Source organism: Carya illinoinensis, chromosome 5 (assembly GCF_018687715.1).
Source record: "Carya illinoinensis cultivar Pawnee chromosome 5, C.illinoinensisPawnee_v1, whole genome shotgun sequence".
Taxonomy (NCBI): domain Eukaryota; kingdom Viridiplantae; phylum Streptophyta; class Magnoliopsida; order Fagales; family Juglandaceae; genus Carya; species Carya illinoinensis.
Genome location: NC_056756.1, coordinates 29,810,789 through 29,882,877, shown reverse-complemented (window position 1 = coordinate 29,882,877; position 72,089 = coordinate 29,810,789). Strand labels below are relative to the sequence as shown.

Sequence of the window (72,089 nt, the reverse complement as noted above, 5' to 3'; positions counted from 1 at the left end):
TTTGTCTTTGCGTTTCTGACATGGGTTTTGCTAAACGTTTGGAGACAAAGGAGAGATGGCGGTGCTGTAACTTTGGAATTCCCACCAATGAGAGGATACAGAGGTTTCATTGCGACTGCTGTTCTTTCTAACGTCATAATCTCAACTTTTTATCTTGGCTTTGGCATGTATGAATATTGGAAGAGTAGGATTATCCCTTGGAAATCTGTCATCTTTTTCATGACTTGGTTTCTGTCAACGTTGGTAACAGTTTATTCAATGAACAGAAATCTAAGAGGAGACAAAAGGTGGCCGTTGGTCCTTACGGTCTGGTGGGTCTTTTCCGGCATCTTTGATTCACTTTCACTCTCCATTTATATGATTACCAATGTGAAATCCATAGATTTGCCATTTCTTTTGCCAGAGCCAAACACAGTTGATTTCGCATCCTTTCCTTTGGTTATCCTTCTTTGTTTCAATGCTTTACCAAGGAGTTGTAGTGCTAGGAAACGCGAGGACATAGTAGAACCTTTACTTCCAAAGGAAAATGAATGTTCCTCTCATGATGATGGTGCTTTCACTAGTGCTGGAATTTGGAGCCGACTTACCTTCCAGTGGCTCAACCCGATTTTCAAAAGAGGTCGAATTCAAAAACTTGAATCTTCTCATATTCCTTCAGTTCCTCAATCTGAAACAGCAGAAAATGCTTCCTTGTTGCTCGAAGAATCGCTTAGAAAGCAGAAATTTGAAGCTTCTTCGTTGCCGAAGGCCATAGCTGATGCCACAGGGAAATCCTTGGTCAAAAATGCAGCTTTTGCAGGTACCTTTTTGTTCACAAACACCCCCTCAATACGATTGCTTATTTATTTTCTGTTTCAGAGATTTTACATGGTTTTGTTCCTTTCTCTCTCTCTCTCTCTCTCTCTCTCTCTCTCTTTTTGGCAGGAGCCAACACAATTGCATCCTATATGGGGCCCTTCCTGATCACAAACTTCGTGAATTTCTTGTTGGGTAAAAATGATGATTCAGGCCTCCTCTATGGTCTCATTCTCGCATTCATATTCTTCTTTGCAAAGACTGTGGAGTCACTAACTCAAAGACAATGGTATTTTGGTGCTCAGCGCATAGGCATACGAGTACGGGCAGCTCTGACGGTATTGATTTACAAGAAGTCTCTGTCAATTAAATATGGTGGTTTAAGCAATGGTAAAATTATAAATCTAATCAATGTTGATGCTGAAAGAATTGGAGACTTCTGCTGGTACATTCATGGAGTTTGGTTGCTTCCAGTCCAGGTCGTTCTGGCCCTGATCATACTTTACAGGAACCTTGGTGCTGCCCCCTCCATTGCTGCTTTTTGTGCCACAATTTTAGTTATGTTATGCAACACACCTTTGGCCAATATTCAAGAAAGGCTTCACTCAAAGATCATGGAAGCTAAGGACTCGAGAATCAAAGCAACTTCAGAGACCTTGAAGAGCATGAGAGTTTTGAAGCTGCATTCATGGGAGCCTACATTCTTAAAGAAGCTCCTTCATCTTAGGGAAACCGAGAGAAGCTGGCTGAAAAGATACCTGTATACTTGTTCAGCAGTGGCCTTTCTCTTTTGGGCTTCTCCAACTTTTGTTTCAGTTATCACTTTTGGTGTCTGCATTGCCTTAAACACGCCGTTAACAGCAGGCAGAGTCCTCTCAGCTTTAGCCACTTTCCGAATTCTACAAGAACCAATCTACAACTTACCAGAGCTCATTTCCATGATTGCTCAGACAAAGGTCTCAATTGATCGTATCCAAGAATTATTGGGAGGAGAAGATCAAAAAAAGCTGATACAATATCATACTTCAAAAGCATCCAATATTGCAATTGAAATTGAGGCAGGAGAATACGCTTGGGAAATAGATGATGAAAAATTAAACAGATCTACAGTCAAAGTAATGGAGAAGATGAACATAGTGAAAGGTTATAAGGTTGCAATTTGTGGGCCAGTTGGATCAGGAAAATCAAGCCTACTCTCTAGTATACTAGGTGAAATTCCCAGGATTTCTGGAGCAGGAATCAAGATTTATGGAAAAAAAGCCTATGTGCCTCAGAGTGCTTGGATTCAAACCGGTACAATTAGGGAGAATGTGTTGTTTGGCAGGGAAATGAGGCAGGCCTTTTATGAGGGCGTTTTGGAAGCCTGTGCTTTGAACCAGGACATCAAGATGTGGCTGGGTGGAGATTTGAGTGTAGTTGGAGAGAGGGGGATGAACTTAAGTGGAGGGCAAAAGCAGAGGATTCAACTGGCAAGAGCTGTCTATAGTGATGCGGATGTTTATTTACTCGATGATCCTTTCAGCGCTGTTGATGCACATACTGGAACCTATTTGTTTAAGGTAAGATACACTATCGTTGTCTCCAATTCATTTTTTTAGTCATTTACCATTAAATGGATTTTAATAAAAGTTTACTATTTTTGCAGAAGTGTCTTATGCAACTATTGTCCCAGAAGACTGTCCTCTATGCTACCCATCAAATGGAATTTCTAGATGCTGCAGATATTGTTCTGGTAAGTTGTTAGAATATACTTGATTTTCATGTTCTTTAAGAAAACTAAAAAACAATCCTCACTAGCCACGTATCTCTTGCTTGTAATTGCACATTTTCATAGGTGATGAAAGATGGAAGGATAGTGCAGTCAGGAAAGTTTGAAGATCTTATTGCAGATCCCAACGGTGAACTTGTTAAACAAACTTCTGCTCATAGAAAATCAATGAACCATGTTAACTCGCAGCAACATGATAGAAATTGCATGTCCTTAACTAGCAAACCCTGTCCTATAAGTCAGATAGAAATTGCACAGGAAAATTTTGAAGGGCTCATCAACGGTAGAAAACTTACAGAGAGAACTCAAGAAGAGCAAACAGAAACTGGTCCAGTAAAATGGAGTGTTTACTCAACCTTTATCACCTCTGCCTATAAAGGAGCTCTAGTGCCTGTGATCCTTCTCTGTCAAGTTCTCTTCCAGGGACTACAGATGGGCAGCAATTACTGGATTGCATGGGCAACAGAGGTAGAAGGCAGGGTAGGTAAAAAGGAGTTGATTGGGATATTTGTTTTGATGTCGGGTGGGAGCTCAATCTTCATATTGGGAAGGGCAGTTTTTCTGGCAACTATTGCTGTTGAGACTTCTCAGCGTCTCTTCTGTGGAATGATCACATCAGTTTTCCGAGCACCCATTTTCTTTTTCGATTCAACACCGTCAAGTCAAATCCTTAGTAGGGTCTGTTTTTCTGTTTATGTGAAAGTCCAAAAGATTATGTTTGAAGCCTTTATGAAAACTCCAGAATAACTTTCTTTCTTTCTAATCATTGCAGTCTTCTACAGATCAAAGCACAGTAGACACAGACATTCCATACAGATTAGCTGGATTGGTGTTTGCCCTTATTCAGCTATTCAGCATCATCATCCTTATGTCTCAGGTGGCATGGCAAGTCTTCCTCCTCTTCCTTGCCATTCTTGCAATCTCCATGTGGTATCAGGCAAGAAAGTCCTTAAAATTTTTATTCTGCTTTTTAACACCCTCATTATGATTTAACCAATTTATTTAGGAAGAAAGTCTGCAGCAGCTTCACACACCATGTAATGCTCAAAGAATAAATTATATGTGCAGTACTTGAACTTAATGAACATAAATGTAGGCTGCCTGAGATATTTTGTTTTAATCATTAAAGTTAAATCTATCTTACATCCCATAGCCTGCGGCCCTGTATGCACACTAAATAAAACTTTGGTTGCACATTTCTACTTTCCTCAGGCTTATTACATTACGACTGCGAGAGAACTTGCCCGAATGGTTGGAATACGTAAGGCTCCAGTCCTACATCACTTTTCAGAATCAACTGCTGGTGCTGCAACGATTCGCTGTTTCAGTCAGGAAGATCGCTTCTTGACACAAATTCTAAGTCTTATTGATGACTATTCTCGGGTAGCATTTTACAATTCTGCCACAATGGAATGGCTGTGTGTTCGGATCAACTTTCTCTTCAACCTGGTGTTCTTCCTTGTTCTGATCATCTTGGTGGGTCTGCCTAGGTCAGCTGTTGACCCCAGTAAGTTTTTCCTGTCCCTCTTATTAACAAAGTAACTAAGGAAGTCTTATGCCTCTTCAAATTAAAAATTCCAATCCAAGTATGAGGAAATCTAAACCCGATCAAATATTACCAGGTAATGTCCATTATAAAAGGCCTAATAGATCTTCTCGTCCTTTTATTTTCCAATAGTCAACTAATAGTCTTGGTATTGTTTGAACTCACTCACACCATTAAATGTCAGTGTGGAACTAATGCATTGGTTGATATATCTCAGGCTTGGCAGGACTGGCAGCAACCTATGGTTTGAACCTAAATGTTCTTCAAGCATGGGTGATATGGAATCTGTGTAATGTTGAAAACAAAATGATATCAGTTGAGAGAATTCTTCAATTTACTAAAATACCAAGTGAAGCACCTCTAGTGATTGAAGATTATAGGCCAAAGCCTGAATGGCCAACAGATGGAAGAATAGAGCTTGAAAATCTTCATGTCCAGTATAATCCTGCTCTCCCAGTGGTTCTCAAAGGGATCACTTGCACCTTCCCGGGACAGAAGAAAATTGGAGTTGTGGGCAGGACGGGAAGTGGAAAGTCAACTTTAATTCAAGCTCTCTTTAGGGTGGTGGAGCCTGCAGGAGGACGTATTCTTATTGATGGAGTTGATATATGCAGAATTGGGTTGCAGGATCTAAGGTCTAGATTGGGTATAATACCACAAGAACCAACATTGTTTCAAGGAACCGTGAGAAGTAATCTGGATCCTTTACAACAGCATTCAGATCAAGAAATTTGGGAGGTTAGAACTAGATAACACTCTTTGGCAAGAATCATATGAAGCTTCTCTCTATATATTTTTCTTTTTCATTTTTCCTTCTTTCCCATTCACATAACTTCATCTCAGGTTCTCAAGAAGTGTCATCTAGTGGAGATAGTGAAACAGGATCAGAGGCTTCTCGATGCCCCAGGTATAGATAGAAACTAGAAAATAAATGATGCTAAGTTGCTCTTTGTTTCTTTTCCCTCTCTTTCACATAACCACTTATCTTTCACTGTTTGGGTTTTTTGTTCTGGAATTTGGGGAATGCAGTTGCAGAAGATGGAGGAAATTGGAGCGTTGGACAGAGGCAGCTTGTTTGCCTAGCCAGAGTGCTCCTCAAGAAGAGAAGAGTTCTGGTGTTGGATGAAGCTACTGCTTCTATTGATACTTTAACAGATAATTTAATTCAAGAAACAATAAAAGAAGAAACAAGGGGATGCACCGTCATCACCGTTGCTCATCGAATAAATACTGTTATCGACAATGAATTGGTTCTGGTCCTTGATGAAGGTATCCTAAGAAATCCAATTGCCATTTTAGAAATTGGAAGGATTGACTTCCTGGGTTTTTTCATATATATAAAATTGCAGTTGGTACTTTAATAATAGCAAGCATTGAAGTAGATAGCCCATATAGACACATACCTTTCAAATAAATATGAGTGAGATTAGCTTGTGGATCTTCCTTGAAGCCAATACAAGACAGCCATAGTAATTATATGTTGATCGATTTTTAAACACAAGCAAATTGCTAGCAAGAACGCTTTCTATTTAATTCCATTAACTATAAAAAATTTGAAACATGACCCTAAATCCGAATCATATAGAGTAGTATCACTTCTATAAGACTGCATATATCATTGAATTGATTTTAGTTTATTGTTGCTGCTGTTTTGCTTAACGCAGGCAAGGTTGTAGAGTACGACTCCCCAGCTCAGTTACTCAAGGATAATTCATCTGCATTCTCGAAGTTGGTGACTGAATTCTTGAGGAGATCATCCAAGAGTAACTTCCATAGAGATCTATCTTGAGGGAGAGCAGAGATTCGTGTTCTTATTGCATGGGATACAATCATACCTATCGCAATGCTCCAGCTACAAAAATCGCCACTGACAGTGACAGACAGCAGCAGCTCTTCCAATTGACATTCAAGATACCCCACATGAGACAACAAAATATTGATCATACATGATAACATTGATACAGTATCTCGCTGCATCGCCAAAGTAACCTGATAGTGTACCCATAGGCCATAGAGTTGTAGCTCATGGAATATCAAATTTGTTCTATATTGCTGACAACTGTTACTGCCCCCAAGAACTGTTTTTGTCTCATGATTATTGGTGTCCTACCATTTTTATTGGAGAAACCATTCATTCTCATTGCTCTACACGTTATACTTTATACCATTATACTCCAAGTGGTACCAACGAGCTTTGCTATATAGGAGTCCACACACCATTTTTTTTTTTTTTTTAGATTTAATCTTTTTAAAATAATTAAATTCTTCTACTCATTATCCATACACCAAATATTTGATAAAATAAAAAAATAAAAAATAAAAAATAAAAAAACTGTAGTGTGTGGTGTTTGGAGTTATGGTTAAAATTTTTCGGGACCAACCACTGCCTATGTTTTGTAGTTGGCACTGAGAACTAAAGCAAGGTCTCGGGACAAAACCATTACCGTTCAGTTGAGATGTGGGGAAAAAGTCATTACAGCTCAACCATGTGCGTTTCTGATTCTGTGTACGAATGAATCATGCCGCGTCTTAAAAAGGGGAGTCCAATCCACGAAAAAATTCTCCAACTCCATGCTCAGAAACTCCAATCAAATGATGGTCACAGCCTTTTGCAAAATGCCTCGAAATATTATTCTTATATTATCGTAGACAAAGCTGATAAAGGCGTTTTCTTTTTATTCCACCCAACACGAAAGTCAACGAATCGGTAGTGCAGATTTTAATTATATAAAGGCTCAAAGCAGCAGGACAGGGACTATTCTTAACAACACAAAGCATGGGCTCTACCATTTAAACTTAAATTGGGTGCAGAGATAAAAGTTGAAGATAATATATACTTGGACCTCAGATTAAAAAAAAAAAAAGCAATTTATTAAAGCTGCATATAGTTGTAATTCATATGCTTGATTATTGTAATTTTTTATATTAGAAAAATGCTACTATAACACTTGAGTTATACCACTCACTTTGCCCTATTGATGCGGCACTATCATGTAGTACCACGTGGCGTATTAAACAAATTAAAAATACAAATATGAAAAAGATAGAGAGAGCTTAGGGTTTCGATTTTCTTCTTTTTATGTTTTTGAAAACTATTTTGTTTCGAATATTATATTTTTTTTTAATAAATCACATGCTACCACATGACTAAATAAGACAAAATGAACAGTATAATTGGGGTGGCACGACATAGTAGTAATACTCTTAAAAACATCGTATATACTTATCTATTCTGAAAAAGAAGAGAAATGTTGTTTATGTTCAATTTTGTTATCCTCAATCATACATATTATATAATATATTTTAAACGGTTATTATTTTAACTAGCTAACATCTTAAATCACTTAAAATGGGGCACATTGGCATGAATGATTAAAAAAAAAACAGATTTAGGATGAACGGTAACATTATTCAACGAAGTTTCTATTATTCAACGAAAAGGGAAAAACTTTCAATAAAAAGGATATGCCTTTTTTTTTAATGGATTAAATATTAAATAATTAGTCTTTTTTTTTTTTCTAAGCAAGCAAGTTTATAGATAAATTAAAATTTACATGATACAAGATTTAATAGGGTTAGAGTTCTCAACAATCATCTCAAAATAAACAAATGCAATATCAGTGAAATAAAAAAGAAAAATGGATATGAAGCCAAAAAATGGCTCTCATCCATTTTACACTAACGGGAATTCGCTTGAAGCGGTTTTAAAATAGTCTGATAGTTTTATTTACACTTTTATTTATAAGACTCATTGTATTAGCTTTTTTTCTTTGAAATTCAAATTTTAAATTTTTTGAACATATCAATAACTGACATGTGGAGAACTAAATTTTTTTATAAATTTTTATGAAGTAAATTTAGCATTTTCCATTAACAAATTAAGTTTCAAGGCAAGCGCGACCAACTTAACTAGAAATTATCATGTTGCTCCAAAGCCTTTGACAAATGCAATCCTTTTAAGCAAACGACGTACTATTAATCAAAAGAAGATATATAAAAAAGAATAAATTTAAGCATCAAATCATCCAAACTAAAATCAACTATAAATAAATAAAAAATGATATTTTTTTTAAAACCTTATATAAATTAAAAAGAAAAAAAAAATCCCCTAATGAAAACCCTAGGTTTTGGTCATCGAGTTAAAGTAAAAGAAGTGTTGAAACATACATGCATTTGCTAAATTTTCTATTTGCGACTCATGCATGTTTTCTTAGCAGCCAAACGTGTCAAAGAATATATATATATATATATATATATATATGTATATATATATGTATGTATGTATGTATGTATGTATGTATGTTTGTATATGTATATGAAATTGAAGTTTACAACATGAACATCAGCTATCGAAAGCTCAGTCCATCCTTTATTCTATCACGACTACAAATTAAACATCCAATGTACATGTTCCTACATCTGCAAATGAGCGAATTAAGAAGGTGACTCTGGCTAGGATTTCATGGGATTTCTTTCGATGTCTAAGTTAGAACACGAGAAAATTAAAAAATTGATCTAAAGAGTATAGGAAATAATCATAAGTGCTCCATTTGTACATAGATAGTCCCCCAAATAATATTGATGCACCACATTTCGGCATTCATTTGGAGAATTCAAATGGTTGTAATCACTTATATTTTTTTTCATAAGTCAGATATTCTACGCTCGATTTTGTAATATCAATTTGTTAGGATTGTCCACACACCACTAATTGGGTAAATGAGACATTATCCATTTCACTTATTAAGAATTAATTAAGGCCACGCTTAGATTAAGAAATGATCTCAACTCATCTCATTATTACAAATTTATCAAATTTTATTAAAAAATATAATAAATAATTTAACTTTTTTTAATTCTCCAATAATAATAATATTAAAAAAAATAATATTTTATTCAACTTTTAACTTTTATCTCAACTTATATCATCTCTAACTTATTATACAAACCGCACCTAAATGATGAATGTAAGACTTTTTACATCCTAAATATTGGGCTTATTTCATTGGGCCGAACTATTAATGGGCCGAAGCATGACTAGTATTAGGTATCACACTTTATCGATCGAACTAACAGAAAGTAAAGCATTGAATTTACTTACGATAGAAAATACGGAATCTTGAAGTCGTCAACAATATTATTGGATATCAATTATTATGGTATCAAAATATCTAAAAATCTTTGTAGAGAGAGAAAGTTTCAGACAAAAAAAGAAGTAAGAAACCAATTTTTCTTTGATAGGAAATATGCTTTAATTTTGCTAAAGAATTATTTCTATGGGGAGAGAAATCCATAGTTATATAGGAAAAGAGCAATAATACATTAAAACTAAATAAATAAGTTGACTAATAACCCTCGTGCTTTTCACATGTTGAGAGTTGCCCCTAGTGCCTATTTTATGAACAATATTCGGTGCTAGGCATTGCTTTGAATCAAAGTTTTGAAATCCGTTCCGGAGACCATTCCGGTTGAGCCACTGGAACGGAATATTTCGGTACCGGTACGTTTCGGTGTACCGTTTCGGAATTAATTATATATTATATATAAATATTTATATGTATATATAAACTAACAATTAATAAAATAAATACATATATGTAAGTGTGTGATATATATATATGTGTATATATATATAGAAGAATTAAAGATTTATAAAATGAATATATATTGAAAAAATTCACAAACTTGAATTAAGACACAAAAATAAAGGAAAAAAATTAAAGAATAGAAAAATTATTAAAAGTAACAATACTTCTAATGCACGGAAATGGGTATTTGAATTCTTAATGTACAATTTTATTCATTATTTTTTAACTTATTTAAAAGTTTTTTTTTTTTTTTCGGACCGGAATTACTATTCCGGCCGGAATACCGGAATTCCGGCCGGAATTGACCGGAACGGCCGGAATTTGACCGGAATGGCCGGAATTTGACCCGGAACGGAACAGATACCTATCTCATTCCGGTCACTGTTCCGGCACGAAAAATTCCGGCCATTCCGGCCGGAACGGAACGAATTTTAAAACTTTGCTTTGAATCGGCCCGGTCCTTTCGGTCACATATTACAACACATTTGAAACTAATACAACCGCCCTTCTTATTTTTTATTTTTTTTATTTTTAATTTCTAAGCAAGCATTTATTAACATAAAAAATCAAGACACATTAGAAAGAGACGAGTTTGTCCTAATAAATACTCCATTAGGATAGAATGAAACCAAACAATGGCTTAAACGATCAAAGTGAGCGGTCAATTTGGGATAGAATGAAAAAATATTTTGTAACTCGGTTATAGTAACGTTACTGACACAGGATAATGATATATACTTCTTTTACTGCTGCTTTACCATCTAGATAATTTTTTCTTTCTTTTGCATTATCTAGAAGAAAATAAATTCAATCAATTAATATAATCATATAATAAAAAATAAATCTAATTTAATAAAAATTGTCATTCTTTTGCTCTTTGAGTCAATTTATATAAAATTAGATTTATTTTTAATTAAATTACATAATTACATTGGTTAATAGAATTTATTTATTTTAGACTATATAAGAAGGACATGTTTTAAGATTTTTAATCCAGATTCAAATAAAAAAAGAAAAAAATAGCAGGATAGTAAAATAATAATAAAGAATGTGTCATTACACGTTGATACAAATTACAATAAAATAAATGTTATGCCTTATTTTTTTGTCAATTATTTTAGAGAAAGTTTGGGCTTAAGCCGACTCCTCTGCATACACCACAAACTGTGACATGGCAAACCCAGTCTGACCGCCATGTCACGGTTCCTCACTTAAGCCAGCTCCTTTACCCATCCCCCTCCCCCAACATGAAATCATGCCTGAGACCCATTCCCTCTCTTTCGAAACCAGACCCATTCCCGTTTCCTCACCCATTCTCCTCCTCCATTACCATTTCCTCTCTTCAGAAACCAGACCCATTCTCCTCCTCCATTCCCATTTCGTCACCCATTCTCCTCCTCCATTCCTGTTTTCTCTCTTCCAAAATCAGATCCTCTCACTTCCGAATCGCGGCAGAAAATCCCGTTGGTGCAAAATCTTCCACTCCACTCCACGGCGGTAAGAGAGGCCCTTTCGCACTCTGGATTTGTGTTGGATTTGTGTTCTCGTGGGTTATGTGTTGGATTTGTGTTCTCGTAGGATTTGTGTTGGATTTGTCTTCTCGTAGGTTTTTGTTAGGTTTGTTATGTATTTTTGTTCTCATGGGTGGGATTGGGGGCATCTGGAATATGAATTTTGGAATGGTTTTTTTTTTCTAGGTTATTGATGCTATAACTATCATTACCTTCAATACTTTGTTATATTGGGTAATTACTATAATTTTTTTTTTGAAATATATAATTACTATAGATTTAATGGACGAAGCTTCCATAATTTCCTTGTGGAACTGGGGAAAGAAAAAAGAATGGAATCTTCTTACAAATTTATACCGTTGTGCAAATGTTTTAAGCTGTGAAGTTTATAGATTGATTGTAAATGGGATAAGGAAGTTAGCTTTTCTGCTGAGCTGCAATTTGGTTTTTTCATTCAATGGAAATGTGATTAATTTTGATGCCTAAGGCTGCACTACTTTGTCTCTTTGACCAAGATGCTCAATAAAATATGGCCAAGAGGCTCGTTGTGAATTATGATTGATCTATGAAAGATCCTACTGTGATATTGAACCTTTGAAAACTAAGAGGGAGGTCTCATGGAAAGTTATGGTGGATTCTAAATCGGGTGTGCTTGAAAATGTTGTGTTGAGTGTGGTATTGCTGTTGAAAATATTGTCTATAGTTGCCCTTGAATTTTACCCGACTTTGATTAGTAATGTTGGAAGTTTGTTTTTAGTTTATTGATGCTCGGACATTGATATGGTTAGTGTTGTGAAAAACGATGACAATGAATTGAAAAATAATATCGAACGAGAAAAAACACACACGCAATCACACACGACACAAATGTACGTAGTTCGGCAAATTGCCTACGTCCACGGGAGCTACCGAGGATTTTATTATTGAAGAATATCAAACTACAAGATGGATCTCAACACTGTACGTCCACAGTATTCACTCGTACGGCCATATGATGCAAAACATCATATATATAGTTACACGGCGGAAAACCCTAAAAATGCATGTTTGCTCGAGCGGCGTGTCTAGTGCGCGTCTAGCGAACTTCCCTTCCGCATCCTGCTCGAGCTCACTGTTGAGCTAACGTCGAGCGTTTGAATCTGTCTGAATTCGCTCGAGCGGTCAATGCCTCCACTCGAGCAGTGTGGACCAGACTCCACAGTACTCAACAATTCTCCCACTTGGAGACTGGTACACTCGTTGCATCACCGTTTTCCTGAAACATGATATCCTCCAACTTTGCAACTCACTGCTCCTGTCTTCATGCTAGAAGACCAACTGAAGTTGCGCACAATTTCAGTTTCTCAAGCGTAACACCCTTTGTCAACATATCAGCAGGGTTTTTGCTTCCACAAATCTTCTCAAGTAACAACTATCCATCATCTAACAATGACCGTATGAAGTGATACCTGATCTGAATGTGCTTGGTCCTAGAATAGAATGCTGGATTCTTGGCAAGGAATATGGCACTCTGACTGTCACTGTAGAGAGTGACTTTCTGATTCTTTTTACCCAACTCCTCCAAGAAGCCCTGTAGCCATACCATCTCCTTTGCAGCCTCTGACACTGCAATATACTCAGCTTCTATAGTGGACATAGAAATTGTTTTCTGTAGATTAGAACCCCATGACACTGCAGTACCACCAAGTGTATAAACAAAGCCTGTGGTACTCTTTCTGCTATCAATATCTCCAGCTAAATCAGCATCAACAAAGCCCTGCACCTCCAAGCTCTCTCCAGAGAAACACAAACAGGTTTCTGAGGAACCCTTAGGTACCTCAAAATCCACTTCACTACTTCCCAATGTTGCTTTCCTGGGTTACTCATGTATCTACTCACAAATCCCACTGCATGGGCAATATTCGGTCTTGTGTAAACCATAGCATACATAAGTGAACCAATAGTTGTTGCATAAGGAACTTTACTCATGTAATCTTGTTCCTCCTCTGACTCTGGTAACTGATTCTTGCTGAGTCTGAAGTGACTTCCCAAGGGTGTGCCAACTGGTTTGGCCTTATCCATATTGAATCTGCTGAGTACCTTTTTTACATACTCAGCCTGTGAGAGTCTCAACGTACCTCTGAATCTATCTCTGACAATTCTCATGCCAAGGATTTGCTTTGCAGCTCCCAAATCCTTCATTGCAAAGTGCTCTGACATCTGCTTCTTCAGATCATTGATCTCATCAATACTAGCCCCTACAATAAGCCTGTCATCCACATACAACAATAGAATAATATAAGAATTGTCAAAATGCCTGACATAGCAACAGTGATCTGCCTGACATCTAATTTATCCTGCACTGTGCATGAAGTTGTCAAATTTCTTGTACCACTGTCTAGGAGCTTTCTTCAGCCATACAGGCTCTTCTTCAATCTGCAAACTGAACCTTTCTTTCCCTGTACCACAAACCCCTCAGGCTGGTGCATATAGATGTCTTCTTCAAGGTCTTCATGAAGAAAAGCTGTCTTCACATCTAACTGCTCAAGAAATAAATCTTCAGTAGCAACCATAGCCAGTACCATCCTGATAGTTGTGATCTTCACCACAGGAGAAAAGATCTCAGAGTAATCAATACCCTGCTTCTGCTAAAAGCCTTTTACAACAAGTCTAGCCTTGTACCTCTTACTGCTGTCATGTTCAGTTTTCACCCGGTACACCCACTTATTGTGTAATGCCTTCTTCCTTGATGGAAGTTCTGTCAACTCCCATGTCTGATTTCCTAACAATGAATTTATCTCATCTTTCATGGCCAGCTCCCACTTGCTAGAATTTTCATCTTACAAGGTTTCTTCGTAACTCTGCAGTTCTCCACTATCTGTCAACAAAATATAATTCAAAGTAGATGAGAAACGTTGTAGAGGACGTATAGTCCTACCTGACCTGCGAACTGCAACTGTAGGAGTGGACGATTCTGAAACTGCCTGTGGATTAATAGGAATTGGTGCACTGGACCCACTCTCCCTGTCACTCACATCTCTACACTACACTGTGACCTCTGGTAGGTCATCCAATCTCACAAACTCGGACTCCTGAGGAGCTACTGCAGAAGTTGTACTAGACTTATCTTTGTACATAATTTTCTCATTGAAAATCACATTCCTGCTTCTTATGATTTTCCGACCCTGATCATCCCAGAAACGATAGCCAAATGCTTCGTCTCCATAGCCAATGAAATAATATTTCTTTGACTTAGCCTCAAGCTTACTACGAGCATCAGAATCAATAAGCACATAAGAAAGACAACCAAAAGTTTTAAGGTGAGAAAATTTAACCTCTTTCCCGCTCCAAACCTCCTTAGGCAATCCACAATCCAGTGGAACTGATGGCCCTCTGTTTATCAAGTAAACGGCAATGCTGACTGCATCTGCCCAGAAAGTGGGTGGTAGTCCAGCGTGCAACCTCATGCTTCTAGCACGCTCATTGATGGTTCTGTTCATACGTTCAGCAACTCCATTTTGCTATGGTGTCCCGGGAATGGTCTTCTCCATTCTGATACCCAGAGCTGCACAATACTCCTTGAACCCACCATTGACATACTCACCACCATTGTCAGACCTCAAACACTTCAGTTTCAAGCCTGTCTCTGTCTCAACCATGGCTTTCTAAATTTTGAAAACATTAAATACGTCAGATTTATGCTTCAAAAAATAAACTCATACCTTCCTACTATGGCCATCAATGAATGTAACATAGTAACGAGAACCTCCAAGAGATGCAACTGGGGAAGGACCCCACACGTCTGTGTGCACAAGATCAAGTCTTCCTGTCTTAGGCGTCCTGCTACTCTTCAAGAAGCTGACCTTCTTTTGTTTTCCCATAACGTAGCTCTCACACATACTGAGATCAACTGTCTTCAGTTCTAATAGCTTGTCTCTAGACAGAAGTTCTTTCATACCCTTTTGACTCTTATGGCCAAGCCTGCAATGCCACAAATCTGCTGTGCTCTCTGCAACGGTAGTAGCAATAGTGTCAATCAAACCAGTAGTCATATATAGTGTACCAGTTTTCTTATCCTGAGCTAGTACCAATGCCCATTTTGTGACCTTCCAGGTGCTATCTGAGAACACTACCGAATGACCACACTCATCGAGCTGCCCAACAGAAATGAGGTTCTTCTTCAACTCAGGAATGTGCCTGACCTTTTGCAAGTTCCATTTGTTCTTGCCAGGGAGTGCAATCAATGTCTCCCATCCCCACTACGTTCAAAGTCTCACCATCAGCCAAATACACCTTCCCAAAATCACCTGTAACATAGTTTCGCATTAGCTCCCGGTGGGAAGATGTATGGAAGGAAGCCCCTGAATCCAGTATCCAGTCATCAACTGGACTATGAACTGCAAGCAATAGTGCATCCTGTACTTCTTCAGTCACCACATTTTCACTATCATTCTCCGTCTTCTTAAGGTTTTTGCAGTTCTTCTTTATGTGGCCAGTTTTACCACAATTCCAGCAAGTTGCCTGCTGACCAGGCCTCGACTTGCTCTTGCCCCTGTACTTTGATTTTGATCTTCCTCTGTTTGAGTTCCTGTCATGTGATCTCTCTCGAGAATCAACATTTAGGGCTGAACTCAAACCCGAAGTCTTGCCTGAATCTTTCCTGCGCACCTCCTCAGCCAAAATCAAATCACAAATATCATCATATTTCAATTTTGATTTACCAACAGAATTACTAACAGCCATTCTCATGGCTTCCCAACTATTTGGCAATGAAGCCAATAATATCAGTGCACGTATCTCATCATCAAATTCAATTTCAACAGACGGCAATTGATTTGTGATAGCATTAAAATCATTCAGATGTTGTGCAACAGAAGTACCATCTGCCATTTTCAAATTGAATAACTTTTTCATCAAATGTACCTTGTTATTCGCTGATAGCTTTTCATACATACCTGACAAAGCCGCCATGAGATCCGCAGTCGTCTTCTCCTTGATGACATTGTGTGCAATAGATCTCGACAGGGTTAATCGAATAACCCCCAGAACCTGTCGATCCAACAGGTTCCAATTAGTATCATCCATCTTCTCCGATTGCTTCCCCAATAGTGGAAGATGAAGTTTCTTCCCATAGAGGTAGTCCTCTATCTGCATCCTCCAGTATCCAAAATCCGTGCCATCAAACTTCTCGATCCCCGATACCTTCAAATCATCTCCAGCCATCGTTTCTCCTCAGACGCGAACTTGGCTCTGATACCAATTATTGTGAAAAACGATGACAATGAATTGAAAAATAATATCGAACGAGAAAAAACACACACGCAATCACACACGACACAAGATGTACGTGGTTCGGCAAATTGCCTACGTCCACGGGAGCTACAGAGGATTTTATTATTGAGGAATATCAAACTACAAGATGGATCTCAACATTGTACATCCACAGTATTCACTCATACGGCCATATGATGCAAAACATCATATATATAGTTACACGGCGGAAAACCCTAAAAATGCACGTTTGCTCGAGCGGCGTGTCGAGGGCGCGTCGAGCGAACTTCCCTTCCGCATCCTGCTCGAGCTCACTGTCGAGCTGACATCAAGCATTAAACTCTGCCTGATTTCGCTCAAGCGGCCAATGCTTTCGCTCGAGTCAAAGCCTCCTGCTCAAGCTCACTGTCAAGCTAACGTCGAGCGTTTGAATCTGTCTGAATTCGCTCGAGCGGCCAATGCCTCCCCTCGAGCGGTGTGGACCAGACTCCATAGTACTCAACAGGTTAGATGGTTTTTGAGGTTGTTGAATTAACTGTTGAAAGTTGGATTTTGGTGTTCAAAAGTGTGGTATTGCTGTTGAAAATGTTCCATGAGTGCTAGCTAGTCCTAGGCTATTCATTCATATATAGAAACCCAAGTGCTTATATATCATGTGAAACATCATGCAGAATTAATATTAATCTTGATAATTACTAACTACTTTTTCATGTCTAATTGATCATGCATGATGCAAAACCAGTATCTATACATATATATATATATATATATTATTCCATTTTAATCAACATCATGAGTGTAGGTAGCTATGCTGCAACATCAAACTACACAAATTATGCGCATGCATATGGAATAGTGAGTTGGGGAGGCCTGGATCGAAGCTTCATGCATCTCTTATATATTACATATAAAATCTTATGGACACAAGATTCATATACACATCATGATACATCTATATATCTAATGTATACCTCTAGTTTATATGTGCGTAGCTAGCATTGATCAAAATTATATTAAAGCTAGCTTATATATAATTATATACTTAGGTGTGTTAACTACTCCACAACTTATCTACATGACTTTTATATTTAAAAATTATATTTTTTTACTTTAATTCAAAAATACTGTTGGAGTAACAATTTAAAGTAGATAAAAAAAATAATAAATTTTTAATGCTTAATCATAAATCATGACTTATGATCATATATATATATATAGTTGTTATATCATTTTCCTTAACAAAAACTCGATCCATGTTGGACAAAGCATGCATGCATGCAGTTAATGATATTTCATATATATAGCTAGGTATGACTATTAATTAATTCTGAACAATATTTATGGTGATTTTGATTGATTAATTATTGAGTGGAGCTGAAAATGTTGTCTATAGTTGCTCTTGGATTTTACCCTTGCATCATGCATGCCTTGGTTTATAAAAAGTCACCTCATTTACATAGTTTTTTGGAACATCACATTATGGTCACTCTACTAACATGGATGAACTGCTTTAACATTTTTCTGACTGTTTGAGTTAGATAAGCGATGGCTTCAAGTGCATCATCATGTGTAATTGATGATTTTTTGGAATCACCAACATGTTAGTGTGGCTTGAAAGCCCCATTAAAGACCTCCCGAACTAACAAAAATCCTAGAAGAAAATTTTACGCATGCTCGAAGTACAATACGGTAAAACATTGACATTCTGAATAAGTTTTGTATTACACTCTAACCAGTCATACTTTACTTACATCTATCAAATATACCTTTTGTACTGCAGGGAGAAGCAAAGTGCCAATTCTTCATATGGGTAGATATACTTCAACTAAGAGGATAAAATTCACTCAAGAGAGAATGCAGTGAGAAAAAGGGAGGACGATGTATTGTTGCGCGAGTATGAAGTTTAGAAAAAAGAAGATAGACTAGGTGAAAAAGAGAATGTTCTTTACAAGCATGAGGAGAAAATTGGGAAGCAAATCGTAGAGAATAGATGTGCATGCATCTTTTTGTGTATGTATTGAGTGTTATCAATTGTAATAATTTCTGGTTGGCTTGGACCATAAATGTATTTGGTGGAAGTTAGTTGTAAATGGATAGTTGGGACTAACATGACGCTTTGTATTTTGAACATAACCCAATGTATTTTGACTGTATTTGGTTGTAAACTTTTGGTATGTAAAATGGATGGTTCCTGGATATTGCTTGATATTCACCTCATTTAGAACCTTATTACAATTAACCTGAATTCAAATAATCATATAAGTCCCAACCTAATATGACAAACTAATTAACCAAATAATCGCTTTAAATTACAACTTGATATGACAAATTATAAAGAAATATATGACAAATCAATTCAAACAAATACCACTAGCATCAATATAGAAATTTCGCTCGTTTCTTACAAAGTAGAAGTATCCAAAATAAAAGGTGACATACATCTGAATCGAACAAAATTCAAGTCAAATTACATCAATACCCCCAACCCCCAAATTCAAGTGAAATTACATCAATACCCCCAACCCCCAAATTACAGCCCAAAATACTCTCAAAATTACATCAAATTACTTCATAAGTCCCAAAATATTTCGAATTACATAAATACCCCCAACTCATTCATCAAATTACATCACATTACATCGAAATTCTGATAAATACTTGCTAGTAGCTACAACATCAGTTCTCCTCATTTTTTGATGGCGTTGGGTTTGTGAATGTACTGCACTATGTTAGAACAACAAAATCATCCTTGCTTCCACTGTGTACCTAAAAAAATCGGCGGTCATGAGATATACAAACTCATTACAAAAGAATGTCAAATCAGTGAGAAGCTAAAAAAATTTTAAATCATCCTTGTGTAAATGTATTACCTGATTAGTTGTTGGAGCTTTTGAGACCTCTGAATCATGTGATGCTTTATCAAATATTTTCCTACAAGTCTAAATAAATTTTAAATAAAAAAAATAAACATCCATTAGAAACAAATATACATGTAGATGAACGCATTATCTAATTACCAATTAACAAAAATCGCTTACCGGTTTCTTCTTTCGCTTTGTTGCAGCCTTCTCCAAAGGCAGAACCTTCCTTTTTGTTGGCGGCCTCCCTTTCCCTTAAACAACATGCGGGCTTAAGATTTTCTTACCCTTGGTGGGGGCTGTAGTCTCTTTTACCTTGCTTGAACCGGACTCAAGTGTTAATCCTTTAAATTTAATCTCAAACTCATTCAAGTGGCACATGAATGCATCAACATGGTCATCACTTGGGCATACACGAGTTGCTAATTTTAGACATCGTTTAACCACGAACTCATACCTCCGTGAGTCTGCATTCTACCGCAAGTCGTCATAGCTACTTTTTACAACCGTATATCTTCTCTTTAAGTCCTTCCTCCAGCGATCCAAGATATACTTATCTGACAACGCATGAATCTTATTCATCTAAAAAATGTTCAATGCATGCCTACAGAATTCCCCTCATCTCAAATAATGCACATGTGCATTTAACATCAACTTCCTTCTTGTTAAAGGAAATTGTGTACTTCACGCTCTTGACATGGTCATCATCAGTGGTAATTTCATTCAACACGTCATAAGTGGAAATGCAACCCTCCTTGCTTATAAGTATGCAATTACATAAAATCATTCCCCACGCCTCTCGTTAGACCTCTTTAAATTTTGCGTTCGTATACACAGCTTGAAATTGCTTCTCAATGCGGAATGCGGATGAACATGGGATGGTTTTGTTTGTGGAGTTGAAATCAGTTGTTGTCTCGACCTCCACCTTCTTCCTGAGTGCATTGTCAAATTGATCGACAAATTCTTTCAACGTCGTACCAGCATGCACAAACCCATCGAATAAAGCATTCATACTTTCAGACCTCTGTGTTGTGCTCATGCCAGCCCAAAATACTCTCTTAAGGTACACTGGTACCCAGAATGCCCTCTCATTGTACAACCCCTGCAGCCATGGATTATCACCAAGATCATACTTCTGAATAAGTTGCCCCCACTTATGCTTAAACTCTTCGCATGTATATGAATCATATAGGGCACTCTGGATAGAGGTCTTCAACCCTGTGTTGAAGGCAGCGTGAGATCCCAATTTCTTTGATAGTTTTCACATTATATGCCATAGACAATATCTATGACGAGTGTCTGAGAATACCAATGCAATAGCGGCCTTCATTGCTCGATCTTGATCTGTTATAATCGCTTTTAGAGCCCAACCATCCATGCACTCCAACCATGCTCGAAACAACCACATAAAAGTACTCGTATCCTTGCTTGAAATCAACCCAACCCCTAACAATATAGACTGCCCATGATGATTTATACCAACAAAAGGAGCAAACGGTATACCATACCTATTTGTTAGGTATGTCGTGTCGAAGGTGATAACATCTCCGAAATACTCATACGCTGCTCTACTACGTGCGTCAGCCCAGAACACATTTCCCAGTCTCAACTCCTCATCCACATCAATCACATAGACAAAACCATTATTCTACAACCTCATCCTCTTGAAGTACTCAGTAAGTGCTTGGCCACCCCCTTTACCCAATCTTAAATGTTTGGCTTTGTCAATAAAATTTTGACAGTCTTTTTCTTGAAAATCAAGATTCTCGAACCCACCAGCATCAACAACAAGAGCCCCAAAATTCTTATTCATTCGAATACCTACTCTGTCGTTCAAGTCAAGCATCCTCGGACTGTATTCATCTAAATACTTGTGCGACCTAAAGAACCTAGATTTTTGTGGGCTGACCGTACTATGATTATGAGCATTCTCTACAGTGGTCACCACCCAAGTACCCTTCACCAAGTAAGCATTGATCTTTGCCTTACAATCTATTTTAATAGTTAGTCCCAGCCTTGACATATTACTATCCCGAGGTTGGTACTTTCCATCACGCGCACACCTAATTGTCAAATACTTTACCCTTCCATCTGCCTCTCTCTTCGTCCTTTGTGTTATCACACCAAAACCTTCTTACTTCGCATATCGCTTATAATAGGCCATTAGCTCATTATCAGTGGCTAACTTCATACCAGGTTTTGGCTCCTCCTCAACTCGATCTTTATCAGAGTTTTCTTCATTTATCTCCTTGGCTTCTGTCTCTACGTCTAATGAAGTATCTGAAAAAGAAAATGTCCAAATAAATTGTTGACTTACAATCGTCAAAAATTTATATTACCCTCCAAGTAATACGGTATTTCTATGAAAATACAAAGCAACCTCAAAAAATAATGTACCTCCAACATTACTTGTAGTCTCTGCATTACTTGAATCCTTTCTGGTGCTTCTCAATTCCTCTCTGGTACTCGATGGAGGGCATGAAGTTGATGGGGGCTTTAATCAAGTATGAGGTTAGAACAAGTAACGATGCACGTAAGGCAAAAGAAAAAGTTACACGTAAGGCAAAAGAAAAAATGGTAGACAGGAATCTACCTTGCTCGTTTGTTGGACATGGCCCGAATCCTCTGTATTAGTTGACAGAGGGTAAAACGTTGTTGGGATAGGGTAAAAATGTAAATAAAAAAAAGGGGCTTTAAATATTGCACCTGACTCGTTTCTTAAACATGTCTCGACTACTCTGCATTACTCGACGAAGGGCAGATGAACATTGTTGGAATAGGTGGCATAGGTGGAGGCTGTAATCACAAACTCATATTAGAACGGGTAACACCCAATAAAAAATAAAAAATAAATCAAATTAATCAAATTTGTACCTGGCTCGTTCGTTGAACATGTCCCAACTCCTTCGGCCCGATACTCGACGGCGGAGAGATGAAATTAGTTGGAATAGGTGGCATTGGTGAGGGCTGCAAATAGGCACAATTTAGTATATGGCACATGAATGCATGTAAAGAAAAAAAAAGGAATTTTAGGAAAATTCCTACTTGGATCGCTTGTTGAAGATGGCCAGACTCCTCCGCATTAGTCAAAGGAGGATAGATGAACTCAGTTGGAAAAGGTGGCATTGGTGGGGGCTGCAATCAGGAACAATATTATAAATATGTAACAATGCACATAAGGAAAAAAATATCTATGGCAAGTAACATTCCAACTTAGATCACTAGTTGAAGACGGGCCGACTCCTCCGCATTAGTCGACGGAGGATAGATGAACGCTAGGGATGTACATAAAACAGATAAACCGCCCCAGACTGACCGGAACCGACCTCAGGATGCCAGAACCGGTTGGCGGTTGAGGGAATTTGTCATGAACCAACATCGGTTGGTTCGGTCTATGGTTCAGGGAGAAATAAACCGCTAAACTGGCCGACCGTTCAGTTATATTTTTTTTCCTTTTTATATATATAAAACAATGCCGTTTCACTTGAATAATTGAAACGGAGAGGGTAAAGTCCCCCCCTTCCCCTTCAGCTTTCCATTTCCATCTTCTGAGAATCCCAGTTTCTAAAAACCTCCATTCTCCACACGGCCACCGATCCCTTCTCCTGTTCTCCCTGCGTTTGGCCCTCTCTCGGTAACTACTCAGCTCCTTTGCGTCGACCCTTATATTTCTCTTGATTTCCTAGCCTCTACTCGACGGCGCGATGCCCCTTCCTCTGTCGGTGACTCGGTGTAAGTAATGCATTCATCTTGCTATAATGCTATTTACTATTTTTTTTTATAGGATCTTGCTATTTACTAAGTTGGATTTGGGTTATATATGAGTCAGCTCTAATTTAATTTAGATTAATGTTTATTTTTGGTGTTATATAGTTTATATAGATTAATGTTTAATTTGGGTTATATATGAGTTAGCATCCACTGTCCAGTTTAATGATAGTGTTATATAGTTTATTAAAAAAAAATTAAAAACACTAACATAAAATATAGAGAGAATTTATTTGTAAGTGTATTTGTTGTTCAAAATGTGTCCAGTTGGTCCATATTCTGGAATGAGGAATCTGCATGCTGAAATCACATGGACATTGTTGATGCTATTATTAGTTATTGTTGAAGCTGAAATGGGAAATAGGAAAATAAATTCAACATGAATCTATTGTATGAAATAGGAATATGCAATTGCATGAATTATAGAGGCAAGGAATTGTAAACTATCTTTAGCATATCTAATTCAACATGCTCCACAACAAATACATAATCAATTTTCAACATGCAGAATATGGTTTATTAAATATGGAATAACTATTGTTCAATATTTTTATCACCGTATATTTTACTGTATCAACTATGTTTCTTAATTAATTTTGAATTTAATGTTTCATATGTTAGATGGATTCCTCATCAACTCCAATTGATCTTGATAATGATGAACAAACCGTTAATTTGGGAGAGACCCAAACACCAAAACCTTCAAGTGCCCCTAGTAGTACTTGTCCACTTCCTAGGAAACGGAAGGGGAAGGACCCGTCAGTTGTTTGGGATCATTTTACGAAAGTTGAGAGTTGTCTCGTAGATGATCCGAATGCTAAGTGTAACTATTGTGGCAAGATTTATGCTTGCTACTCAAAAAGGAATGGGACTTCAACTATGCAAAACCACTTATCTGTATATCCAAAAAATCCTCATAAACGCGGGCCTCTAGATAGATATCAACAAACATTGGCGGGTGAGGAAGTTGGAGAGAGTGATGGTAAGAAATATTGTAACCCACAAATATAGTGAAGATGCGGTGAGGTTGGCCATTGCGGAAATGGTAATTATTGATGAATTGCCATTTAGAATTGTTGAAGGACAAAGATTTAAGAAGTTGGTTTGGTTACTTGAACCAAAATTTAAAGTGCCATGCCGTGTCACATTTGCAAGAGACTGTATGAAATTATTTACATCTGAAAAAGTCAAGCTTAGAAAGTTGTTTAAAGACGGGGAGATGAGAGTTTCATTAACTACTGATACATGGACATCGATACAAAATTTGAATTATATGTGCCTAACTGCCCATTTCATTGATAATGATTGGAAGTTGAAGAAAAAAATCATAAATTTTTGTTTAATCCCTAATCATCAAGGGGATACAATTGAAAAATATATTGAATCGTGCCTCCTTGATTGGGGTATTAATAAGATATTTACTGTGACTGTTGATAATGCTAGCTCAAATGATACTGCAATTTCTTACTTGAAGCATTTTTTTACGGGGAATGTGTTGGGTGGGAAGTATATGCACTTGAGATGTTGTGCTCATATTTTAAATCTTGTCGTGAATGAAGGTTTGAAAGAGTGTAATGACACCATCACAATGGTTAGAAATGCTGTTAGATATGTGCGCTCCTCCCCTGCTAAATTAGACAAGTTTAAGAAGTGTGCAGAAAAAGAAAAAATTGATTGTAAAAAAATGTTGTGTCTTGATGTGCAAACCCGATGGAATTCAACTTACATGATGTTGGATGCGGCTGAGAAATTTGAAAAGGCTTTTAGGCGGATGGAGAGTGAGGATCACAATTTTCTATCTTACTTTAATAAAGGACACATAGGGGCTCTTAAAGCTGATGAGTGGGAGACAGTACGGGTTTTTGTGAAATTTTTAAAGATGTTCTATGATGCCACTTGTCGATTTTCTGGGTCCCTTCATGTCATGGCAAATACAAGTTTTGTAGAGATTTGCATGCTCCAAAAAGAATTAGTTAGACTGAGTCTGAGTTCTAATAGTTGTTTGATGAACATGGCTATAAGCATGAGAACGAAATATGATAAGTATTGGGGTTCATTGGATAAGCTGAACTTGTTGTTGTTGGTTGCCGTTGTGCTTGATCCTCGAAATAAGTTAGGCCTTCTCACCTGCAACTTGAGAAAAATTTATAATGAGACCCGAGGATTACATTTGGTATCTAGTGTGAGATAGTTACTATTCGACTTATACGATGAGTATAATGCTAAGTTTGGTTCTACTTCGAGTAGCCGAGAACATGTGCCCGCTTCGACATCTATACCCGCAAGAAAAAGTGAAGAAGAGTCACAATTGTATATGGATTGGTATGAGTCAGACAACGAGATTGAATCTGCTGCTGCTAAAATAGAGGTGGACTGATATTTATTAGATGGTTGTGAGGCACTCAGTTCATCTTTTGATTTGTTGATCTGGTGGAGACAGAATGAGGTTAATTATCTTATACTTGCAAGGATTGCATGAGATTTGTTAGCCATGCCTGTTTTTACTGTTGCTTCAGAGTCAACATTTAGTACAGGAGGGCGTGTACTCGATCAGTTTCGGAGTTCATTGGCTCTGAAAACAGTTGAGACACTTATTTGTACTCAGAATTGGTTGCGACATCTGTCGGCGCCAATTGATCTTCAAGAGACCATGGATAATGTGGAGAGCTTTGTGGTAGAATCTGGTAATGTATTCATTCAATATTAATTTATTTTTATAAGTTAATTTAATTTATTTCTTGATTATCCAAATTTATTAATATTTGATGTTTAATCTTAACTTTTTTTTTCATATTTATATAGAAATGGGAGCACAATCGAGCGTCACAACTATTGAAGATTGAAGACTTTTCGAATATGGAATGAAGAATTAAAGATCCATGATTTTAATGTTTAATTTGTGTTAGTTGCTTGTTTATTGCTTAAAACAATTTGTGTTGGTTTGTATTTGTATTAAACATCTACTCATTCAGTGTACACTTTTATTGATTACTTAGTAGTTAGTTATTAACTAACTTATTAGATTTTAAAGTATTATTTAGTAATTATTACTTACTAGTTACTATTATTAGTTTCTAAAACAATATTAGTTTTATTGTTTTAAACTAGTAATGAATTTTAAAAATACAAGAAGAAAAATCTAAAATATTATGAATATTGACTAATAAATTCACTAGATTGAGTAGAAAAAACCCAAAAACTAATTGAAGTGAGCAAAAAAGGCCTTCTGAAAAGGGGCCCAAAAGAGGCCCAAAACAATGGCCCAAACCGCTGAACCGACCGGAATCGATTTCAGCCAGTTACAGCCCCTTGAACGGCCGGTTCTCCATTGGCAAAATCAGACAAAGTTGGTGGTCGGTTGGCAGTTGGTTTGGCGCAGAACCAAACCGAGAATATCGATTTTTCAGGCCTAATGAACGCGTTGGAAAAGGTGGCATTGGTGGGGGCTACAATCAAGAACAATGTTAGAATATGTAACAATGCAAGTAAGGAAGAAAAATACAAGGTTAGAAAATTTCCTACTTGTCTCAACTCTTCCGCACTACTTGACGGAGGATAGATGAACATTCTTGGAAGCGGTGGCATTGGTGGCGGCTGTAATCAGACACAATGTTAAAACAGGTAATAGACAATTTAAGGAAAAATTGTTTGAAAGTTTAGAAAGCTATGTACGTACCTGGCTAGTTTGTTCAACATGACCCGACTCCTTGACATTACTCGACGGAGGGTAGATGAACGTTGTTGGAAATGGTGGCATTGGTTGGGACTGGAATCAGGAACAATATTATAATACATAACAATTAACACATCGGGAAAAAATTGAAAGTTTAGAAACCAACGTACTTGGCTACCCCATGCGTATGTATATGAATTCATATATACATTTGGATGCATCATAAATGGTGGGCAATATGCATTTCTTGGACCATAATATCCCTACAATTCACAAGAAAAAAAAAATAGATAAATTACAGTAACTAGTTGAAATCGAGACACCTTCCTTTGTTGAATGACCAACGTATCATACCTGAGTTGGTGGAATTGGTGTAAAAGGCCTGGCTTTGCTTTTATCTTCTTCTTTGTCCATCACGTTATTAAGAATGAGAAGTACAATCCCTTGGGTGAATTAATTAAGAAACAATCATCTCTTGTCTCTCAAGTTTTAAACATCAAATTCTGCAAATATTTTACCAAACAATGATCTAGCCATCAACATTTCAAAAAAAAAAAAAAGATTTTTTTCTATATTTGAAGTCTAGCTTTAACTATAAAAATTTCTAAATTGTTCTTCATACAGATCCATAATGAAAAGGGCATGTGCTCCCCTTTGAATACAATTAAATCTTTGGGATTAAGTGAACAAGAAAAAAAAAAAAAAATAAGACTAATAGATCTAAAAAGGAGAGCAAAGTCTCATCTATTAAAGCATTGAACTAAATTAACTTCCAACAATACAGGATCCAAATAGTTCACCATGCGAGGACAAACAAATTGCCCAATCTTTACATAACCCCATGCTAATTTTAACAGATTAAACCAAGGCAGTAGCTGAGTTTCCTATGCTACCAACAAAACCATCAACAAACAATATTAGTGAACCACAAATATTGCAAGATTCTCAAGTCAGTTTTTTGTTAAATTTATTTCTAAAAATGACAATAACTTGAAAAGTAAAATTTTTCCCATGGAAGAAAAACATAGTTGCAGAACCCAAACTATCAACTATCACCACATCCATAAATCCATACCATAGTTGCAGAAACCAAAATGGGTTACCTTGCAACTGCCTTTAAACAAACACTAGGCAGACGGCAGATTTCGACATGAAGAAATGCTTTCAGCAAGTACCTTCTCCAAGAGCCCTCCTTCGCACAGTACCTATTTGCAGAACCTTGAACCGTGGGGGTTAACTTGGAGGGATGGAGGCGTGAACTGAAAATTTATTTGAAAAGAGAAACTGAGACACGGTGCGGACGGGACAGGGGAAAGGGGGAAAGGGAAACTAAATCTAAAAAGAGAAAAAAAAAAATTAAAAGCCACGTGGGTGGTGTGTGGTGTGGGCGGAAGTCTGGGTTTAAGTGTAGACTTACTCATTATTTTAATTGGCTCAAGAATTAAAAAAGAAGAGTATTTTTCAATTGAAAAGAAGTATCAACCATTGAGTAGCCGAAGCCGGCTAGACTCACAGAGTCTACAACTACTCGACATTAAAGAGCTGGTCACTATTATTTTTAATTAAATTACATAATTACGTTGATTGATTTAATTTTTTTTTTCAAGATTATGCAATAAGGACATGTTCTAGGATTTTTAATCTAGATTCAAATCAAAAAAAGAAAAAAAAAACAGAATAGTAAAGGATGTATAAAGATATGATTATACATTGATACAAACTACAATAAGAAATGTTATGCCATATATTTATTTTGTCTATTATTTTAAGGGTTATTCTTCTAGCTGGTCATACTGTTATTATCCAAATAACAGCCCTCCAATGGTAGAGGGCCATGTAGGCTTCTTACTTTGACTACCATGTGCCCCCATTGTAGGAGATCATGCACGGTGATCCATCCCTCATCCCTACTCCACCCACTTGCACAGAACACACACGATTGACCCCCCCTCTCTACCGTTGCTTTCATTGCTCCTGGCCCCCTCTCTTGATTCTCACATGAAAAACCCCCTCTCAAGAAACCTTGGGGTGCCACTAATCGTAACCCTCCCTCATCTTACTCAACTAACTCCAAAAACCCAACAACAGGTCTTCTCTACCCAGTGTCGTAGCCGACGTCTTTCTGGCATCAACTCGTGACCCTTCGATGGATAGACTCTCTGGTATGCCCTTCTAAGCTTATTCTCTAGCAGCTACAACTTGCTCTGAGATTGCAATTAGTTAAGATGATTGTTGGTTAATTGTGGGTTTCAAAATTGACCAAGTCTTCATGGGAACATTAGAAATGACTTTTGAGTCTTGTATCATATATTAGTATTGTTTTTGTCAATATTTTGGGCAATTTATGACAGCCAAATTGGGCAAGAACTAACAAGAGATCTGAATCATTCCATTGTTGCTTGGGTTTGTTTAACTTTTATAATGTATTGATCTGTTGTGACCGGGAATGTGGTGGTTTGTGGTGCACAGTGATAACCTGGTTGTTATGCTTTTCTTGAAAATTGATTTGATGTGGATAGCTCCTCACTTGTCTCCAATTTGTACGCATGTTTCGCTTTGATTATGAAGTGCATTCTTGGTGCTAAAACTTGATAAACTAGCCACTAGTGATTTTGAAGACACAAATATGAGACCTTGGAGTGTCATCATTTTTGTCTTGGTTAAGGGAGTTGAAAAGTATCTAAGTTTTGTATAATATAGGCTTATGCAAAATTAACACATGAAACTGAGACCTTAGAGTGAAAACATGGAATTGAAACTGAGAGCTTTGGATTGAACTTGTTTTGGCTTTCTGAGATTACTAATTGTGTGCTAAATGTCTATGTATTGTAGTAGCAACAGGTTTCTGGGCGGCAGTGTGAGCTAATTATATGACCTGCATGCTCACGATCAGAATGGTGTATATGGAGACCTAGGAAGAGAGCCTCTAGTTGTGAACAGTTAGATCAAAAGAAACCCTCTAGTTGTACGTGTGGCATGCATGTATGTATACGTATATTATATATATTCTGAGACCCTCTTCCAAAGTTAGAACTCTTACAATAGGACTTTTCTTTAGAATTACACTCAAAAGAAATTACACTTCATTCCTGAAAATGGTAGGTTCATCTATGCTTGTGGATGCCATTTCCATTCATCTGTGCTTGTGGTTTCAACTCAAAAACCATCTCAATTCTCAACTCATTATTTTGAAGAGATGCAAGTAGGATACATTAAAGCCTATCTGGGCTTGTGGATGCCATTTGCACATGCTCTGAGTCTGGTCCATTGACAAATTATTTGAGAGTTTCATAGAATAGTTTGGTATAACAGCTTGTATGACAGTTTGTATGAGTTAATCTTCTATTATACAAACTATTATAACATAACTCACTTTATAATCTATGGATTTCTGATAATGCTTACTTTCTTCTCAATTTTTTAGGAAATGACAAGTTCAGGTTCTCATTCCGGGCAAAGTTCTTGGATTGCTAGAGAGGAAGACAAAGTTAGTTTGGAGAGACCACTGTGGTATTATGGCATACAATCCAAACTATCAATTTTTGAAAAAACTAATAGTTTTCATAGAAGATTTTACAATTGTCCAAACTACAAAATCAATAAACAATGTCGATTTTTTTTAATGGATTAATCTTCAAAGTGAAGAAAATAATTTATGTAAAATGATGTTAGAGTTAACTCAACGAATGAACAAAATGGTACTTCATAAATGTCTAGGCATCGAACAATCCAAATTTAAAGAAATGGAGAAGAAGTGCTAGGGAATCTTGAAAATGTTTAATCTTGTCATAGTTGTTTTTTATGGTAATTTGTGCTGTAATTTTTATATTTTCAAAAAACTATAATGTATGTCAGTCAGTGTTACGACTCTTGTAACTCGTTGTAATTTTTTAACACTTTTTTGCAATTGAATGTATTGAATATGTCGTAAATGTAATGAGAATTTTGGACATATTTTGAATGGATTGAATATGTGGTGAATGCAATGGAAATTTTGGACATGTACTAGCATTATTTTTGGACAGCCTTTTTGTACATGTGGTTGGGCTAATGTTTGTTTCCTGTTATGAATACATTCTAGACAGAAAACAAAATAAAAGCTAATAGAATTACACAAACATTCATAATTAATAATACAGAATTACATAAACATAAACATTCATTTACATTTAGAATAACATTCTCACCATACATAAACATTCAAAATTACATACAAGATTAATAAAACAAAATTACATAAACATAAAATTCATAATTACATTCACATTTCAATTACATCCACAACTCAAAACATTCTTCAATCCACTATTCAAAACTCACAATCTTTTGCGTTCTTCCCTGTCAGAACAAAATAAAGAGGGTTTAAATTAATTTTTCGATTAAGAGAGGTTGATTAACTTTCCATAACATAACAAAAGACCAATAAATATCACATACAACATTAAATTATATTTGAACTAATAATCCAAACCTAACGATATATTTTCCGTTGTTGGCCCAAGATCCCTACATAAACCATAACAAAATACAAAAATGATTAGCATCTTTAATTAAAGAGGTGTAAAACACAATTATAGAAATGCTACTATATTTCATTGTCAGACAGTTATTTCTAACATGCCTCTCATTTTTACAAATTCTACAACGTCTTTTATTTGTTGCTTGCATCTCTTTTGAGTTCTTTGCTCTCAAAGTTTTGGCCATCCTTTCATTGGCACCTATAAAGGATATTGGACAGTTTGTAAAAAGTTCGATACAACTTGACATCTTAACATATGAGAATCATTGGTTGACCCTCTGCCTAAAAAATTTGTTTCTTGAATATCTACATGATCTTCCATCAAAAGTAATTCTTTGTGAACCTTCTCTAATGCAAGAAAGAGGGGGTTGAGTTTTTCGATTGACTACGACCCAAGCTATGCAATGTCATAAAATTGCATCATCAACTTGCTTTTCCTCATAATAGGATCATCTTGTGTCAGGACTTGCCCTTCAAACATGGTATGTTGACAATAGGTCGACTCTTAGGATTAATAGTCCATCTTTCTAGAACATACTGACGTAGATGTAAAGGCAAAAATTGGCTAGGATTAGATGACTAAATGATAAAAACCTTATCATTATTTGATTAAATTTGGATGAATGTAAAATAAGAGATGACTTTAAAATAAGAGATGACTTTATATTTAACACCATTGAGTTTATCTAGAAGTTTATAAGGTTGTTTAGATAAGTCAGTTACATGATTTTCGAATCCATAAGAGTCTGTAATTATCAAGACCCAAAGCTAAACACAGATAAGAAACTACAGTGAAGAGTTATCGCAAAATATCAGCAATTCATCAAGAAACTTTCTCACAACTGTCTCTACCCGTCAGTAGAGTCATACTGTGACTAGAACTCTTTCCAGACTTTCTATTTAAAGGGATTCGATTTTGTATCTCTGGAAGGGTTTTGAGCCATGAATTTTAGAGAGTATATTATGAGCATTTATGAGAGAAAATCCACTTGAAAATTTTCATTGAGTTTTTCATCTCTTTTTTAGTGTGATCATGCTTTGAGTGTGGAGGAACATTGATTGGATTTCAGCCTCTAGAGTTCCAGAAGGGAAGTCAACATTTGAAGATCGCCAAAGGTTCTGGCTGCTACTGTAGTAGAAGACAAACAAGTTATTTGTCTAGGCAAGTAACAGAGTCGAATTGCAAAGGTTTTGTAATTAATTATTATTTGTAATTGTTCTTCAAATAATAAGATTGAATTTCTTGGGTTTGGCTGCCCCGTAGGGTTTTACCTTTAAAGAGTTATTTAAAGGATTTCCCTTCGTAACCAATCATTGTGTTTTACAAAGTTGATTATTTATTTTAAAGTATTTTATTCGTTTTATAATCTTGATAATTGATATCTAACCTATTTGTTCAAGGAAATTGTAGACAATTTCGTGGTCCATAGGGGAATGTTGGGAATTTCAGTAGAAATCTATCTAACTTTGATTTCTTCCCAAGAACACAAAGGATATTCCTAAAAAAATCTCGATAAACTCAAACATATAGCATGTATGTGCTGCATATTCTTCACCACTCTCCAATGTCATATATTGTTTCTTTGTCATTAGCTGCCACAACATATGTCTTTCTTTCACCTTCGTTTAAAAATATTGTTGATTTGCACCACTAATTAACAAAGCAGTATTGAAAGATCATGAAAGACTTTCTTGCATAAATTATGGTCACATCCTCTTCAAATTTATGACATGTTTTCAAAATCACTCGGTAACCATACTAGTTGAACGAACACAATCTTTGAAAAACTTATTCATGCATTCACTCATTTGAGTCATTGATATATCGATACAGCATGTTGATGCAAATAAGGCAAACTCATTAGCTGTAATTGTCTCATGGATACAATGGTGAAAATATTTTTGAAACTCTAAACATTTGTTATATACATGAGACAAACTTTTGGAAATTTTTTGTAAAATGTGCCACAAGCATAACACATGAGTTATATTTTGGAGTACTCCTACAATGACATTCACCATTGTCTTGTCATCATCGGTAATTATAGTTGAAGAAATATGAACAAGCATTGCCTCTTGCCATGTTTTTAATAACTATTTATATAATTCGGCTGTTTCACTAACCAACAAATCACAACCAAATATTATGGTTTTTAAGATGATGGTTAACTTTAGAAAACAACACAAATAACATCTTATAAATATTAGATTGGTAAGGTATGTAGTATCAAATATGACAACATTCTCAAAATATTAGTACGCAACTCTTGATCGGGCATCTGTCCAAAAACCACTTCCTATACACTCATCCTCATTAACTTGCATGGAGTACACAAATCCAAATTCTTTGCATTATTGATCAAGAAAGTAGGCTTATAACCTTTATGCATCATCTACTTCAAATAATTTTCTCCTTTTGTTTCCAAAGAAATTTTCAACATTCTTGCCAATACAAGAAATGTTAAAATTACAATCTGACTCTTTACTCAACACCAAAATTATCTTCCTAGTCAGTATATCGGACTCATTTAAAGTCATAATAAGTATTTTTGGACTTTAATAACTCTTCTATGTCCATAGAGCAAGCTAGTACTTTTCGGTGTAAGTAGAACATGGTTATATTCAAGCATAAACTTTGATACTATCCACTTCTCATCATCTTTCTTTGTTCCCATAATTGCTAAACATCTAATCTTTATCTTTGTAATTTTAGGAATTGTTCATTCTTTTTTTTTTTTTCGACTTTCCCGCCTAAATTTTTTCCTTGAGCAAACATAGTCTACTTACAATTAGTTTTTTTCTCATCTTTGGACAATCGACTATGGTTTGTCCAAATAGCAAAACCATTTTATCTTGCATATGCCTTATAAAATGCTTGAGCGTCTTCCACATCATCAAATAGCATACTAATGAATGACACCAAAGGACTACTACTTGAAGAGGAAATCACATTGATTTCATTATCAACTCACTCCATCTTTAACATTCACTCTGTCTTCCACATTCATAACACATTATTTTTCTACACTTTTAGCCTCAACTCCCGCATTCTCTACTTGTAGACAGTTTCCACACTTCATTATCTCAACTTTATTACTATCAGAGTGTGAAATTTTATCTTTCAATACAAAATAACCACGTTACAAACATTACGGTTTGGTGAACAATGGAAGATGGATTTTTTTTACTTTTTATTTTAACTTCTGACATATTATGTCTTTGTATCAATATCACTCTGGCCTATATGTTAAATCATCTCTATATTAACTGTAGTGAACTAATGAAGCCTATCAAATTTTACATGGACATAAATGTCTCATAATAATAAAACTAATTTTCTAAACAAAGAAAATAGCAATGCAGATATTTCCTAAGAATTTTCATAGGTAGAACTCTCTCTCTCTAGTATTAATATGGCTCGAAATGCAAAGTGATATATATTGTCCTGGTTAGAGTTGGGCACAAGTTTCCATGGTCTTAACTCAAAATTCACAGCTTCTACCATCAGTCAAATGTGACTGGTACGTATTACGTATATAGCTACCAATATTCATCATTGATTATATCATATTTGGGTTTTGGATTCAAGTTCCAAATAGGAATGATAATAGATCTAAACTACAATAAAAAAAAAAAAATCAAATTATAAAGAGAAAAAAATATACCCCAAGGCCACTAATGTTAGTCATGAACAAACCCAGCAAACGACGGAGAGGATGGTGGGCGATGGTGAAATTATTGAAGAGTAACAGAGCAGCAGCGCGTGACTGTGGCAAGAGAAGATTGAGTTGATGAGGTTGAAGTTGAGGAAAGCAAGGAATGACTAGGGTTTCTAGGTTTTGTTTCTAAAGAATTCATTAATCTAGTGTGATGCACCTTTTTTGGCTTATGTGGGATATGTGATGTGGTGAAATGCTATTAGTGTCTATTAAAGCTTCAACGACAACCCGATTGGTTCAAATTGGAACTGTTATTTTAATTGGCTCAAGAAAAAAGACTATTTTTAAATTGAAAAGAAGTATCGGCCATTGAGTAGCCGAAGTCTATCAGACTCCCAGGGAAGTCTACAGCTACTTGACATTGATGAGCCTACCATTACTATTTTTAATTAAATTACATAATTACATTGGTTAAATTTATTTTTTTAAATTATGCAATAAAGACATGTTCTAGGATTTTTATTCCAGATTCAAATAAAAAAAAATAACTGAATAGTAAAACAGTAATAAATGAGGTGTAAAGATATCATAAGCACGCTAATATAAATTACAATAAGAGAATTATTATGCCCTATTTTGCTTGTCTACTATTTTAATTGGCTCAGGAAAAAAAAATAAGGCTATTTTTAAATTTAAAAGAAATATCAGCTATTGAGTAAACTTCCGGAGTCTATAGCTACTCGAAATTGAAGAGCTGGTCACAGCTTTTTTTTAATTAAATTATATAAATATTTTCATTGATTGAATTTATTTATTTTTTAGATTATGCAAGAAGGTTATCTAAATTTTAAACAAAATAAAGAAAAAAATTAACTGAATAATAAAATAATAGTAAAAAAAAGTGTAAAGATATGATATCATTATATTACAAATTACAATAAGAGAAAATAGAAATGCTATGCCTTATTTTTCTTTTGTCTGTTATATTAATTGGCTCAAGAAAAAAAAGAGTTTTTTTAAATGAGTTTCGGCCATTGAGTAGCCGAAGTCGGCACTGCCAGAGTCTAGGGCTACTCGACATTGAAGAGCCGGCCACTGCTCTTTACGTGCAAGGCACGCACATTAGGCATTTGAACACTGCTTAAAGAGACGGGTGAGAGGCCAAACTCTGAGAGGGTGAGACAACAGCAAATAGCGAGGAAGGAATGGAGAAGGGAGTACCCAGAGTGGGGGTGGTGGTTTTCTTGTTGAATGGGAAAGCTGTTCTCTTGGGTCGGCGCCGCTCATCCATCAGCGACTCCACTTTTGCTCTCCCAGGCGGCCACCTCGAGTTTGGTTAGTATCCTCCCAGTCTTACACAAACAGTTTCCCATTTATGTTTTGGCAAGTTTCTGGGGATCTTTGCAAACCATTTCTCCAATTCTTCCATTATTTTTTCTTGGGTTTCTCTCTTGCTTGTTGAATTTACGCAATATGAGCTTATATAGAGTTGAATTGGATTTACATGCTCAATCTTTGATGGAAGGGATGGGATTTTGATTACTTGATTGCAAAGCAATGCTAGCGTGAATTATTATTTGGGTCAAGTCAAGTGTTTATCAATTAACATTTTTTTCAAAGGTTTTTGTCAAATAAAATTTCTGTTTGCGGAATTAATTATTTTGATCTTATTAATCCCTACATGCTAATAGACGCTCTATAGAGAAAGTACTTAATTATTGATAGCTTGATCTTCCTCTCTTTGCTCCTCTTAGAATGGGGTAATCAATGGATCAGGTGTAGAATTATTTACAATGGAGTTGTGAGGAAACTTGACTTTGTATACAAAATGCTAATAAAGTCCCACCACTACCATAGACTCGGAATGTGATCAGGGTATCTTAAGGACCTTCTTGGTCGACATAGATAGTTTCTTGGCCTGGATTCTGTTATGAATTATCATATAACCTAGCAATTATATATTAGGCTGCTAAGATTCACTAAAATCCAGTAGCCATCAATGATCACTCACTGTAATACCATCGTAGGTTAAATATTGGATCGGTTTTAGAAAAAGGAAAAACAACAATCAATGCAAACTCATTTATGAAAAATATTCAAACACATACCTCACTTCAAGTTAGAGCTCTTGCTTTCACGATTGTATTGGCATCTAGATTTCTCCACTTATTCAATTACTCTCAATTTCCACTTGTGTATTTTCAGGAGAGAGCTTTGAAGAATGCGCAGCCAGAGAGTTGAAAGAGGAAACTGGATTGGACATTGATAAAGTAGAGTACTTAACTGTCACAAATACCCTATTTCTTGAGGAACCAAAACCATCCCATTATGTTACAATCTTCATGCGTGCTTTCTTAGCAGATCCTAACCAAGCGCCCCAAAATCTTGAGCCACAAAAGTGTGATGGTTGGGATTGGTATGACTGGGATAATCTCCCTAAACCACTGTTTCGGCCTCTAGAGAAGATGGTGCAAGAGGGCTATAATCCTTTTCCAATTGGCTAGAACTAATTCATGGGGATCCTTCTATGTTCTACTTGCTTTTTGTCCAGTATGCGAAGATTATGTATGCATGTGAAACGTCTAGGCAGTGAAAACATAAGTCGGGGCTTTCAGTCTTATTATCAATTTGGTGTAAGATGTGTTTCCATTTATCTTAATAATCTTGCCTTTCTCTTGCCTCTTATGTTAGTGATTGTGCTTCCTGATTCCATTCTGTTTTCTAGTCTACTCTGCTTTTAACACAGTAGAATCTACATTTCGTGCTGAGCAGCAATTACGTATACTTATTTTGGAAATAGAATTACATTTATCAAGCAGGCTTTCCAAGTTAGCCTGATTTACACAGTCATTGAGAGAGCATTTATAAAAAGCAAGCGAGCTTTGCTATTCATAAGCCCCTACACCACACACCATACAATTTTTTATTTATTTTTTATTTTTAAATTATTTTTTTAAATTTTATTTAGTTTTATTTTTCTTAAAATAATTAAATTCTTCTACTAATTATCTATATACCACACATTTAATAAGAGAAAAAAATTAAAAAAATAATAAAAAGAGTGATGTGTAGTGTAAGAGGCTTATGAATAGAATTTTTCAAAGCAAGAAATATTATCCACTGCTCTGTCATTACCTCCATTGCATGTGCGTTCTTTTATGTATTAATGAGCAGTTCAAATTATTGCAGTCTAGAATGCAGAAGCAAAAGTTACAACAATTATTGAATTCTAGTGTTATTATTCTCATGGTTGCAATTCACATTTGTATCACCACTGTCTCCAATGATTTTAGGTTTTCTCCTCGGACGCACAAGGTACAATAGTTACAATAGTTACCTTGTCATTGTTCCTTTGCCAAATGTCTCTTGAACTAATGAAGCACTACCCAGTGAATGAATGCGTAATATCTGTACCCAGTGATAAACGAAAAGAAAAATATGATGAATAACTGTTTCAAAGAGAGTCCGAGACCTCTCGAAACCAACCTCAGTTTCTTTTATCCATTATCTTTGACGAAGTAGAAGGAAAGGAAGGTTGAGGAACTTTTACATCATTGGTCAATGCAGCATGATTAACAACAATGTTCCTCATCCGGGTGAACCTTAATTCTTCAATGTTGCTGTAAGTTCCAAAGACTATCTCTCACAATCAAAATAGAAATGAATTACTTATAACATAAGGGGGGAAAAAAACTATTCCCTAATCTGTTTCAAGGTAGGTAAAAGAGACCGAGCAATTTACTTCATATTGGTCCAGGGAGAAGTCCTTTGCCCTTATATCTGTCCCTCTACCTTTATGATTGCATCTTATTACACCCAGGATAAGAAAATCAATGAATACCAAGAAAAGCATCTAGAAAATGATATTAGCACACTTGAGTTCCTCCAGAGAATTGAGAGAGAGAGAGAGAGAGAGAGAGAGAGAGAGAGAGAGAGAGAGAGAGAGAGAGAGAGAGAAGGAAATAAGAGAATTGTATTGATCTATTGCATATCGAATCCATACATTTTATGATAGTGATATACGTACTGATAGAGAAATCTAACAACTGGATTTGACTAAGGTATAGTGGTCCAACCCAAGAATTACCCATACTCGGTTGCCCTTTCGTGAACCAATCAACACGGTAAAGGGTCCGGCCTAATAGACTCCAAGCTTAAGACACGTACAACAAAGAAAGACACATATGCTTCTTCCACTTCCGAAGGACTCCAAATCCCCCTTTCTTCATGCTTAGTATCCAGATACCTCAGGAGAAAGTGTGGACAAAGTCTTCCCCCTTTTTAGGACCTTGCCCACAAGGTACATGTAAGAGAGCTTCAACTGTTCATAATAAGATTTCCAAGTAGCATTGTCATCTTGTTATTCGTGCCACTGAATTAGCAATTCAGAAAGGGGTTGATTCTTGAATCTTCTAACACGGCGTGCTAACACTTTCTCCAGTTTAGACTTGAGGACCCGTGCAATATTGACCTACTGTAGGGTCAAGAGTAGTGAGATTCCTTGGCGAAGCTTCTTCCTCAACTGCGAGATGTGGAAGACAGGGTGAATAGCTGAAGTGGGAGAAGGTTGCAGCCGATAGGCCACATCCCCTATATTTTGAACGACCTAGAAAGGGCCATAGAACTATAGGGCTAGTTTCAAACTCCTCCACTGGGTCATAGATAACTCCCTATGGGACTAAAAGTGCAATAAACCCCCTCATCAACCTCTAAACTCTGTTCCTTATGCTTCAAGTCTACATATTTTTCATCCTATCTTGCACCTTCAGTAGATTGTGTTTCAAGAGCTAGAGCATTTGGTCTTGAAATCCTAGGTTCTCTTGCATAGCTCCCGCCTTCGAAGTTCTCGACTTGTAAGTTAATAACCATGGGGGAAGTAGCCATATAAGGCTTAAAAGGGTGGAGTGGAGTGTTGAGTGGTGTTCCACCATCATTCAGCTCAGAATACCCACCGAACCCAATACTTAGGCCTATCACCGAGAAAACTCTTTTGATAATTTTCCAAGAATTTGCTATGAGGTATTGAAAGCGAGTTGAACTCTTTGTATTTTAAACCTCATTCCAGAAGTGACTAGTGAAGGTACTATCCTATTTGAGACAATGGGATTTGGCATTCCATGCAACTTTAGGATGTGTTTTGTGAACAATTGAGCCACTGTCAGCAAAAAGAAGGTGAGTCAAATGAGTAAAGTCTCCATATATCTCGATGAATCTAACAACCACTACTCAGATACTAATGAAACCTTGTGAGGGATAGTCCTTCAATGAAATCCATAGTGATATGAGTTCAAGGCTGTGAGGGAATAAGAAGAGGTTGCGGTAATCCACTTGGCTTTGATTAATCTGCCTTGACACCCTAGCAAGGGTCATAGTCTCGGATGAGTTGCTCGACATTAGCACTACCCTCTTAAGTTTTTGGATTTCTTCCTTGGCCTCGTCATTATACACAAACTAGTCATTCAATAAACTGGTTAGGGTTGCTGCAGTGCTTCCATCACCTCGGATGAATCTTTTATTATAGATAGTCAACCTAGAAAGCCCTAAGAGCATTAGCATTAGCTTGCCCATCCTATTCACCAAATTTTGCCTAATATCACACATTTTGCCTTCTTTATTTTTTTATTTTATTTTATTTTATTTTTATCTCACTCAAAATCTAATACCACGTTAGATTATCTATCTAAACTCTATATAATAATAAAATATTATTAATTTTATACATTTTCAATATTTTTTTTATCTAATTTATTTTTGTCATATTTTGTTGTTCTACTAGTCATATATTAATTTTTAATAAAAAAAGTATTTTGTGTTAACTTTCATAATTTATAATGTGCACTTTTCCGATTATTTTATATTTAATAATATAACTGTTATTTCGTTATTCTAATTAAATTATTGTTTTTACTTATATATTCAATGGTTGTTTTTTTCCTAATCTAGCAATAATATCTAACTTTTTTTTTTTTAACACTTATCTAAAATCGCATATAGATTTTAACTTACAAACTTAATATCTACTTTACACATCTAACTATTTTCTTTTGCCAATATTTTTTATTTCCAACAATCATATGATCTACAATTCCATTTAATCTTCTTCTTACGTCAAACTTTCTTTTATTTATCTACTCATATCTTTTTTGTTTAAGCTAAGAATCTCATTGGCATTATAAATATATCAGGTTTTCTAACCACTTACCACTCATCTAAAACCAAGCCTCTTGAGATTTCCAATATTTCTTCTTTCAATTATTGAAGTTCCACCATTCTTAATTATCTATGGATCCCATCTCGGAGTATTGATCATGTTGTATATAACAATTATTCTCGTAATGAATTCGATATGATTGTAGTAATGACAATAGATCAAGAATGAAGGCTAGCGAGGGAGTATCTACTTCATGTCGTCATCGTGCTCAACATCATACATTCATCCAACGTGATCCATTGTATGACCATCAACATTTTTTTCATGATTATTTTGCTCAAACACCAATATATCTTCCCAATGTTTTTAGAAAGAGGTTTTGAATTGATCATGATTTATTTTTACGCAACCATTATGGAGAAAAGCTTATGATGATTATTTTGTCAAAAACATAGATACAAGTGGAAGGCTCGGATTGTCTTCCCTTCAAAACATGACTGCAGCAATTAGGATGCTCACATATGGAGTAATGACAAATTTTAAGGAAAAATATTTGAGAATTGGAGAAAGTATTGCACAGTTGTGTATGAAAAATTTAGACAATCATGACAATTTTTTTCTTATGAGTATTTGAGGTCTCTAAACAATAGCGATATAGCATGATTATTAGATGTTGGACAATGACGTGGATTTCTAGAAGTATTGGGGATCATTGATTGCATGTATAAGAAATGGAAAAACAATCCTAATGCTTAGAAAGGTATGTACTCTAGTAATGTAAATTAACCAACTATTATTTTTGTATTTTTGAGGCCATTGCATCTTACGATATTTGGTTATGGCGTTCTTTTTTAGTTTACCTAGATATCTCATAATGGCATCAACATATTGGATCAGTCTTTTGTATTTGTTGCGCTAGCCCATGGTTGAGCTCCTTTGTGCAACCAGGTTCCTTAAAGGAAGTCCTTGCGATGTCGAAGGCTATGGTGTGTGGTTAGCTGCAGTATTTTTTGTAAAGAAATAGGCTTGCAACAGATTTGCTTGGACGGGACTCAAAACAAGTGGTCAATTTGCTACATAACCACAGCTCAAACTGGAGCCTGGGAGGCTGCCTAATTGGGGATGCTCGACAAACATTGGATTCATGTGCAAAATGGACAGTCTCTCCTCATGCCCACAGAGGGGCCAGCAGGGCTACGCACCAAGTGGCAAAATCTGTCTTTGAATGCTCTGAGGATATTTATGATATTGAGGCCATCCCTTCATGTATTATGACCATTGTGTCAAAAGAAATGTTGTAATCTCATTGTACACAATCGGATATGATTGTAGAGTTTCTTTGATGTAAGCTCTTTTTATGAATGAGATCAGATTTTCCCTTAAAAAAAAAAAAAAAAATAGTAAAAGAAGTGTTAAACTTCAAACATACATTTGCAAAATTTTCTATTTGCGACTCATGCATGTTTTCTTAGCAACCAAAGTGTCAAAGAATATCTATATATATATGTGAGTGTGTGTGTATGTTTGTATATGTATAAGAAGTTGAAGTTCACAAAATGAACATCAGCTATCGAAAGCTCAGTCCATCCTTTGTTCCTTCACAACTACAAACGTCCAATGTGTTCCTACATCTGCAAATGAGCGAATTAAGAAGGTAACTCGGCTAGGATTTCATAGGATTTCTTCCGATGTCTAAGTTAGAACATGAGAAAATCAAAGAATTGATCTTCCGTTAAAGAGTCAAGGAAATATTTTGCTAAAATACAATATGGATCATGCATCTAAATACTTTCCATACGTGCTCCATTTGTACATAGATAATCCCCCAAATAATATTGATGCACCACATTTCGGCATTCATTTGGAGAATTCAAATGGTTGTAATCGCTTATATTTTTTTTCATAAGTCAGATATTCTATGCTCGATTTTGTAATATCAATTTGTTATGATTGTCCACACACTAATTGGGTAAATGAGACATTATCCATTTAACTAATTAAGAATTAATTAAGGCTCCATTTAGATTGAGAAATAATCTCAACTCATCTCATCTCATTATTACTAATTTATCAATTTTGCTCAAAAAAATATAATAAACAATTCAACTTTTTTGAATTTTTAAATAATAATATTAAAAAAATAATATTTTATTCAATTTTTAACTTTTATCTCATTTTAACTTACTATACAAACCGTATCTAAATGATCGATGTAAAATATTTTACGTCCTAAATATTGGGCTCATTTCATTGGGCTGTAACTATTAATCCGCCAAATCATGACTAGTATTTAGGTATCACACTACGTCAATCGAACCAACCAAAAACAAAGCATTGAATTTACGTATCATAGAAAATAAGAAATCTTAAAGTCGTCAAAAATATTATTGGATATCAATTATTATGGTAACAAAATATCTCAAAATCGTTGTATAGAGAGAAATTTCCACAGGCGAAGAGAGACATAAAAATAAAAAATAAAAATAAAATAAAATAAAAAAGAAAGAAAGTAAGAAACCAATTTTTCTTTGAAGGAAATATGCTTTAATTTTGCTAAAGCATTATTTTTATGGCTAAAGAAATCCATCAATTACTAGTTATATAAGAAAAGAGTAAAAATACATTAAAAATAAATAAATAAATAAGTTGACTAATAACCCTCGTGCTTTTCACATGTTGAGGGTTGCCCCTAGTGCTTATTTAATGAACAATATTCGGTGCTAGGCATTGCCATCGCGGGTCCTTTCGGTCACTTTCTTTTTTAAAAAATTATTATTATTATTATTATTATTATTTTTCTAAGCAAGTATTTATTGACATAAAAAATAAGACGCATAAAAAAGAAACGAGCTTGGCTATGGTTGTAAATGAACCAGTTTGTTTGATAGCCCGCTCGGTACTTATTCAGTTAAACTCAAATCAAACTAGACTCGTAAAAAAAAATTGTTCGTGAAAGTAGATACTCACTCGATTTGTAAATGACACATACCCAATAAAACTTGATTCGACTCGGTTAAGGCTCGTTTATACTCGAGTCGACTCGTTAGTTCAATTCGATTAAAACTCATTCATATATTGATAAATATATACATACACCTATGCATGTATATATGTATTAGCTAATAATATAAGCATACCACTTTTATAATTAAATATATAATATGTATTCTAATTACTTATGTCTATATAGTGAATATACTTCATAGGTATATTTTATAATTTGTATAATAATTAGTCAATAAAATTTAATAATTTCATATACTAATATGTGTGAACCATATATAAAATAGATATATGCTATCATATTAAGTGTATGTATGATTAATATATGTAGGCATATAATATATTGTTATTTTAGATAAATATTAACTAGTTAGATATTAATTATTTATAAATTTTTTAAAATTTTATAAGTTAATAGAGGTTCTACTTGTTAGTCGTATAAATTCAATATTAGTTCTTTTTTTATTTATTTAATTTATTAATTATTAAATCTTATAAAAAAAATTTTAAGCTCGACCTAGCTCGAGCTTGGCTCGACTTGAACTCTTTTGTGGGACGAGTTTGAGCTCAAACTCGAGTTGAGATTTTAATTTATTGAGTCGAGCTCGAACAAAAATTAAAAAAAAAAATCTCGAGATCGAGCATTTTAAGTCGAGCTGAGCTCGGCAAATCAAAAACCGGCTTAGCTCGATTACAGCCCTAAGCTTGACTTAACAAATACTCTATTGCAATAAATACAATATTAAAAAAGAAAACAAAATTAGGCTAGGTGACTAAAAATTGAATCCCCCATCTTTTTCCTGCAAAGAGAGCAGTATCTTAAATGACAGTTTTTTACAATTTGATTATTGATTGTAGTGTACTACAATTTGTTGTTCTAGAATATTTAAAGAAGGGACGGCATCCTCAAACTCAAGATCTTTGGTTAGAAAAAGTAATAATACAGTTGGATAGATGGCATCAACTGGCTTGAATCGTCAGCGGCTAAATTTCTACTCGTGCGAGAAAAAAACATACAAACATGATTGCCCCCCTCATCCGTATGTTTCCTTGTTTTAGTCCAAGAGAAGTAGGATTTTAATTCTCTCTCTCTACAAAACATAGGTTTGAGAACCAACTTACTTAATAATTAGGACTCATTTGGTTTATGTCTTCCCATCTAATCATTATAATTTTTTTAAATTTATATATAAAATATAGTAAATAATTTTAATTTATTTAAATTTTTAAATAAAAATATATTAAAAATTTATATTATAAAAATATTTTATTTAATTATTAATTTTCATATCATCTCATCTCATTTCTATACCTAAACAAGGCCTCAGACGGCCACCCCTTATTCAATTATTCTAAAAAACATTATTTTTCTTAAGTTACTAGGTAATAAGGATTTATTATTTTTATAAATTACAAACTTCTACACATATTTCTACAAATCCTAATATTTATAAATTGAACATATGACTTAAAATTTATTATATTATAGAAAAACGAACGCGTAATAAATAGTTGTACTTTATTGAACATGTGAAACAATTCGCGCCCATTTTAATATATGAAAGGAAAATACTATGTTGCCAAAAGTGATCACTCATTTTGACCGTTAGTGCAAAAATGCATTTTTTTTAAGTATCTCTTTTAAAAAAATTACACTAACGAATCAAAATGAACGGTCTGGGATACAATGAAAAAATATTTTATAACTCGGTTATAGTAACGTTATTGGCACAGGATAATGATATTCTTATATCTTTTTTACTATTGTTTTATTATCTAGTTTATTTTTTTCTTTTGTTATTTGAATCTGTATTAAAAATTTCAAAACATGACCTTCTTGCATAATTGAAAAGAAACTAAATTCAATCAACTGATGTAATCATGTAGTTTAATTAAAAATAAATTCAATTTTATAAAAATTGTCATTGTTTTGCTCTTTAAGTTAGTAATTATGTAATTTAATTTATTTTTAATTAAATTACATAATTACGTTGGTTAATTGAATTTATTGCTTCTAGATTATGCAAGAAGGATATGTTTTAAGATTTTTAATCTAGATTCAAATAAAAGAAAAAGGAAAATAATAGTGAGATAGTAAATCAGTAGTAAAGAAGGTGTAATGACGTTGATACAAATTACAATAAGAGAAATGTAATACCCTATTTTTTGTCTTTTATTTTAATAGGCTTAAGAATAAAAAATAAGAGTATTATTCAATTGAAAAGAAGCATTGACCATTGAGTAACAGAAGTAGGCCAAACTCGCAAAGTCTACAGCTACTCGATATTGAAGAGTTGGTAGCTGCTCTTTTTAATTAAATTACATAATAACATTGGTTGGTTGAAGTTATTTAATTTTTTCTAGATTATGCAATAAGGACATTTTCTAGGATTTTTAATCCAGATTTAATTAAAAAAAAAACGAAATAGTAAAGTGGTAGTAGTGGAGGTGTAAACATATCATTATACATTAATACAAATTACAATAAAAAAATGTTATGCCATATTTTTTTGTCTATTATTTTAAGGGTTAATCTTCTGACCAGTCAGGCTATTATTCTCCAAATAAAAACCCTCCAATGGGTGTGTGCCAGGTAGGGGTGTGCTCCAACTCTAACAGAGTTGAAATAGAGAATTCCGAACTCCAACTCCGACTAGAGTCGGAGTCAAAATTTTAGTCAGACGGAGTCAGAGTCTGACTCCGATCGGAGGTTGGAATTTGGAACTCCAGTCAGAGTTTCGAGGAATTCCGATTGGAGTCGGACTCCGACCTCCGTCCGATCCACTTCCAACATATTTGGGACCCCATTGGGCCAATTTCGAGCCCTAAATTTTTTTAAAAAAATGAATATAATATATATTACATCTTTCAAAAACTTTTATACAATAGTTCAAAATATTGATAATAGTTTAAACAATCCATTTCAAATAGGCAATAAGAAAAAATATAATGAACGGTCCATAAAAATAAAGACATCTTCCAGTACATCGTGGTTTGTCATTGATGATACCTGAAATTAAAATAAAAAGTCACAATCAATAAAAGGAAAAACAAATGATTCAGAAAATTGATGAATGCTATAAATAGAATTTGATTATCATTTCTCATGAATAAAATTTCAAGGGAGTTTATCAACTTATCCACACTCCAAATCCATGATCCATCAACTACATCCCAACGCCCAATGGTTGTCCCCATCTCAGACTGAGACTATCAGTCATCGACAAGTATGTTAGGGTTCACAATTATATCTATGAAATTATAAAAAGTATAAGGTTAATAGATTTATGAAATCATAAAAAGAATTAAATAAATCAATTGAAATATTCAAATAAAGTTACCCGATTCAAGCTTATAGCTCTCAGCATCAATGCTAATGGTATCTAGTTCAATGGGCATATCACTTAACCAGTTCTATGTGCAAACGAGGGTCTCCACAGTTGACGGTGACAATGAACTCTGGTAAGAATCCAATACTCAGCCTCCAGTGCTAAATGCTGACTCAAAAACAACCATAGTGATAGGAATGGCTAGCACATATCGGACAAAACGAGAAAGGATCTGATACTTGGTGGAATCAGCATTCCACTAAGTTAATAACTGAAATACATTGCTAGGTGCCTCGACCTCTTCCATAAAATACCATTCAATCTCATAAGTACACTGCATAATATTTCTCGTTGCAACAAGTTGATGATACTGATTTATAATATTGTAACCTCGAGGTGGTGGATGTAATGAGTCATTTGAGCTACGATTATCGGAGAGAGGTGTCGGAATCGAGTGTGAAGTGCCTGCTGCAGATGAAGGCTGACCACCATTGTTGTAGTGAGAATATAAGTCATTAAGATCCCTTTTAAGCATTGTAATAAATTGTGCAGCTTTCATTGCCCCCATTGTGGAATTTGTCCAAAATTCTATCAAGGCCAACTTATATCGGGGGTCAAGAATTACAGCCACAAAAGGTAATCTATTTATTTTCTCAACATCCTCCCAATATTTATCATATTTGGCCTGCATCCTCATAGCCATACCAGATAATAGTCTGCATCGATCAATACAACCTTCTTGCAAGTGGTAGTGAAGCTCTGAGAGCTCGTTGAAGAACAAGTTTACAGTTGTATATGCGGATCCAGATATCTGCATAGTCATGTCATAAAAAACTTGCAAAAATCTCACAAAGTGCCCCACACTAGTCCAATCATGTGTATCTGGCACATCAAGCCTTTTTCCTGTAGGCTCCATCAAAGCATACTTAAGGCCCCCATCCTCGACCTCCATCCGCTCGAATGCCCTTTGGTACTTCTGTGTCACATCTAACATAATGTATGTCGAGTTCTATTGAGTCAAAACATCCAAGCACAATGTCTTAGAACATAAAATCCCAAGCTAGCTTGCTATTGCCTTGAACTTGGATAGCGTTTGAGGGGAAGCCGTCACATACCTCACAATGTTGCAAACTCTGATAATGGAATTGTCAACCTCTTTTAACCCCTCAATGACAATTAGGTTGAGGATATGAGTACAATATCGAACATGAATAAACTCATGATTACGGATGATATCAACTTTCACACTCGTATTCCTCTTGAACCATTCAATTGCAGTGTCATTGACATTGGCATTGTCAACTACAATACATAGAACCTTTTGAATTCCTCAATCCTTTAAACAATCATTCATCAGTGCCCCAATTGATGCTCTCTTATGATCAATAATTTATTTGAGCCTAATAATCCATTTTCTCAAATTTCACTCACTGTCAGTGTATTTTGTTGTGATACACATGTAAGAAACGTTCTGTATGGAAGTCCATGTGTCAATCGTAAATAACACCCTCTGGCTAGTGGTAGTAAACATCTTCTTCATCTTCGCCTTCTCTTTTGCATGCCTCTTCATACAATCTCGAATCACTGTATATCGTGATGACAATAGAAATCGTGGCTCAATAGTCTTGACAAACTTTTAGAAGTCTCTTTTCTCGACTGTGGTAAAAGGCATCTCATCTTTAATTATCATATCTGCAAGCATATCTCTTACCAATTTTTCACTGTATTGAGAGATGACCATTTTATTAATCTGTGTACCATCGGTGGCCGTAGAAGTTTCGTAACTAAGCTTGGTCTGATTAGTAGCAACCTCTCCCTTCGCTATTTTATACCACTGGCAACCATTAAGACGAGCTATCAAGACAGAAGTGCCCTGATTCTATGAATGACATCTACAAAGTTGTCCATAGTGGTGACATCTCGTCTATGGGTTCTCACGATTATCACGAATCTAGGTGAAATGCTCCCATGTCTAAGACCATTTTTTAGTAACTCGTGGCTAAGGTGGTGTTGCAACTAGAGGTGGTAGATCCCCAATACCCATATCCTCATCCTCATTAAACTCATCCTCATCTTCTATGTCTACTGGGAGTGAGAATCAACTACTTGCACAAGAAGTAGCTGCTCTAGAAGTGGGTCTACAACTCGGTGATGGAATTGTGGCATTTGGATTCCCTGGTGACGGAATTGTAGCATTTAGATTCCCTTCTGACCTTCCACTAGGTGAAGCATCCATATCTATTAAAAACAAAATAAACAGTTACTATAAATAAAAAAATAGAAAAAGAACTATCTAAGCACGACAATATAAAAATAAGCAATTACTATAAAAATGTGTAGAGCATGCAATATAATCCACACATGCAAAATTGTGTAGAGCACGACAATATAATCCACACATGCAAACATTAGGTAGAATGGGGAATCCTCTAATGCTATGGTGTTGAGAAGAGTGTGGAAATCTATATGGAATATGAAGCTTCCTTCAAAGGTGAGAATTTTTGCTTGAAAAGCTGTCAAAGGGATTCTACCAACAAAATCCAATTTACAGAAGAAGAAGGTGTTAACAGATGAAGGTTGTGATTTCTATAATGCAGAAAAAGAAAATACACTACATGCACTTTGCTCCTACCCTTCCATAAAAGAAGTATGGTCTCTTTATTTCCTTTCACGGGTAGTTATAAGAGAGTATGACACTTTTCTTGACATAGTTAAGAGGCTACAACAGAATAAGGGACCAGAGATGCTTGAGGTGTTTTTTCTAATAAGTTGGAGCTACTCGTATAAAAGAAACATGAAGATGTTCGAGGCAAAGGAAGTGAATGTTGAGACTATTGTTGGAAATGCTTTAGCAATGCAGAAGTCATATAAGGAACTCAAAAGTAAACTTGTTTCAGTTATTAGACAACAATGTAGATGGGAAGCCCTGCCCTCTGGTGTGTTTAAACTTAATGTAGATGAAGCTTTTTCTTCTAATGGTTCAGTGGCTGGAATAGGAGCTATTGTCTGAGATTCAAAGGGAGAGGTAATTATGTCTGCTACAAAGAAAGAAGTTTCTGTTATGACTGCTGTTGAAGTTGAGGCTTTAGCTATTCTTCGAGGATTACAGTTCTGCATTCACCTTGGAATTCATAATCTTATGATTGAAAGTGACTCATTGCTAGTGGTTAAAGAGTTCAATATGCAAGGATCTTCAAAGGCTACTTTTGGCAATGTTGTTAGAGAGGCTAAGGAATTGATGGCACGGTTTGGTACCTGTGAAGTGCAACATGTTAGTAGAAGCTGCAATATAGCAGCACATTCACTTGCCAAGTTCGGTTTAAGTGTGCAGAATATTAGTCTATGGTGGGGAGCATACCCTGATGTAATTTCTAATATTCTTTGGAGTGATTCAAGTACTTTGTAAGTTTTTTTGATTAATGAAGAATGTTTTCCTATCAAAAAAAAAAAAAAAATTAATAATCACAATTATGAAATTTAAAAAACTGTCAATTGCCAAATGCTACAATTTTGGTTAAATTAACCACAATAAATTTATTGTCGTTTTCTTTAAATTCTGGCAATACCCTTTAAAATAGTCACATTCCAGCCTCAATCCTCGACTGCATGCATGCAAGTGATAGAAGAAGATACAGACAAGTAGTGCTTTCATAGTAAGCTAGTACTGTTCAAGTTGTGTGTGTGTATATATATATATGCCTCATTAATAGCTATGAAGAACTTTGTGGCTAAGTTTAGACTCGAACCAGCCAGAACATGACTAAATTAGTTTGGAGGCTGCTACCTTAAATGAGCTCACATGCAAGCTGCTTGGCATTTTCCCACCTTCCATTCTTATCCATCCATCCAATACTTAGATATATACAGACCCTCATGAAATTATTGTTGTTCGAAGTTAAAGTTTTCAAGTAGAATATATATATGCATTGAGTACGTGCCGATCCTTATAATATTTATTTTTAATTTAATATTCTCTTGAATATTGTATGAATGGTAATAAAATAAAATAAATACTGAAACATCCATTATATCTATCTCTTTTAAAGATTGAGTAAAAATGAAGGGGCGGGAAGAACATTGTAGCCAAATCAAAATTACTTCTACCAAAGGCTAGAATAAAGAAAGATTGGTCGGAAACCAATTCAAATGCAACCAAAAGCCAAATAGTGCATAACCATCCCAACAATTGTAAATGGTCAATAGTTATGCCACAGGGATGAATATGCTACTACACAGTATTTTTTTACAAAGTTGTCAATTTTACACTAGTTGATTTCAGAACCAACTCTTGTCCACATATTTGCCAGAGGTTCAAGTTGCCATTACTTCTGGTTAGTTCCAAAATAAATGACTCGGTTATAGTGAAATTGTCTTCTCAAATTCCAAAAGATGAAAAACAAATCATCCCACTTTAATGTGTTTCAATTGTCATGAATGATGAGAAAAGACATTAGACTGCAATAACATAAAGACAGTAGTTTAGATACGAAACTCATGGTTTTTTTCCTTTTCTGGTTATGAGAGCAGAAGATAATCATGCAGATGACATTCTTATGACTTCAGCTAGCAAATATGTTTTGCATGCTTTCACCAAAGCATCCTACCCATACTGATAATGCTCATGATATCTTTGTGAAACCAAAAGACTTTTTACAAGGACCTACTAAATCTTAAACATCAAAACTTCCCAAAGGATCACATTATTGCCACATTATATGAGACAAACATGCCAAAAATCTTGAGTCTTTGGAAAGAGAAATTACTCTTTCAACGTCAACATGAAATGTCATAGTGACAGCCACTATGAATTGCTAGAGCCTAGACACATTAAGAAGGAATACAAATTCTACCAAGCCATGCTTTTTTGACAAATACAAATTCCATTACACCATGCTTCATAAGCTATTTAAAAAAAGCCATAAGTTTTTATTTTATTTATCTACCATATAGTGTCCAATATTTTTTATAGGTATTTTTTTTATAGATATCGTACAGTGTCCAATAAAAAACATGAAGATATGATCTAGTATATGTTTTTATACTAAGACCTCTATTCCCTAATCACCAAAGCGACACATTTATAACCATAGGAGCTAGGAAATTTCTAAATATATGTACACATTGAGAAGTGCTTCAAATACGATAAAATTAATTCCACTTGCTCAATTATCCAACAACTTGCATTCAATAAGATTCTTTTAGGTGCAAACATGCAGGGACACAATCTCCAGAACTTGGATAGTCGCCTTCCTCAAACTCGAAAGGAGAAAGATCACCTAGCTTATTGATCCATTTTGGTGAAGTACTGATCATAAACTTTAATGCCCATTTAAATTATAGAGAGTTGAGGGCCAACTGAGAGCTTGAACAAAGGTGATGGCTGGCCTGAGATTAATTTGCAAGAGAGGGGGAGAGGGGTGGGGAGTTCTTAAAATTTAAGGTTGGAGAAGTTAAGATGAGATTTCAATGATGAGAAGATGTGTTTGTATATAGCTCCATCTCTTTCTTTCCAATAAGGGTTTTTGTTAATTTCAAAAGTTAGTTCATATAAAATGGACTGCTAGCAAATGGCGAGTGCTTTCTCTTTCTCCTTTTTTTTTCAACTATTTTTGTGATGATCATTTTTGCATGTTTTAATTTGAGCTATTTATTATGTTGCTCTAGTGGAAGAATTCCATAGATTTTTTATATTATATTAAAAAAACATATTATAATAATTGACTAAAATTCTCTAGAATTATTTATTCCAAATATATTTTTTGCAATTAGAAGAAAGATATATAATACTTGTAATCTACATAATATTAAATACATGAAAAAAATTTGAGGATCTATAATCACACAATCCCAAAACAGATTTATGTAACTCAGCTGAGAACTAAAAAAAAGTCTAAATCTACCAATTATATACGAATTTATAATGTTCAAATGTCTAAATCTACCAACTATATACCAATTATATGCCAAGTCTAAATATACCAATTATATACAAATTTTTGCATGTTCAAATGTCTAAATCTACCAACTATATACCAATATATACCAAAATCCTCATCTGATTGAAATACAAAAATCTACCAACTATTAGAATAAATAAGATAAAGAAAATACTAACCCTAAGAATGATTTTGTACTGAGGCATGGGTAGCAGCACTATGAAGACGACGATAAGGCAAATGGTGGTGCGGCATAGTTTCGACGGCAGCACGAAGAAGAAATGAAACAGAGGAACAAAGGGAACGACGGTGAGACCGCGAGACTAAGACACTAGGCACTGAGCGAGTGAGAGACTAAGTAAAGGAAGAAGAAATGAAGAAGAAAGAGGTGGCTGAGCAAGGGAAGAAGAAATGAAGAAGAAAGGGGCAACGGGGGTTATCTTCACGTAGCAAAACGACGTCATTCCTATTTCAAGGAACACCATCATTTGAGTTAGGAAAAAAAAAAAACACAGATTCAAAAGGGGCTCCAAACTCTAACTTCGACTCCGACTCCATTTTTGAAGTCTTTCCGATTCTGTCTCTGAATTCCAACTACTCCGACTCCGTCGGAATCTGGATAGGAACAGAGTTCGGTCAGAGTCGAAATTTTTGGAAATTTGCACAGCCCTAGTGCTAGGTAGGCTTCTCACTTTAGCTACAATGTGCCCCCATTGCAAGAGACCACGCATGATGACCCATCCCTCAGCCCCTCTCCATCCTCTCACATAGGACACACATGATTGAGCCCCCCTCACTACCCCACTCTGTGCCCCCTCTCTCTGTCATTACCTTCATTACTCCTAGCCCCTCTCCTGATTCTCACACGGAAACCCCCCTCTCCAAAAGACTTGGTGTGCCCCTAATCATAACTCTCCCCTGTCTTACTTGACCAAATCTAGAAACCCAACGACGGATATTCTTTACTCAGTGCCATCACCGACGTCTTTTTGGCATCAACTTGTGACCCTCTGACAGATAGACTCTCTAGTATGCCCTTCTAAGCTTATTCTCTAGCAGCTAAAACTTGCTCTGAGATTGCAATTAATTAAGATGATTGTGGTTTGATGCTGGTTTGATCCTATTGGATTGTGGCTTGACTATTGGTTTTGTGGCATCTACAGCTTGTGGGTTGATTGTGGGTTTCAAAATTGACCGAGTACTCATGGGAACATTAGAAATGAGTCTTGTACCATATAATAGTACCATTTTTGTCAATATTTTGGGAAGAACTAATGAGAGATCTGAATCAATCCATTATTTCTTGGGTTTGTTTAACTTTTGTAATGACTTGATCTATTGTAACCTCGAATGTGGTGGTTTGTGGTGCACAGAGACAACCAGGTTGCTATGCTTCTCTTGAAAATTGATGTGATGTGGATATCTCCTCACGTGTCTCCAATTTGTACGCATGTTTTACTTTGATTATAAAGTGCATTCTTGGTGCTAAAACTTGATAATAAATTAGACACTAGTGATTTTGAATACACAAATCTAAAACATTGGAGTGTCATCATTGTCTTGGTTAAGGGAGTTAAATCGTACCTAAGTTTTGTATAATAGAGGCTTATGCAAAATTAACACATGAAACCGAGACCTTGGAGTGAAAACAAGGAATTGAAACTGAGAGCTTTGGATTGAACTTGTTCTGGCCTTATGAGATTGCTGGTTGCGTGCTGAATATTTATGTACTGAAGTTGCAACAAATTTTTGGGCGACAGTGTGAGCTAATTATATGACCCGCATGCTCATGATTAGAATGGTGAATATATGGAGACCTAGGAAGAGACTTTTATGTGCCTATAAACTCCTTGAGCATTATTTGTGAACAATTGGATCAAAAGAAAGCCTCTAACTATGTGGCATGCATGTATGTATATATATATATATATATATATTATATTTTGAGATCCTTTAACAAGGGTAGAACTCTTACAACAAGACTTTTCTTTAGAATTACACTAAAAGAAATTACACTCCATTGCTGAAATGGTTGGTTTCGTCTACGCTTGTGGATGCCATTTCTGTTCATCTGTGCTTGTGGTTTCAACTAAAAATCCAACTCCATTCTCAACTCATACTTTGAAGAGATGCAAGTAGAATACATTAAAGCCTATTTGGGCTTATGGATGCCATTTGCACATGTTTTGAGTCTGGTCCATTGACAGATTATTTGAGAGTTTCGTATAACAGTTTGGTATAACATTTTGTATGAGTTAATCTTCTGTTATAACATAACTCACTTTATAAGCTACAGATTTTTGATAGTGCTTACTTTCTTCTTCATTTTCTAGCAAATGAAAAGTTCAGAATCTCATTCCAGGCAAAGTTCTTGAACTGCAAAAGGGGAAGACAAATCTAGTTTGGAGAGACCACTGTGCTATTGTGGCATGCAATTCAGGTACAAACTTTTGGAAAAACTAATAGGTTTGGTAGAAGATTTTAAAATTGTCCAAACTACAATATCAATAAATAATGTGAAATTTTTTAATGGGAAGATCTTCAAAGTGAACAAAACAATTTTTGTAAGATGACGTTGACAATGAAACAACGATAGGGTACTTCATGAACGTCTAGGCATTGAATAATCCAAATTTAAAACAATGGAAAAAAAGTACAAGGGAATCTTAATAGTGTTAATCTTGTCTTGGTTTCTTTTTATGGTAATTTGTGCTGCAATTTTTACGTTTCCAAAGAACTACAATGTATGTCGGCCAGTGCTACGACTCATGTAACTCATTATAATTTTTTTAACACTTTTTTTTTTTTTGGTTGAATGTATTGAATATGTGATGAATGTAAGGAAAATGTTGGACAAGTTTTGAATGTACTGAATATGTGGTGAATGTAATGGAAATTTTGGACATGTGCTAGTATTCTTTTTGGATAGCTTTTGGACATCCTTTTTGTACATGTAGTTGGTCTAATGTTGGTTTCATGTTACGAATACATTTTGGACAGAAAACAAAATAAAAGCTAATATAATTACATAAACATAAACATAAACATTTAGAATTAATAAAACAAAATTACATAAATATAAACATTTGTTCACATTCATAATTACATTCTCACCATACATAAACATTTAGAATTGCATGTAGGATTAACAAAACAGAATTACATAAACATTAACATTTAGAATTTCATTCACATTTCAGTTACATACACAACTCAAAACATTCTTCAATCCACTATCAAACTCACAATCTTCTATGTTCTTCCCTGTCATAGCAAAATAAAGAGGGGTTAAGTTAACTTTGCGATTAAAAAAGGTTAAATTAACTTTCTATAACATAACAAAATACCAATAAATAGCACATACAACATTAAATTATATTTACACTAAGAATCCAAACCCAACAATACATTGTCAGCTGTTGGCTCAAGATCCTTACATAAACTACAACAAAACACAAAACATATTGACTTCTTTGATTAAAGAGGTGTAAAACACAATTATAGAAATGCTACTATACCTCATTGTTGGACTGTTGTTTCTAGCACAATGCTACAATATCTTTTCTTTGTTGTTTGCATTTCTTTTGGGTTCTTTACTCTCAAAGTTTTTTATCATCCTTCATTGGCACCCATGGAGGATCTTGAACAGTTTGTGAAAAGTTCAACACAACTTCTACATGATCCTTTGTCAGAAGTAACTTTTTGTGGACATTCTCTAATGCAAGAGAGAGGTGATTGAGTTTTTCTGTTGACTACGACTCAAGTTCTGCAATGTAAAAAAATTGCATCATCAACTTAATTTTTCTCATAGTAGGATCATCTTGTGTCAGGACTTGCCTTTTAGAATATGGCATGTTGGCAATAGTAGACTCTTAGCATTAATAGTCCATCTTTCTAGAACATACTATCGTGGTAATCTAACTTTGATTTTTTGCCAAGGACACAATAGATATGCCTACAAAGAATTCCCATAAGCTTAAACATATGATATGTACATGTTGTATTTTCTTCACCACTCTCCAATGTCACATAATAAGGCGGTCTTTCTTTGCCATGAGTTGCCACAACATATGTCTTGTTTTCACCATCTTTTGAAAATTTTGTTGATTTGTTCAGTTAACTATTGAAAAGCCAGTCTTGGAAGATCATTAAAGACTTTCTTGTATAAACTATGGCCACCTTTTCTTCAATTTTATGATATGTTCTTAAAATCGTTCGTGTAGATTTTATCCACACATCCTTCTATTTATCTTTAAAATAACGTGCATCTATAGTTTTCTCATACTGATGCACAAAGTCACTAACCATAGTGTTTAAACGAATATAATCCTTAAAAAACTTGTTCATGGTTGCACTCCTTTGAGTTGTTGACATACCGACAAAGAATGTTGAATGCAAGTAAGTCAGAACTCACTTATCTCGTCGGCTATAAAAATTTTGCGGCCAAGTATTATCTCTTAGCCCATACTTCACTAATCCCGAACTTCATTCCTAATTGAATTCATTAATTGTAATTGTCCTATGGATACAATGATAAAAAAAATTTTGAAACTCTAAAAATTTGTTATATATATGAGACAAATGTTTAGAAATTTTTTGTAAAATGTGCTACAAGTACAACCTATGAGTCGTATTTGAGAGTACTTCTACAATGGTCTTCGCCATTGCCTTGTCATCATTTGTAATTATAGTTGAATAAGCATGCCCAAGCATTGCCTCTTGCCATGTTTTTAATTATCATGTATATAATTTTGTTGTTTCATTAACCTACAAGGCAAAACCAAACATTATGGTTTGGTGATTATGGTTAACTCCTAAAAAGGCACGAATGGCATATCATAAATATTGGTTGGTGAGGTATGTGGCATCAAATGTGCCAACGTTCCCAAAATATTGATACGCAGCTCTTGATCAGGCATCTGCCAAAAACAACTTCCCATACACCAATTCTCATCAACTTGTATGGAATACACAAACCCAAGTTCTTTGCATTGTCGATCAAGAAAGTAGGCATATAACATTTGTGCATCCCCATTTTCAAATAATTTACCAATATAACCAACGTTAAAGTTACCACCTGACGCTTTACTCAACACCGACATTATCTTCCTTGTCGGTACACAGGACTCATTCAAAGTCATAATAAGGTTTTTTTTTTAGACTTTAGTATCTCCCCTATGTCCACGGAGTAAACTAGTACTTCTCAATGTAAGTAGAACATGGTTATGTTCAAACACAAACTTGGATACTATCTACTTATCACCATCTTTCTTGATTCACATAATTGCTTTACATCTAATTTTTGTCTCCGTCGATTCAAGAATTGTTCGTGTTCTTTTTCTTTGTGACTTTCCCGCCAAAATCCTTCCCTTGAGCAAAACATAGTCTACTGCAATTAGTTTTTCCTCATCTTTATACAATCAAGTATGGTTGGTTCGAATAGCAAAACCTTTTCGTCTTGTATATGCATTGTAAAATGCTTGAACATCTTCCACGTCATCAAATAGCATGCCAATGAATGACTCCAAAAGACCACTACTTGAAGAGGAAATCACATTGACTCCATCATCCACACTCACTCAATTTTTGACATTCACTCCATCTTCCACATTCACTCTATCTTCCACATTCATAACACATTGTTCTTCTACACTTTCAACCTCAAATCTCGAATTCTCAACTTTTGGATAGTTTCCACGCATCATTACTTCAACTTCATCACTATCATAGCATAAAATTTTATCTTTCAATATAAAATAACCACATTATCAACATTATGGTTTGGTGAACAACTGAGGATGGATTTTTTATTTGTTTTTTCACTTCTGACATATTATATGTCTTTGTATCAATATCACTCTTGCCTATATGTTAAATAATCTCTATATTAACCGTAGTGGAACAATGAAACCTATCACATTGTACATAGACATAAATGTCTCAATATAATAAAACTAATTTTCTAAAAAAGAAAATAGTGATGTAGATGTTTCCTGAGAATTGTCTCGGGTAGAACTCTCTCTCTCTCTAGTATCAACATGCCGCAAAATGCAAAGTGATATATATCATCCTGGTTAGAGCTAGTCACAAGATGCCATGGACTTTACTCAAAATTCACAGCTTCTACCATCGGTCAAATGTGACTAGTATGTATTACGTATATAACTACCAATAATCATCATTGATTCTATCAAATTTGGGTTTTGGATGCAAGCTCCAGATAGGATTCATAATAGATCTAAACTGCAATAAAAAAATCAAATTATAAAGAGAAAAAAAATATACCTTAGGGCCATTACTGTTTGCCATGAACAATCCTAGCAAATGATGGAGAGGATGGTGGGCGACGGAGAAATTACTGGAGGGTAACGGAGTTGCGGTGGGTGACAGTGGCAAGAGAAGATTGAGGTGATGAGGTTGAGGTGGAGGAATGTGAGGAATGACTGGGGCTTATGGGTTTTTTTTTTTTATTTTTTAATGCAAAATTTATTAATCTAGTGTGATGTGCCTCTTATAGTTTATATGGAATATGTGATATGGCGAAACGCTATTGGCATTTGTTAAAGCCTCAACAACAACCCGACGGATTCAAATCCAAACTGTCATTTTAATTGCCTCAAGAAAAAAAAAAGACTATTTTTAAATTGAAAAGAAGTATCGATCATTGAGTAGCCAAAGTCAGCTAGACTCCCAGAGTCCAGCTACTCGACATTGAAGAGCCGATCACTGCTCTTTTTAATTAAATTACATAATCACGTTAGTTGATGGATTTTTTTTGTAGATTATGCAATAAGGACATGTTCTAAGATTTTTAATCCAAATTCAAATAAAAAAGAAATAAAAAAAATAACCAAATAGGAAAGCAGTAGTAAATGAGGTATAAAGATATCATTATACGTTGATACAAATTACAATAAGAGAATTGTTATGCCCTATTTTTTTGTCTATTATTTTAATTGGCTCAAGAAAACAAAAATAAGGCTATTTTTAAATTGAAAAGAAGTATCAGCCACTGAGTAGACCCCTAGAGTCCACAACTACTCGACATTAAAGAGTCGGTCACTGCTCTTTTTAATTAAATTACATAATTATGTTGGTTGATCGAATTTATTTTCTTCTAGATTATGCAAGAAGGTCATGTTCTATGATTTTTAATCCAAATTCAAATAAAAGAAAGAAAAAAACTAATTGAATAATAAAGCAAGAGTAAAAAAAGGTATAAAGATATCTGTTAGGGGGTTTTTCCCGCGGGCCTAAAAAGGCCGAGTGGCCGAGCCCAGTACCCAAGGGCCTGTAACAACCTTGCCACCTGTTAGCACGGCTAAAGGGCTCTTGACCTGTAAAAATCGGATTTGGGATCTTGGAGTAGAGGACAGTCCACAACCCAAAAAGCGCGAAAAATTTGCCTTGACGAAAAGGGAAGAAAAACATGTCATCTCGACAAGAATGAATCTTAAGATGAAATAGAGGGTTACGCCGCATTAAATGGATATGGTAGCAAGGACCTCGACAGGACACCCCTCCCCGAGCTCCCCTCAATTGCAGGGCATGACTGCTTGACCCTCGAAGCAAGGTATAAAAAGGAACTTCTAGGTATCAGAAGGGGGTTACACTCTACACAATACACTCTCTGAATTCTCTAGTTCACTCAACTCTCCCGCATATTCTCTAAAAGCATTATTAACTCAGGCATCGATAGCTTACTCGGCCACTCAAGGGCCACCTCTTACTGACTTTTTCTTTCTGCTCGCAAGTTGTAAGACCGAAGACTTGGGCTACTGAAAAATGATGTATGAACATAGATGTATGAAACACAGCTTATAGACATATGAAACACTATATTAATAATATAATTATATGTTGATAAAAATTACATTAAGAGAAATGATATGCCTTTTTTTTGCCTATTATTTTAATTGGCTCTAAAAAAGAGAGTATTTTTAAATTAAAGAACTATCCGCCATTGACTAGCCGAAGTTGGCCAGACTCCCAGAGTCTACACCTACTCGACATTGAAGAGCCGGTCACTGCTCTTTACGCGCAAGGCACGCACATTAGGCATTTGAACCCTGCTTAAAGAGGCGGGTGAGAGATCACACTCTGAGAGGGTGAGGCAACAGCAAATAGTGAGGAAGGAATGGAGAAGGGAGTACCCAGAGTGGGGGTGGCGGTTTTCTTGTTGAGGGGGAAAGCTGTTCTCTTGGGTCGGCGCCGCTCATCCATCGGCGACTCCACTTTTGCTCTCCCTGGCGGCCACCTCGAGTTTGGTTAGTATCCTCCTTGTCTTACACAAACTTAGTTTCCCATTTATGTTTTGGCAAGTTTCTAGGGATCTTTGCAAACAATTTCTCCAATTCTTCCATTATTTTTTCCTGGTTTCTCTCTTGCTTTTTATTTATTCAATATGAGCTTATATAGAGTTTAATCGGATTTACATGTTCAATCTTACATGGAACGGATGGGATTTTAATCAATTGATTGCAAAGAAATGCTAGCGTGAGTTATTATTTGGGTCAAGTAAAGTGTTCATCAGTTAACATTTTTTATAGGTTTTTGTCAAATGGAATTTCTGTTTGCGGAATTAATTATTTTGATCTTATTAATCCCTTCATGCTAATAGACACTCTATAGAGAAAGTACTTAATTATTGATAGCTTGATCTTTCTCTCTTTGCTCCTCTTAGAATGGGGTAATCAATGGATCAGGTGTAGAATTATTTACAATGGAGTTGTGAGGAAACTTGACTTCGTATACAAAATGCTAATAAAGTCCCACCACTACCATAGACTCGGAACGTGATCAGGGTATCTCAAGGACCTTCTTGGTCGACATAGATAGTTTCTTGGCCTGGATTCTGTTATGAATTATCATATAACCTAGCAATTATATATTAGGCAGCTAAGATTCACTAAATTCCAGTAGCCATCAATGATCACTCACTGTAATACCATCGTAGGTTAAATATTGGATCCGTTTTAGAAAAAAGAAAAACCACAATCAATGCGAACTCATTTATGAAAAATATTCAAACACATACCTCACTCCGAGTTAGAGCTCTTGCTTTCACGATTGTATTGGCATCTAGATTTCTCTACTTATTCAATTACTCTCAATTTCCACTTGTGCATTTTCAGGAGAGAGCTTTGAAGAATGCGCAGCCAGAGAGTTGAAAGAGGAAACTGGTTTGGACATTGATAAAGTAGAGTACTTAACTGTCACAAATACCCTGTTTCTTGAGGAACCAAAACCATCCCATTATGTTACCATCTTCATGCGTGCATTCTTACCAGATCCTAACCAAGCGCCCCAAAATCTTGAGCCACAAAAGTGTGATGGTTGGGATTGGTATGACTGGGATAATCTCCCTAAACCACTGTTTCGGCCTCTAGAGAAGATGGTGCAAGAGGGCTATAATCCTTTTCCAATTGGCTAGAACTAATTCATAGGGATCCTTCGATGTTCTACTTGCTTTTTGTCCAGTATGCGAAGATTATGTATGTATGTGAAACGTCTAGGCAGTGAAAACATAAGTCGGGGCTTTCAGTCTTATTATCAATTTGGTGTAAGATGTGTTTCCCTTTTAATTAATAATCTTGCCTTTTGTCTTGCCTCTTATGTTAGTGATTGTGCTTCCTGATTCCATTCTGTTTTCTAGTCTACTCTGCTTTTTAACACAGTAGAATCTATATTTCATGTTGAGCAGCAATTTTGTATACTTATTTTGGAAATAGAATTACATTTATCAAGCAGGCTTTCCAAGTTGGCTTGATTTATATAGTTATTGAGAGAGCATTTATAAAAAGCAAATATTATCCACCGGTCTGTCATTACCTTCCTTGCATGTGCGTTCTTGTATGTATTAATGAACAGTTCAAATTATTGCAGTCTAGAATGCAGAAGCTAAAGTTACAACAATTATTGAATTCTAGTGTAATTATTCTCATGGTTGCAATTCACATTAGTATCACCACTGTCTCCACCAATGATTTTAGGTTTTCTCCTCATACGCAGACTGTAAAATAGTTACCTTGTCATTGTTCCTTTGCCAAATGTCTCTTGAACAAATGAAGCATCACCCAGTGAACGAATGCGTAATATCTGTACCTAGTCCTGCTGTCATTATTCTTATTAATAATATGATGGATTGACATAAAAGAAAAGAAAAATATGATGAATAACTGTTTCAAAGAGAGTCCGAGACCTCTCGAAACCAACCTCAGTTTTTTTTATCCATTATTATTGAAGAAGTAGAAGGAAAGGAAGGTTGAGGAACTTTTACATCATTGGTCAATGCAGCATGATCAACAATGTTCCTCATCCGAGTGAACCTAAATTCTTGGATGTTGCTATAAGTTCCCAAGACTATCTCTCATAATCAAAATAGAAATGAAGTACTTTATAACATAAGGGGGAAAAAGAAACTGCTCCCTAATCTGTTTTAAGGTAGGTAAAAGGTACTAGTCCCTGAAATTGGTTCGATGTACTTGGTGAAAGGATCCTTTCATATTACTTAATACATAAAAAAACCATACATATCTGCCACTACTTTTCTTATCTCACCTCCTTGCCTGAAGAGAACGAGCAATTTACTTCACATTGGTCCAGGGAGAAGTTCTTTACCTTTATATATGTCCCTCTGCCTTTATGATTGCATCTCTGCTAGCAGATTATTACACCCCGGATAAGAAATCAATGAATACCAAGAAAAGCATCCAGAAAATGATATTAGCACACTTTGTGAGTTCCTCCAGAGAATTCAGAGAGAGAGAGAGAATGAAATAAGATAATTGTATTGATCTATTGCATACCGAATCCATAGATTTTATCATAGTGATATACGGACTGAGAGGGTCCAACCCAAGAATTACACATACTCGGTTGCCCTTTGGTGAACCCATCAATACAATAAAAGGATTGGCCTAATAGACTCCAACCTAAAGACACGTACAACTAAGGAAGACATATGCTTCTTCCACTTCCGAGAGTCTCCAAAACCCCCTTTCTTCATGCTTAGCTTCAGTATGCACTTTCCTTAGGAGAAACTGTGACACAGTGTTCCCCCTTTTGAGCACCTTGCTCATAAGGTACAGGTAAGAGAGCTTCAGCTGTTCATAATAAGATTTCCAAGTAGCATTGTCATCTTGTTGTTATTGCCACTGAATTAGCAATTCAGGAAGTGGTTGATTCTTGAATCTTCTAACACAATGTGCAAACACTTTCTCCAGTTCAGGCTTGAGGACTCGTGCAACATTGACCAACTGTAGGGTCGAGTGTAGTGAAATTCCTTAGCCAAGCTTCTTCCTTAACTGCGAGATGTGGAAGACAGGGTGAATGGCTGAAGTGGGAGAAAGATTGGAGCCACAACGCCTATCTTTTGAATGACCTGGAAAGGGCCATAGAACCGTGGGGCTAGTTTCAGACTCTTCTGATGGGTCACAAACAACCGCCTATAGGGCTGGAAGTGCAGTAACCATGGGGGAGGTAGCCATATAAGGCTTAAAAGGTTAGAGTGGAGGAGTGTTGAGTGGTGTTGCACCATCATTAAGCTAAGAGTACCCACCGAGCCCATTCCTTAGGCCTATCACCAACAAAGCTCTTTTGATAATTTTCCAAGAACTTGGTATGAGGTATTGAAAGCTAGAGTTGAACTCTATGTATCTTAAACCCCATCCCAGAAGTGATTAGTGAAGGTACTATCCTATTTGAGACAATGGGATTTGGCATTCCATGCAACTTTAGGATGTGTTTTGTGAACAATTGAGCCACTATCAACAAAAAAGAGGTGAGTGAAATGAGTAAACTGCCCATACTTGATGAGTCCATCAACCATCACTCGTATACTTTGAAACATTGTGAAAGGGATAGTCATTCAATGAAATCCATTGTGATATGAGTTCAAGGTTGTGAGGGAATAGGAAGAGGTTGCAATAGCCCACTTGGCTTTGATTGATTTGCCTTGACACCTCAACAAGTGTCATAGTCTCTGATGAGTTGCTCGACATTAGCACTGCCCTTTTAAGTTTTTGGATTTCTTCCTTGGCCTCATCATTACACACAAATTGGTCCTTCTTAAATAAACTGGTTAGGGATGCTGCAATGCTTCAATCACCTCGGATGATTCTTTTATAATAGACAGTCAACCTAGAAAACCCCCTAAGAGCATTAGCATTAGCATTAGCTTGCCCATCCAATTCGCCAAAGTTTGCCTAATATCACACAATTTGCTATTTATTTATTTATTTATTTTTATTTTTTTTATCACACTCAAAATCTAATCTCACGTTGGATTATCAATCTAAACTCTATATAATAATAAAATATTATTAGTTTTAGATATTTTCATTATTTTTCTTATCTAATTTTTTTTTCCATATTTTGTTGTTTTACTAGTCATATATTAATTTTTAATAAAAAGTATTTTGTGTTAAGTTTCATAATTTATATTTTATAATGTGCACTTTTCCAATTATTTTATATTTAATAACATAATGGTTAGTAGATTCTTCTCTCTAACGGTTCTCTCTCCAAAGAAAAGAGAGAGGTGAAGCGGGAGACAGTTCCTCATCGGGTTGGGAACTTTTTCATTCTCTTGCATGTTGGAGGACGAGGTGGGTGGCATGGAGGAATTAAAGGATAAGTGGAATGGCCTACATCTCTCAGAGGAAGAGAGTTTGGCAATTGAGGTAGATGACAATGTGACAAAGGGATTGCGAGATAAATAGGATAGATGTCTAGCGAGTAAAATTTTGGTAGAGAGGAAGATTGGACAAGGCGTGATTGGTGCTACCATGGCTAAGGTTTGGAGGGTGAGCAGGCCCGCTATTTTTTAGGATGCAAGAACAAATGTTTTTCTAATTACCCTTGCAATGAAAGTTGATAAATAGAGGGTGTGGGAAAGAAAGTCTTGGTTATTTGATAATAACCTAATTGTCCTTAATCTATTCGATAGTTTTACTAGACCAGCTAACATGAGTTCTGAGAAGGAGATTTTCTGGATCTAGATGCATGATCTTCCTCTAACTTGCATGAACAATGAGTTTGGGAAGTAGGTGGGTGGTACGATTGGGAATGTGGTGGAGGTAGATGTTGATGATAGCTGTAGTTGGGGTGAATTTTTTAGAGTGAATGTGGAATTGGATCTTACAAAAGCTATAACCAGAGGGGGGATAGTAACTGTGAAAGGGATGGGGTTCTGGGTCCCTCTGAAGTATGAAAAGCTGTATCGGATCTATTGTAAGTGTGAGAAGTTTTTCGATAGTAGTGTTAGGTGCTTCGTGAGGGGTGGAAGGAAAAAGCCATAGGTGGAGGGTGATGGTCAATATGGTGTTTAGTTGAGAGCTGAATTAAATCAGAAAAGGAATGGAATGGAAGGTAATAGAAGCTTTGAAGGCAGATTTTGGAAGGGAAGTTTTAGTGCTGAGAAGACAGCTCATAAGGTCAGTGATGATCTATTAGAAATAAATGAAGATAGGAGGAAGGGAAATATTAGTAATAGGGGAGAGCCAGTTGCTAGTAAAAGTCTGAAAGGGGGAGTGGAAATTAGAATGGCAGGACTAGGAAATGAACCAGTTGAGGGAGGTGGAGAAAATTATTATAAGGAAGGAATAGAAGGAAAGCAGCTGGCAAATGTTAAGGAGGGAAGGGGAATAATAGAAGCAAGGAGAAGGAAGAGGGAAGTGGAAGAGAAGGAAACAAAACAACTTTTGAAACTCCTAACACACATTAATAGCTAGGGCTACTATCTACCCTATAGTGGTAGCTGTCCTCCCAACCCTAGCCCCCGGCCTACCTTTGGTCATCCTAGTTCAACGAACGCGAAGACTTTTCACCTCACTGTCCATAAATCTGCTAATCACAAAGAAATCTAAACAAACCAGAGTTCTTGTGTGTCTTTTCTCCTCATGAGACTCGTGATTGTGTCTCTTGTCCTCTACTACTCCACGATCATGGGTCTATAAGATTGAAGGAGAGAGAGGCGTAGGGGAGGGGGGTGTGCAAGTTGCAACTGAAGATTAGAACCATATAGACTTTTTTATTAAAAAAAATATTTATATCTATTAGGATGTAAGCGGGTGAGTCCCACCTACCTGCTACTTAATAACTTATAGGATAGCCATTTGTTGCCCAAGAGGTCGGGCAAGCTAGATGCATTGGCCTGGAGGTTTCGGATGACCCCTACCCACCCAAATTACTAGTAATTAAATAATATTAAGGAAACGTTGGTGTTTTGATCAGAACGAAGACATGACTCTTGTGTGGCTATTATTCAGGGCCACAGCTTTGAAATTTGTTTGGTTGTATGGGCATTTACTTTTGTGACTACTACGTTTATAAAAGAAATGATTCATAAGATAAACAACGTTGAAAACAAAAATTTTAGAATTGATAAAATTAGCAATATTTTCATAGAACAATCATTGTTGATCCACGGAGAAGTATAATCCACCAACCATAAATATAATTACTATAATTATCAAATTGGAGGCAAACTGAAATTTGAGACGAAAACTATAGAAAATCTTTCTACGGGTATTCTTTGTTTTTTAAAAATTAGAAAGGAATACTGTATAAAGGTAATTTTTTAATCAAATAGAAAATGTATAATGGCTAATCTATAAGATCCTAATGCATGTCAAAGACGTTGAAAATAATTTCAAAATAATTATATATTATATTTATTATTAATATTATTTTGAGATTTATTTTGGAAGTCATGAGTTATTTTGAGAAAAAGATAAATTATGGAAAGTTTATAAATTTATGCTTATGGTTATAATAAATGGAAAAATCTAGTTGCAAATACAACCGTGAACTAATATGTGCATCAATCAATATGATTAGTCAAAAAGTAGATTTTATTGAAAACAATACTAATTTAAATTTTGAATATGAAGTAATCAGTATTAGTACGCAACTTTGTTTGTATGTAGCAAAATTCATAATAAATTGAATCAATTTTATGATATATTGTTGTTGTGATGTTGTGAGTGGCATTAAGAGCACAACTATTGACCCAGATGGTGGGCACGAACTGTGAGAGAATGGGTTCCACACAGGCTTGGGCGTGCGGCCTAGCCAGCCCATGGCATATGGTGCACAAGATGTGAGGCCCCCAAAATCCCCACGCCCGAACACGGGGAAATTGAGACGTCCGGATGATGACAACCCGGGTCACCATCCCATCGACGGGTGCCGAGTGTGTGCAAGGCAATAGATGTGTACAGAGAAACACACAGCGGATAACGAAAGTCATAACTAAGTACCATAATTTTTCTTAACTTAATACAAGCTGTTTAAAACATACATAGGTAAAATATTACAAAACACAAATACAGTTTTAACAAATAAAAAGATAGCATCAGCAACCCGGCGGAGCCGCATCCTCGGGCTCAGCCTCCTCCTCTTCGTCCTCTAACTCTGCACCAAAAGCTACGGAACCACGAATGGTACCGCAGGTAAGTAAAACCCAAACACTACCAGATAAAAACACATAAAACTCAAACAAGATGCATGAACCATGCCCAACGCACAAAGCCCATAAAACCCAAGTTTTCCACACACGCCAAAAACCCATTTGGCCCAAAAGCATATCCTTTCTGAAAAACACGCCAAAAGTCACATTGGCCGCCAAAAGTCCATTTGGCCCAATATCTCGCCAGAAGTCCATCCGGCCCAATATCTCGCCAGAAGTCCATCTGGCCCACGCCAAAAGTCCCATTTGGCCTCAATAAACCATTATCCAATTTTAACCGTATGCACCATGACCTCCCCTAGGGGTCATCCGCACACCCTGGCTCCAGTGTCACACCGTAGAGTACCACCACGCATGTGACACCTAACGAGCAATGCCCAGTTCCGCGCCCCGCGCGTGCGTAGCCAAGCATCCTCTAGCCCTCGCCAGCGAAGGGCCACGGAGTCGGTGAGTAGGGCGATACCCGGTTCCGCGCCCGGCGCGTTCGTAGCCAAGCATCCCCTAGCCCCGCTCCCGTCATCTCTCTCGACAACTCAGGGGACATCACTCAGTTTATTCCGCTCCCGAGTGACCAGAGGAGCTCCACCGAGATAATAACCCATCCCGGCTTGGGCTCGTGATACACACGCACCCGCAAAACCACTCACGCCAATACACAGGCTTTTCACGCAAATCCACAAACACACGTGCATGCACCATGAAATGCCATATCAATGCATAATAAAATAATCAAACAACATAAAACAAATAAACAGACAACTCCGTCCTCCATCCATCCGACCCCCGAAACTCCTCGGACTCAGTCCGGAATCAACAACCAACAATAGTAAATAATTGAATGAGCAATATATATTAAAATCTAAAAATAGGGTTTGGAAAATACTTACAGCGCTATACGGCAATTTTAGAAAACAAGCGGCGTTGCAAACGGCGGAAAAACAGCAACGTCACAGTGAAAATTCACTGTGGCCGTGGGTTCAAAAAACCCACTTTTGAACGGGGACAAACTAGGACACGAGATTGATAGGGAATGGTCTAGGGATGGTTGTGAAGCTATTGGAAGTGATGAACGGCCGTGGGTGGCGGCGGAATGGCCGGAAATGGCCGGATTACCCAAAACGGAAACTAAGCTCGTAGGAGCTGTTCCGGTGGTCGTTGGAGGCCGGAAATGGGTGGGTTAGGACGGCAAGGAGTCGGTGATGAAGTGGTGAAGAAATGGTGGCCGGAGGTGGAGCGACGGCGGCGGATCGGAGCAAAATCCGTGCGCCCTTCTTGGAGCTTTTCCGGCCAAACGGCCGGCCGGTTGGGGGTGGGTTTTGGAGGGGTGGTGCACCGGAGGGAGAGGAAGAGAATGGGACCGGTGGGGGGCCGAACGGTGGCCGGACGGCGGCGGTAGGGTAGAGAGAAGGTGACGCCGGCGTGAGGGAGAGGGAGGAGAGAGAGAGAGAGCACGGGGGGGTTCGGTCGAGCGGGAGAAGAAGGAAAGAAAGAAAGAAAAAAAAAAGAAAAAGAAGAAAAGAAAAAGAAAGGAAAAAGAAAAAAGAAAAAGAGGAAAAAGGAAAAAAGATGTGAAAAGAGATGAGGTCCAATCCTCACTCCGGGAAAACGAAACAAACCGCAAAAAAAAAAAGATTAAAACCACAAAACAACTTAAAGAAATAAAACACAACCTCAAATAAATTAAATTAAATTAAAACCCAATTTTTAAAACGCAAACAAATTAAAATAAAATAACTGATATATTAATTAAAATAAAAATAATTATTTCAGCGAAAATACACTTAAAAGCGGGTCATCACACAAGACCTGTGACCCAGCTGCGGCGCCCTATTCTTGGGTAAAGGATCTAGTGAGAATATGTGGTACAAGGGTGCCAGTCAGCAACATCCCGAATTTAGATGGAAAATAGACATGTAATTTGCACAAAAAAGTGCTGGTCGGCAACACCCCGAATTTAGATGGGAAATAGGTGTGCAATCTTCACAAAAAAATATACATCTAAACAAAATAGACATGTATATATATATCATAGTGGACTAAGTAAAGGTTTAGTCAAATAAATTTTATTTATACTAGATGTCTAAAAAAGGATCTAGCGAGGATATTTGGTACAAGGGTGCTGGTCCGCAACACCCCGAATTTAGATGGAAAATAGGCATGTAATCTTCACAAAAAAGTGTGCAACATCCTGAATTTAGATGGGAAATAGGTGTGCAATCTTCATAAAAAAGTACACGTCTAAGTAAAGGTTTAGTCAAATAAATGTTATTTATACCAGATGTCTAAAAAAGGATCTAGCGAGGATATGTGGTACAAGGGTGCCGGTCCACAACACCCCGAATTTAGATGGAAAATAGGCATGTAATCTTTACAAAAAAGTGTCAGTTGGCAACATCCTGAATTTAGATGGGAAATAGGTGCGCAATCTTCACAAAAAAGTATACGTCTAAACGAAATAGGCATGTATATATATATATATATACATACATATCATAGTGGACTAAGTAAAGGTTTAGTCAAATAAATATTATTTATACCAGAGGTCTAAATTGTAAATAGGTTTATATTTTGCATGAAAATATCTGTAAGTATACATAATCATAAAAAGTAATAAAATATTTTAAAGAAAACAGACATCAAACCCACAAAGATTAATTATATTATTGAGTACTAAAATTTACTAAATTAATTACTATTTGAAAAATCAAAATTTAAAGAATAAATTATCTAAATTAAACTAAAGAAAAAAAAAAAGTTAAAATTAATATTGTAAAAATAATAAGAATAGATTTAGAACGTTTTATTTTACCTAGCAAATCCCACACAATTTATTTTTGTTATAAAATGTCAAATTTTCTAAGTTGATGATAAAAATCATTTAACTATTCAATATCTTCTCTCGAATAATATTAAAAATACCCCCAAACTTAAGCTTTGATCACCCTCAAGCAAAGAAAAAGAAAAAAACAATTAAAACAAGCATTAGTTTGATTCATAAAATTTATTGCCACAAAGATTGCTTAAACTTTATAATTCAAAGGAATCATTCAACATTATTCAAGTCCAATAGTTAATTCAAATAAATGTTTTTTTACTAAAATAATTTAAGTTTAATTTTGCTTCATTAGCTTGAGATAATGTCTCCTTTATTTTTTCAAAATATTTAGAATATTCCTTCTTGTATATAATTTAAATATGCTCTTATATCTAATAAAGCAATTTCCATAAAAGAAAATTCTTTGTTAATAGAGACAGTTACTTCA

General features: G+C 35.7%; 3 protein-coding genes across 3 annotated transcripts in view; all 3 read left to right on the top strand.

The window, feature by feature from the left end:
• The window catches only part of LOC122309965 (putative ABC transporter C family member 15), a 6,883-nt gene extending 634 nt beyond the window's left edge, over positions 1-6,249 (top strand). The window contains exons 2-11 of the mRNA XM_043123796.1: positions 1-799; positions 925-2,354; positions 2,441-2,527; positions 2,630-3,241; positions 3,336-3,500; positions 3,776-4,070; positions 4,327-4,847; positions 4,953-5,016; positions 5,139-5,378; positions 5,774-6,249. The exon at positions 1-799 is cut by the window's left edge and continues 143 nt beyond it. Of these exons, the coding sequence (XP_042979730.1) occupies positions 1-799; positions 925-2,354; positions 2,441-2,527; positions 2,630-3,241; positions 3,336-3,500; positions 3,776-4,070; positions 4,327-4,847; positions 4,953-5,016; positions 5,139-5,378; positions 5,774-5,898 (4,338 nt within the window). The 3' untranslated portion in view covers positions 5,899-6,249. The remainder of the gene's footprint in view (positions 800-924; positions 2,355-2,440; positions 2,528-2,629; positions 3,242-3,335; positions 3,501-3,775; positions 4,071-4,326; positions 4,848-4,952; positions 5,017-5,138; positions 5,379-5,773) is intronic.
• Positions 6,250-35,952: 29,703 nt separating this feature from the next.
• Positions 35,953-37,615, top strand: LOC122308890 (nudix hydrolase 1-like). Its single transcript, XM_043122166.1, has 2 exons — positions 35,953-36,270; positions 37,141-37,615. Exons 1-2 carry the CDS (start codon positions 36,141-36,143, stop codon positions 37,437-37,439), a joined length of 429 nt encoding a protein of 142 aa, XP_042978100.1. The 5' UTR covers positions 35,953-36,140; the 3' UTR covers positions 37,440-37,615.
• Positions 37,616-61,321: 23,706 nt separating this feature from the next.
• LOC122309135 (geranyl diphosphate phosphohydrolase-like) lies at positions 61,322-62,964 on the top strand. The gene is made up of 2 exons (XM_043122504.1): positions 61,322-61,621; positions 62,489-62,964. The coding sequence occupies exons 1-2, from the start codon at positions 61,492-61,494 to the stop codon at positions 62,785-62,787; spliced, it is 429 nt and encodes a 142-aa protein (XP_042978438.1). The 5' UTR covers positions 61,322-61,491; the 3' UTR covers positions 62,788-62,964.
• Positions 62,965-72,089: the final 9,125 nt, after the last annotated feature.

Excerpts from the sequence above, each read along its gene's own strand:
- LOC122308890 (XM_043122166.1), top strand. The coding sequence starts at position 36,141 with ATGGAGAAGGGAGTACCCAGAGTGGGGGTGGTGGTTTTCTTGTTGAAT. Across the intron at positions 36,271-37,140 it reads AGGCGGCCACCTCGAGTTTG|GAGAGAGCTTTGAAGAATGC; the intron begins GTTAGTATCCTC and ends GTGTATTTTCAG.
- LOC122309135 (XM_043122504.1), top strand. The coding sequence starts at position 61,492 with ATGGAGAAGGGAGTACCCAGAGTGGGGGTGGCGGTTTTCTTGTTGAGG. Across the intron at positions 61,622-62,488 it reads TGGCGGCCACCTCGAGTTTG|GAGAGAGCTTTGAAGAATGC; the intron begins GTTAGTATCCTC and ends GTGCATTTTCAG.